The sequence below is a fragment of the Corvus moneduloides genome, chromosome 1 (genome assembly GCF_009650955.1).
Source record: "Corvus moneduloides isolate bCorMon1 chromosome 1, bCorMon1.pri, whole genome shotgun sequence".
Taxonomy (NCBI): Eukaryota; Metazoa; Chordata; class Aves; order Passeriformes; family Corvidae; genus Corvus; species Corvus moneduloides.
This window is the reverse complement of record NC_045476.1, coordinates 15448409-15511255: the sequence shown is the minus strand read 5'-3', so window position 1 is coordinate 15511255 and position 62847 is coordinate 15448409. Positions and strand designations below refer to the sequence as shown.

The 62847-nt window shown below is 38.2% G+C and overlaps 1 long non-coding RNA gene across 1 annotated transcript; it reads left to right on the top strand.

Moving 5' to 3' along the window:
• The first annotated feature begins 2149 nt into the window (after positions 1 to 2149).
• Positions 2150 to 33613, top strand: LOC116439775. Its single transcript, XR_004238271.1, has 4 exons — positions 2150 to 2312; positions 8484 to 8726; positions 30923 to 31122; positions 31699 to 33613. It is a non-coding gene; the product is annotated as an uncharacterized LOC116439775 (long non-coding RNA).
• Positions 33614 to 62847: the final 29234 nt, after the last annotated feature.

Here is a 62847-nt window from a genome sequence, read left to right as displayed (position 1 = left end):
TATATATGAATATTTGGAAAAAGTCTTTAGTACAAGGCAGAAACAGTGACTGTTGCTTTTTTGCACTGCAGTTCAAGCTTACTGCTATGATACCTTTTCTGAATGGATTGCATCAGTCTAAAAGAATAGATTGTCGATTATGCCAAAGAAAAAAAACAAAAATAAAGTAAAAAACAATGTCTTCTGATCTGGACCCTTCATTATTCTAAATCCTGTTGTATTTTTCAGAAAGCACTCAGATCTTACTGCTGTCTACCAAAAATAGCCACATTAAAATTAGCAGCACTCAAAGACAAGTTAGAGGGTCATTCCAAAGATTTTAGGGTACACAGCACACCCTGTAATCATAGAATCACATAATCATAGAATGGCTTGTGTTGGAAGGGACCTTAGAGATCATCCAGTTCCAATCCTCCTGCCATGGGCAGGGGCACCTTCCACTAGACCAGGCTGCTCAGAGCTCCATCCAACCTGGCTTTGAACACTTCCAAGGATGGGTATATATAAAATTGATTAGCCGGTCACAGTAGACTGATTCTTTGTTAATAAGACTTAACAATTGTACCTCTTTTTTACATATATATGAGCTCTTATTATCAATAAGAGGCATACGTGGTTTCAAATGTATTAATTCCCCTTTGTCCTTACTCTGTGAGTAGGAAAACAGGCCACTTGGGAATGAGATGCAGCATGGTTTGACAGGGCTACATTTAGTCCATCTTTCAACCAGGAAGAGTCACTGGGAAAAGGTTCCTCTGCTGTGTGCCATGTATCTGTTGCGTGACCACACCACTGCCTCCTTTGTGAGGACTTGGTGTAACAGGTCCTTGAGCAATTTCATGAGGGATTGAAAGCAAAGCTGCAGAACTACAGGAAAAAACACACAGAAGAGATAAAGACTTCATGGTGCGTTTTCTTCCCCTGTCCCATTTACTTTTTACATTGCTTATATCAATATCCAAAATTGCATCAATATTCAAGAAAGGATTAATCCCAAATTCAGCAAGCCAGTATAAAATTGGAAGATCCTATATAAACTAGATGCCATTTTTTTCTGTCCTGTGACAGGAGAAGGAAGTCAGTATTTAAAATGTGTGTGGATGGACCAAAGGTCAGTCTATGCAGTTAAAACTGGTTAAAACCCAGCCCCTGGCTCAGTGTAAGATTGGATGACGGACTGTTCATATTTGAGCATACAAACATAGAAGCTGTGAAGGTAGAAGACTGATGGTACAGGACTGACTGAGCACAAGCAAGAGGAAAAAACCTGCTTCTTGTACAGTTCCTATTTTCCTGATACTTGGTTTATTTTTCATTTTTTCTTTCTTTCCCTTTGCAATATGCCAGCTGCAGCTTAATGGGATACTCAGGTGGGCAAAGGATGCAGGTCATACAGTTCACTGGACTTAATAGTTTTCAGTTAAAAATGAAAGGAGATCACTATTGCACACATATTGCAATTTGCTATTGCAACTCTTTTACTGTTTACGGTTGTTGACATATTTTTCCAAGCACTTGTGTAATAGTGTATTAGAGACTTGTGAAGGGTAGATATAGGTAAGCATAGACACATTAGTTCAGACCATTATGTATAGTGTAAAATTCGTATTGAAGTTGATGTATAAAATACACTTTCCGTATTCTAATCTATTTATTTTTTTTTCCTGATACAGAAACTACCTAAATTTAGCATTTTTAACATTAGAGAACCCATGGAGGTCATGAGATATTAGATGTCCTTCCTTCCTTTGCAATGTCTTTCATTTCTGGGCAACATGGCAGTAACATGAGATCTCAAGAGCCTTTATAAAATTTGTGCTTTAGCAAACAAAAAAAGATTATTAATTTTCTGATCAATGCTCTTAGAGGTTATTTTTTTTTGCATTGATATTGTATTACAAATGATAGATTACAACTTAATAAAGGCATGTCTGCTCACTTCCAGCTGATGGTGTCAAAAATAACTTTCAGTGGCAGCATTCAGAATTGTTAATGGTACTATTGTTCTATGCTGAAATCCTTGACCTAAATATTTATGATTAATTCTGTTCTACAGTACACAACATTAGTGCCCTGCAATAGGACCATGTAAGCAAGAGTAACATGATTATTCACATGCTCCCAGAGACAGTGGTAATGCTGGGGAGTGGGAAGTCTGAGCCCTTGGATCCTGGAGGTTTCTCACTTGATCATTTTCTGTCTCATTCTCTCTCTGCAGATCAAACATTCCCTGAAGTGTGGTAGAAGGCAGGAAGAATGATGCTTGCTAATTTGAATTTCAGAAAGCACCTAAACTTCATTCTGATCTCCAGGTAAGCGTCTGTGAACCACTTGGCTTTGACACTTGTTAAAACTTAATCACATTTTTTTTGGTGCCAAGCTACCTTATACAGACCAAAGAGAGAAGCATGCGTGAGCATGTGCTGGTGTTTGTGGGGGAGGGAATACTTATTTGTTTGTACAGATGATGTGAAGTGAAAAAAACATTACTCTGGAAAGGATGAGATCAGTTTATGAAAAAGTAGGAGAGATTACGTGACAAACTGAAAACCTTAAACTACAGGTGATCTGATACAGTTGCTCTATGCAAGATCTCAAGGAGGAAACATCTGGGAACACGTAAATTACTAATTTAGATCAGGCTTTATTTTCATGTATTCATTCTCTTCCTCTTTCCCCAAACTGCTTTTTAAAAATATCCTCAGGCATGTAATGGGCTATATCAAAGTTTGTTCTTAAACTGTAGCTGTCAAAAATAAGGGAGAAGTAAAACAATTAACATATTCTAAATGTCAATGCTAGCTAGATAGGGTCTCTCTCTGAAGATCTGGATAGCTACAGAGAAGTTTGCAACATGTTATCTATACTGTGAAACTCAATATTAACCACCTAAAAGGTGTGTGTGTACAATGACCAGTGACTCAAAATGAAGACTTCTGCTTTAAATGCCTCATCATCACTGTTAGACTGAAGACTGCAAAATTTTTTCTGTGCTTTCACATACATTAGGGAAAGAGTTAGTTTCAGTCAGGACTGGGCTGCCTCTTTTGGGAGTATTTGAGCCATTGGGTTTTGCCAGCCTGGATGCTTGTGGGAGGTCTGTTACATGATTTTATGCAAATATTGCATATGCCTGAAGTCCTGTGCGGAGATAACCACCCATGTTGGTGCTGATGCAAGAATGACTCACTGTCCACTTTAGATATCAGACTAAGATATGATTTGGTGCACCAAAACTTAGGAGCCTGTGTTCCTCATAGAGTCACTGGGAAGAGGTGGGCACCTCTGAACGATGACTTGTGCAAACTGTCAAGGAGGATGGTATGAATATATCTCATTGTGACTGCTAGCAGACTAAATACATTGGACAAACAGTATGTCACTTTTGTGGTGTGTTTAGTAACAGCAAAGTCAGCTTGCCTGTTTCATGCTTGTGTAAGAATGGCTTAATGAATGAAAGGGAAAAAATTCCCAGGCTTCCTGGCAGGGGTACTACATGGGGTGTTTGGCACAGTTGCAGTCAGCACTGTGCATGTGATTGTTGAAGTGGGAAAACAAACCATTAAATTCTGTGCCATCCAATCCAGGTGCTGGAGATCCTGTGTGACACTGAGGAATAGAGCAGAGGCATGTGATACTTTAAACATATTTTCAATCAAATGATTACATGCAGCAGCCCTGCTGCATCCCGTGTACTTTCTGGAACAGGATGGTATATGAGCACTTAACAGTTTTGAACAGTGTAAAATATTGTTAACAGGCATAGTGACCTTGTCTAGGATGTTCAAAAGCAAAGTGAGGAGGGTACAAACAAAGATAGTTTGCTCTCCATATTCTTGGTTGACAGGAAAGAAAAATGTGCTTAAGCTGTAGCAGAGAAGACTCCAGTGAGACAAAAGCCTTTCTGAGCAGCACTGAAAGAGGCTGCATACAGGTTGTGAAATTGTTGTCCTCAAGAATCTCTAACTTGGGAAAATACATCTGTTGTGTCTGCCATGTGGGGCTGAGCACTGCTGAGCATGTGGTGAGGGCTGGCAGGGAGATGGTGGTATCAACAGCTGAGATTTGAGCTGCAGTGAACACCCGGGCCATACCCGGGAGATGGTTTGATAAAAAGTGCAGCTTTGGCTGGGTTTTTCTAAGGCTGACACCAAGACTCTATTTCTGTATCAGTGGTCTCAGCCTTCCCTGACATGCAGCCTTGCTTTATTAGCAGGGAGGAGTGAGGCTGATTCTGTCAGCAGAGCGAACCAGGAGTTGTGCTCACTGCCAGATATTCAGAGAGCCATCAGGAAGGGTTTGTTTACCAGAACATTTTTCTTCAGCAATTTTCCACCTTGGAATGGACAGTGATACTTTTCACATTTGTTGTGAGCACTGTTTATAGCTGAGCAGCAAGAACTGAGTTTGCAGCAGAACTGACACAGTCAGCATGCAATGTTGATGCAATGCATGATTTCTCCCCAACCCCAGACATAATAGAACATAATCTGCAATATACATTGTATCTATAAGCACAGTTAATCACAGTGATTAATTCTCATGATCTCTTGGCCTGTTAATAAGGTGAAGAAATATTGCTTGACAGATAATGGATTGAGGAAGAACGTTTCTGAATCACTGTTTTACTTACTGTGGACACATCACTTTGCTTCTTTGTGCTTGGTGAAATCCCCAGGGATTATTCCATCTTTCTGAAAAAGCTGAATACAGATAGATTCAGGTCAGGATATCCTGGAGATAAGAATATGATGCATACTGTTCAATATCACTGTCTTTTCATAATGGTTCCTAAATTTTTGAGAAGATGTTTGTTACTATTTTTCAATCTATCAATGCATACGTAGCATTTTCTGTTATTCTTAAAAAGCACAGGCTTGTTCTTAATGTAAAAACCGGACTTTAAGGAACTTATGGTGTAAATGTGTCTTGTCACTGGAGAAAGGCTGTGCTTGTGAACTGCAAACTGGCAGTGGATGGTGTGGAGCTACTTGGATGGAGCTTGGTAAAGATGTAATAACTCCCCTTTGATCTGCTGGATATGTGTCCAGTGTCCAAATAAAGGAGAATGCAGGCCTATTCCCTATTTCCATAGGTTACCAGTCACATCACATTGTGATCCATGGATCAAAACTGAGGCCAAGAAGGTAGGAAGACAGGTTAGACCCTCTCCTTCCTTTGCCCTGCTTATCCAGGTTTCTTTCTCCCCTGTGGCACATGGTGCCTGTACCCTGGTGGGCAGCAATGTTTTGACAGGGCACTACGCAGGGACAACAGGAGGAGGAGGAGGAAGAGGAAGCCCAGCAACTTTCTTGCAGCATACCATGCAAGCACTGACTGCAGCTCTGCCCTCAAGGATCTCATTCTTGCTGACAAGCCCTTATTTGTACAGGATGTTGTAATAGTGGTTTACATACTGGGTGATTGAGATTGTTGGTGTGATAGCTGGACTTCAAGGCCCAGTGTCTTGTGGCTCTGTTGAAGGTGTCATCAAGACAAACTGCCCTGTCTGCCCACCCTCCCACACCTTGCAGCAGCCTCTGAGGGGCACTGAGAATCCCCAGTGAGGGGAGGCTGCACCTCTGGCTGTGTCTCAGGTGTGCCCTGTAGGAGCAAGGGCTGTACACAGGGCTGCACCCACCTTCAGGCTTGCAGACCCTCGGTAGCTGAGCTGGCCATGGCGGCATCTCCACAGTTTGCCTAATAAGGGGCCCTTGTCCTTATGAGCATCTCTGTGCCCTCTTATCCTTACTCCATGCACAGGCACAGCCTCTATTTGCAAGTTCAGACGATGTCAACACTTGGGAAACCATGAGGAGGGCTGACACTGTGGGGCCTGCACCTGGCTGTGACCCTGGTTTCCTCCTCTCTTTCCCAGCCATTTTCTGAGACCCTGTGTCTTGTGTAGGGTTGCATGGAAGGCTCATAACATCTACACAGTTTGGAAAAACGGGAGGATGAGTAATGGATGACTTACTGCACACCACAGACCCGGCGCCCCAGGATTTTCTCTGTGCTTACCCATAGGAGGTACAGCTATGGATGCTGGGAATGACTCAAACACCTTTAGTGTGCAGGCACACAGGGTATTCTGGACACTCTCAGGAGCTTTCTGTCTGAGTGGTGTAGACACAAGGAACCCCTGAAATGTAAGAGTTCTGTTTTTATCTCAGTGGCAGAATACAAAATTCAAATCAAATCCAACTCTGTCCTTAAGCTGCTTCCAGACAGCAGACTAAACTTTCCTGACTCGAACAGGACACATGAGATAGAGGACCAAGTCTGAGTTTTCCAAACTGAAGCAGGATCTAGTCAGGAAAAACCCCAACATTGTAACAGGAAATAGGTACTTGACTAAGGGGGTGTGGTATGTATTTGTGAAGGCTTCAGACTGTGTGCAGGCTGTGTTTCAGCAGGAAGGCTCCAGGTATACATATTTCATGTCAGCAGGCGTGTTCCTAAATCCATCTGCCCCCCTGTGCAAAGCCTGCAGTCTCAGCCTGAAGGTCCTCTGTACACACCTTACGTGTTGCAGGATGTATGTAGGGTTTGAGTGGAACGTTGTCCATGAATGGATAAAAACCAGACAAATTATGGAAAATAAATTTTGAAAGGAAAGGGAATGGCCTTCTGGAGGATGAGGAAGACAAACAACACAGGGACAGTCCAACGATGTGACGGATCCAGAGGGAGCTCTAAAGCTCCAACACAATTATTCCTGGACCTTGTCATCTCAGCTGCTTTGGCATGTCATCCAATAACTGGGAACAGGGAATAATGATCAGAGCAGCAGTAGGTTTTGGTTTTGTATAGCTCACCATAAGCTTTCTCTTTCCTGTCCTGTGTATTTGTTTTTAAAAATAACTTTAAAACCTCTCTCAAACATTATTTTTGATGACATTGATTTTTGAGAATTCCTGCTGATGAAGTAAAGAAACTTCCTGAAATAATCTTTTCTCTTAGTGCTATATTTTATGAGGAGTCCCTAGTAACTCACTTTTATTAGAAAATATGTACATATATAGATTTGTTCTAAGTACAAGGATCCATAATGGGAAGTGTGATCTTGTGAACACTTTTTCTAGAATATAATTACAATTTTGAGTAAAGTTGTGTGAAAGACTTGTGAGTTTTATGAGTGCACAGCAACAGGGACAGGTAAAACATTGCTTTTAGCAGCAGCTGTTCTTTGCTATTCCCTGTTATTTTTTAAGACTAGGAAATGTGCTTTATGAAAGAGAAGGACTTTCAGATGTAGTGAGGGTAAGCTCAGCACATTGCCTTCTCACTGTTCTTGGACTTGGTCCTCCCCAGCTTTGTGTGCAGAATTTATCTTGGCCTCAGTCATACTTTTCCACCCAGATGGAGGTGGAAGGTCTGTTTAACAGTGCACGTGTGCTATTAAAGCACTATAGAGAGCTGGAAACGGAAGACATCACAGGCTTAATTAAACATTCATATGCCATTTCTCTCAGAAATATTAAGGTAAGAAATGACAAAGGCATAGAGGCTACAACAAAGTAGAGACTATTTGAATCTAGTTATGTCAGAGAGGATGGGGACCTCCTTTCCTCTTAATGGCCCAAGGTGTAATTTTCACTATTTCATCTGTCTGAGAAATTTAGAGGAGTGTCATCCAGACTGCTTAAAGGATTTACCTCTGAATGGTATGCTGATACATGTATCAAACCTATAGGTTAGTTGATAATCATGCTTGTATGATTTAAATACCATCCACAGTATTACGTAACTAATGACCCAGTGAGAAGTTCAAGAGTGGGAAAGAGTGATAAGAATTGATATTTCTGAAATAATGGACATGGCAGACCTACAGGATAGAGAAATTGATTTTATTTTATATACTTTTCATTATGAAGAAACAGAAAACTGTTGAGCATGCAGTAACCTTAGAAGCCAATGCAATATGGACTACTCACAAAGGCATTCACTTTCTGCAGATATAATTAATAATACAACTAACTTTTTGGATCAATTAAATATTTGGACAGAAAGCAGTGGTCTGCTGTGAAAAATCTGTGAGAAACCTGTATATGTCCAGTTTCCATTCCTCTGCTGTAGTCATTAGCACACTGACTAGTTGAAGAGATTGATTCCTTGTTTAAGGCATTCATTTTACTTTCACTTTTCGTATTCAGCTTCGAGTATAATGTTCTTAATAGAGATAGATATTTAGTACCACAGTGTATACAATAGAGCAAGGGTAGAAAGTTGCATACTGTTTGATAATAATACTTTTTGTGCAATATTTATGAGATCCACTAAATCAAAAGTATGCTCCGAAAGAGGATTAATACTGAAAACCAGTCCTCACTGTTGTTTGGTTTATTCCTCCTTAAAATTTCCAGCAATCAGGAAAACTCCCTGTAGGTCTATTACTCATTGCTTATTTGGCCTTTCACACTGTATTATTTCTCTCACCTCTAACCTAATTCTCCCTTATTGCAATCTTTTCTATTTTTCAGAGATTATGGAAAACAATTAATTGCCTGCTTTCACAAAAAATGTCTCTGAAAACTGGAGAACTGCTGTCAAGCCTCCTCCTAGTCTTTCCCCTCCTGGATTCAGCTTTGCAAGCTCAGTTCTTGCAGTCTTATGCTAGAAAACTTTTTTTAAAGTTCATACTTATTTTGGATTTTGGGACTTTCTCCAGCTGGTTGATGTATTGTATTGACATGTGATAACCTGCAGTGGTCACAGGGATCCAGGTAAAGAATTAACAGCTCTGAGTAGAAAGAAAGGAACGTTTTTTGTATTTAACATAAAATGTACTAATTTTATCTAACCCAGCATGATTGCTTCTTAGCCAGTTGTACAGTTTTATTGTTTGTTTGTGATCCATTCTAATTGCCAGATTCTTTTTTGCACTGTGTTTGTCTGATTAGTCATTCTCCCTTTTATATTTGTGCAGGTAATTTTACTTGTACAGGAACATGTGAATTCACTTAATTGCTTAGCTGGATTCAGATTTCTGCTGTGCACCAAGATCATTTAAAATATACATTCTGCACTCTGATGGGTTTGAAGTCTTTTTAGCTTAGTGTAATTTTCAAATGCAAAAAGCATCTTAATCACCTACCAGTTCAACAGTGAACATGTCATGCAGATTCTTGCAGAACCTGACCTGATGCATCTTCCTCATTTAAAAATGAATCACTAATAACTAGTGGTAACTAATTCTGTGAATAGGATTTCCCAAATAACTACCTACCTCAAATCTGCTTGTCTATGCAAGTGTCCTGTGAGATGTCAAAAGCCAAAATCCAGATGCATGACAGTGTTTTTTCTCTTCTGTCCATAAATCTTGTTATCTACTGTAGACAGAAAGAAATTTGCTCTTACACGATTTATTTATTAGAAATTCTTTTGTCTCTTACACCATGTTTATATTCAAAATTCTGACAAATAGACCTTTCCATTATTTGTTCTGATATTTTTCTGGTAATTGAAGTTAAGCTCTTCTCCTTTTTGACATTTTAAAAGTAAGTGTTTGCCCTTTCTAGTCTTCTGGAATTCTTGTCCCTCAAGTTGTTAAATACAATTGTTAATGGCTAATAAAATGTTTTCAGTGTTCTCAGAACTGAATTACACCAGACCTAGCCAACCTGAAAACAACTACATTATCTACGTAGATTCTACCCTTATTTTTTCTTTTTTTTTGCCTGATTTTCACTCTTCTATTTATGATTTTAATGGGGTTGGCTATGACATTAAAACTGATCTTTTAAGCAAAGGCTAAAGCCAAAAGATCATTGAACACTTTCAAGATAAAGTAATAATGCTGTAAGTATGATAGCCTAAGAGTATAAGCAAGGAAAGGTAGTGGAGAAAAAGCAATCTCTCCCATTAAACCAATTGATGTAGCTGGAAAATAGACAAGCATCTGCCTCTGTAATGGGGTTTGTGTTCCTGAAGACTTTTTTGTTTTTTTACTACTAAATTAGTCAGTTTAATAAAAGGTATAACTTTGCTCTCATGGTCCTGAGTCAACACTTTAGCCTATTTGCCAGTAATTAACTGTATTTTGTTGTTAACTGTTATTTTAATTTTTTCTCTTCTTAATAAAGCACTTAAAAGTGTCTTCTTATTATGTTTTTTTCCCTTTCAAATTCTTTCACAGACATGCTCCTGACCCCATAGGAATATTTCTCCTGTAAGTTTCTGCCATCCTTTTATACTGGCCTTTAGTAATTTGTGCTATGTCCATAGTTAATTTGATCATGCATCTTTTTATGTGTCTTTCCTGGATATTGGATCATCGAGGAATGCATGATCAGGCCAGACCAACGTCCTAGAACACAGTGTACATTTCCTTTAGACAGAGATAATAGGGGTTGTACAGCTGCTATACCTAGTGTAGGAGGATCTCAACTAAAGCAAAAGGGAAGAAGGCAAGAAGTGCTTGCAGTTTAAAAAGTAAATGAGACATGAGGGCTGATATCATGTAATGAGAAATAAGAAGCCTGCTGATGGTTTATCTTTTAATATATTTACTTTTGGTTCCCCGTAAAGTAATACTAAAACAATAGAGAAAAATATTTCTGAGTACCTGGAGTTGTCTATAGGCAACTTACTGATTCCATAGGTTGTTTTTGGTTTTCTTTCACTTCTATATAAAACATGAAGGACTAAAAAAATTGGCCTCAACATGTTAATAGCATTAAATACATATGTGGACTTTGAGACATACATGCAGATGACACAGATTTTTTTTTGTCTATAGAATTATGAATTTTGTGATCATGGGGAAAAAAAAGTGTGTTACAACAATGGATCATTTGATAGCTGTGTGTTGTAAAATCCTCCTCTATGCACAAGTTGAAATATGTTTAGTTAAAGGTTCCATAAATGCAGAGTTAGATGGCCTCATAACCAAGTGAAGAGAACAGCATTTGGAGACAGAATTCTTCTGAGCAGCTGTCAAGCTTCATTGCTGAAATGGATGTATTCAGCTGTATGTGAGAGATAGAGAGCTGCATTTCAAAGTAACATTTTATTACACACTTGCTTTCCCAAGGGCATCTGAACACAGGTATTTTGGGCTAGTTTCAAACCCTCATTTCATTTTTATCAGGGCTAATTGTGATGATATTCTAAATACTCATATATAATGCAGAAGCCTGCTGAAGCCTCAACTCTCCACAAAGTATTTTGTAAAAAAGATGATACATATCTGTACATCTGAATATGGAATTTTAAATGTGCATGTAAGCATAGAATCGATAGAAATTCTCTTAAAGCCAGTGAAATATAGGAATCAAAGTGCAAAGTCTGTTTAAACAGTTATAATTATTTATGAAACCTTGGAGACATGTTACCAGTGATCTCTCTGTTCATTGTGTTGGTCTCTCTTGCTACCTCTCCAAACCTGGCCATCTTTCCTTACTTTTATAGGTGAATGGAGAAAGAGACAAAGGGTTGTATTTCCATTAGTTTGTGTGTCTGGCTCTGCTCCTCCTTTCCTGTTTCTCTTTCCAAGTTTAGCCTCAATTTCTTTTCTTGTGCTCAGTCAGTGATGATTTCTTGGAGAAGCATTGGGCATCAAGATTGCACATTATACATATAGAGTATTATATAAAGTTTAATACACTTAAATGTTTATTGTAACACACTAAACCAATGTATTCCTTGAGCTGAGGCTCAGGATAGAATGATGTGTAACTGCTTGGAAAATGTTAGCATGCTCACTGGGCTTTACAATGTAATTTCTCATGAGATTGGCTCTAAAGAAGAGTCATACTTTGCCCATAACTTAACTTGTTCATCCTTGACTTCACACTTGATAAACAAGAAATAAAATATATATTAGGAACAAGAGCATTTTTCAATCTACTGCAAACATAGATCACTAAATCATAAATCAGCCAACTATGTTTTTCTCCTCCTGCTTCCTCTCCAAGCTCAATTAAGACTCAACATGTTTTTCTTCTCCCTAGTTTCCTTTTATCTGTTCTCCTTCTCATGTTTCCATGTCCTTCCCCCCATACTCTTTATCTGATGAGGCTAGTGCTGTGGGATAATGAGGTAATTCCTGGTAGTGTTGGAAGTCCAAGACACCTGGATGATATATTTTTTTTCTATCCCAGACTGGGTCAGATAAGACCTTGGGTATTTCAGTGCTATATGTTCAGGTTAAGTCAGTCCTTATGGGACCCAATAAAATTTCTGTGTACTGAAAAATATGCAAACGTCCATCTTCAGATATGGTGGTTTTGGTCTGGAAAACTTGATTTACATGAGTGGCTAGGAAATAGCCTAGATGTGTAATGAACTGAAGTGTTTTACCTTTGTTTTCATCCCATCCAACACTTTATAGATGTCTAACCCCTGGCTCTCTTCCCTTGGCATGGATCCAGTTCTGATTTGGCACTGACTTGCTCTCCATATGCAGTGGATGCTCCCAATCTAGTGAATTTTTAAACACAACTGCTTTGCATACACTGTGTAAATGAAATATTAACCCCTCTCATCCTTGCAACTAAATGTTACCCCCCAAAAACTACGCAAAAAATACCATTTCAAAGACTACTTTTTTCGACAGAGCCTAATCGAAATTAGTTCTCAAAGTAGTTTCCATATTTTTAATTTTATGTAGTCATTAGAATTGCATGATTATTCCTTAAAAATTGGATTAATTTAGATTCAATAAAGCAATTATAACCAGCAAAGGGATTAACAATTAAGAGACCTCCAAAAAGGCTAATTACAGGGCCAGTAATTTAGCTGACTGTGTGATGATTCAACTCAGATTCCTATTTCTTAAGCTTTTGTGTACTCACTCTTCTCCCTGGTGCTTTAATAGCAAGCTTGCATGCAAACACTTGCTTCTCTGTGACTGAGGCCTGTGCTGCTTTGGGCCAAAATTGATTGCTGAAGTTACGTGACTGAAGTGCCTCAGGTTAAAAAAAAAAAAATCACTAAAAGTCAAACATCCAGTAGACAGCTATGTAAAGTGTGCAGCCTGACAGTCACTAATGCTCACAGGATGGAAGAAGTTCTGCAAATAAGGTCAATAGAATTAACACTCACCCCTTAAATATCAAAGATGTACTGCTGACAACATTTGGGGGTGATCCTAATTGCAAACCACCTGCTACATGAGCATATGTGGTCAGATGCTTTTTCTTCCTTACAGTAACAGCTCTTCAGGTGATATTATGAGCTCACTCAGTCATATTTCACACCATTTAAGAGCATGGATGGCCATGATTGTGTAAAGTCCTGTCTCCTTTATTGTTCAGATCTCTCTGCTGACATTAACCCTCACTGCTCCACAGGAGCTGTACCTGTTTATTCCAGTTGAGGTCACACACATTTATGCAGCCAATCAATAAACATGGACACAATGATAATATTTGTTTGCTGATTAAATAAGTAGTTTAAATCTGTTTAAAGTAAGCCAAGATAGATACTGCCACTCTCATTTCTGTAAAACAGTGAGGTTTAGGTTCTGACATGTTGAAATCAAGGAAGTTTTCACTTAACCTCGGGGGGGAGCTTTGGGTCAGAACCACAGTCCAACTGTTGGGAACTACAGTTTATTTCTAGCCTTTTGTAGAATGTATTCCAGAAGTATTTTCCCTTATTTAGACCCTAATTCTGTTTGTCTTCTCATATTTTCTCTTTGAAGAAAAAAAAGCCAAACAAGAGAAAGCAGAATTACAAGTGTCTCTGAAGGGGATGTCATACAATCATTCAGTCATCATTTATTAGCTCAGCAGTACAAAAACTGACTCATGTCTCACTTTTTCAGTTTTCATTGTCCTTTCCCCACCCTAGACCTTGCTATCAGCCCCAGCAAGTAACTAGTATTAAAGACCTCCTCTTGCTTTTCAAAAATGGAAGAAAAAAATTAGCTTTTTATTTTTTTTTCTGATTGTCCCAGTTTAGTCCCTGAGTCTCAATGGGGTCGTGCAATCTGAAATTTGACCTTATCAAATTGGGTTTGAAGAATGAAATAACAGCAGAAAACCCTTTTTTCACATTTTTGTTCATATGCTTTGTGGCTTGCAATCCTACAGTATCCGAGAGTTCAATTAGGCAGTGTGTGATTGGCAGGTTCCTGAGTTAAATAGCTGGGATGGGATCATATACTTAAAATAGCTTTAAAAGAAAACCTGTAGACAGACAATCAGTCAGACAATCTTTTCAGGCGCTTGGAAAGCCCCTACTTTCCTAAGCACTTGCCCTGTAAACGATCTGGAAGTCTTGCACATAAAGTAGTTTAATATAAAAGATTGCTTGGAGGCAGTTAACATGCAAACATATCCCTTGATGTAATATCTAGGAGGCATTTTTTGAAGTTGTTTTTTTCAGAAGCATTGTTGTTGCTCATTATGAGTGTGACATCACTTCCCCTGACCTAGTGATATGTGTACTCCCTGTGCTCTGACTTTTAACCTTTTTAAGATCAAAGCTTCAGTTCTGAATTCAAGCCCACCTTTCCTTTTGCTCTGTTCATTTCCAATATCTAGAGGAAAAATTTATCAACAAAGCAAGGGGAAAAGAAAGGCCAAAAAAAAGTCCTGTCTTTCCCTGCTGCTAGATTCTACAATTTGTTGGACAAAATTTCCCTACTTTTGTGCTGCTATATTGGGTTAGAAATTTCAATTCTGAAGACTATGTATGGCAGGAAAAATAGGAAAGAATGTCTTGCTTTTCTGTTCTTGAAACAGTGTCACTGCATAGTGTAAAATTGTCTATTTTTATTCATACAAATTTACAAAAATTAATCTTTTACATGGAGAATTTTAAGAGTAAAGAATAACTTCTGATGTTCCCACTCTTTTAAAAAAGCTGGAAAGTATAAACACTCTTTTCCCTTTGTATAGCAGCTCACAAGTTGGAGTTTTTGACCAGCATGCAGAAAACCTCAGTTTAGTTCCTGAATTCTGTGAATTTAACTCCCGGTTTGTTCCCTTTCAAGAGTGCCCTGTTAATCCTCTAGGCACTCTCTAGCTCTTCCTTTAAAGCTTACAAAAAACTTACAAAATACCCTCCAGAACCCACTGAGGAGGGTTGTCTGCTTTTCACACCAGTCCAGGTGTCACTTGGGAGGAGATGCACCTGTAGGTTCACCCTTGTGGGTGCTCCTATGGAGCCGAGAAGGATGGCTTGGAATCATCGACAGCAGAAAGGGATAAATTTGACCAGAGTGAGTCCAATTTATCCAGTGAGTACTCTGTATACAATACAGTATTTTATATATGATGCCATGGAGTGATCCTCATGAAAAGTATTTTTTTACTCCTGATATGGAGCTTGTGAAATCTCAGAGAAGGTTGGGATTTAGTGGTTTCATCTCCTTGCTCTGAGCATTTCCTACCAGCTAGCTCCAAGCAGATCCTCTTCAGAGTGCTGGTTTTGTGATGATTTCATGCTGTCAGAGAGGAAGCAGACACCAGAAGATCAGAACACAGAGATACAGGGTTTTTTTTGTAAATCAGGGATGAAGTCACATATTAAACACTGCCAACAGTTTTGATATTCCCTCTGAAAAAACCATATAAACCAGCAAGAATATTTAGGCAAAAGAGCAAGAAGTATGGCAATAAATATGAAGCAGATCTCTATGTGAACATATACTAAATGGATTAAGACCTTTTATTTCAGAGCAGAGACATTCAATTCAAGACAGTAGGAATGTGAGAGAGGGCTAGAAAATCACAGAGACGAGGAGGGGGAATAATTTTCTACCATTTTTTACAATACAAGAGCTGAAAATCACCATGTAGCAAGAAGCTGGCAAATAAATATATGGACGTTTTTGACACAAAGTGTTATGGAGACCAAATATATGAGTGGATTTTGAGTTTTTTAAGCATATATATGTGTGCACACACAGACACACACACAGACACCCAAGAGGACCAGGAATATAGGATGAGTCTTTATAGTCTTTATTTTATATGTCTTTATACTTCTCAATTTTTAGTTTAATATGATATTATGATATTAACAGCTTCAAGCCTATGACAACTTTCTGTATGGTATAGAATGAGTTAGGAAGATCCCAGACATCACCAGGAGAACTACAGCAGCTTATGAAATATAACAGGCAAAACTTCCCAGAAAATCAATACAAGTTTCCCTACTCTTCCTTTTTCAATGAACCCACTCTTAAGATAGTACTAATTTCCAGTAGACTTGTAGGAAAATAAGCATGTGGCTTCTTCTGTAACCTGAAGACTGGCATAATCTTAATGAGAAATTATTCCAATTTTGTTAGAGGGTTACTTCCGGAGCCCTTAGTGAATGGGAAGTTCTCACCTGTCAACACAACAATGTGCAGTTTCAGGGAGGTTAGAGAATAAATATTACACTCTTCCTTAACAGAAAGGGATGAAACATAGGTAATAAGGAAGCAGGGAGTTGGGGCAGTAGTGCAGGGTATGATCTGCAACAAGGAGGAGATTCAAAACTAGTATTAAGAAGTGATGAACAGAATAATTGTCTGGAGACCAAGCGAGGTACGTTTAATGTAATGAAGGAAGTCACTGAAACTTGATGGCTTGGAAATCAAGACTGTCAAAAAAACCCCCTCAGTAAAACAAAACACACTACAAAAGCATCCCCTTCAAACTCTCCCTGTGAAGGAGTGAAATAGCTTCCAAAGCTTTTGCTTTACTTATCTCACCCAGCAAACCTGAGTAATCTCCATTTAAATAATATAATTATAATTTGTCATTGTGGGAATAAGTCAAGCTTAAGGTTAGAGACTGGACCCCTGTTGTTATCTTCTAGCAAGTTCCATTCCAAGGCAAAGGGTGAGGAGTTCCATAGCAAATACTAACACCTTGATAGCCAATTTATCAGCATTGCTATAACGTCAACTTTTCTACTGAAAGCTTTGTTCCATAATCATTTACAAGATTTTCATAGTTCTCATGTCCCTACTATGAGGCAAAGTTCTGGTTGTATCTTGCTTTTATATGTGCTGAAGGTTAAATACATTTCAGCTGTATAATCTGCAGGTAGGGCAGGAAGTTTTGTGGTGCGCCATATTATGGACAGGTACTGTATACAATAGGTTCTGAAATTTCTGACTGTGTTTTAAAGCTTGAATGAATTCTGTAAAACATAAGGTCATTTCTGAACTCCCTAGAAACCTGAGCAGGGCTAGAGCAAAAGTCAGCTGTAGAGCAGGTGATCTGAAATGGCAGAGACCTCTGGATGAAAAGGATGCTCAGAGCTGTCAGTGAGGGAGGAAGAAGAAAATCTTTCATGGGGCAGGTCAGAGGACTGGTTCACTGGGAGAGGAGTGAGATCACTGGGTGCCTTGGTGCAAATCTCACTTTTGTTCAGATACAGATACATGTTTATACTCATCTTCAGTTACCGTTCTTCAATAAGTGAGTGGTTAAAACTCAGGAGCATAGCCAGCCCCTGAGAAACATTATTGCTGAAACTCAGTTCACAGTCTATGTGTCTGCCTTTTGCTCATTCTTGTCTCATTAGAGCCACTTGATTCCCCACCAGGCTGAATGGAACAGGAATAGGAGAACAGATTATTTTATGTGGAAAACTATTGCACAGTAGACCATACAGCTACACTTTCATACTTTCACACAAGTCTATCCCCAGCTCTCATGATTTTACAAAGGTTCCCCTATGTTCCTCTCCCAAATGATGTAAAGCAAAGTTTTGAGAGAAGAAAAGACCATTTAACAGAAGACTTTCCTTGCAGTGAGGGTTGGCCAGTGCTTTAGTGGAGGCAATTTAATTTCTTCTGGACTGGCTGCGTGCTGACTGATGCAAGCCCCTGCTTTGTGCTCTCCTGTGGCTGCTGACCTCCCCAGCACTGGGCTGCTGCTGCTCCTGCGTGGCCGCGTGGAGCTGCCGTCTGCATTTAGGAACATTCAGCAGAGATGAAGAGCTGCCATGCAGGACTGCTGGGGAAAGAAGTGACTTTTTCTTAGTGCTTTTTTCGAAAGAGGTAGCACTGCTGGGCCTCTTCCATTGTACACACTAGAGCACGTAGCAACTGCTCAGGCTACTGATCAAATGAAGAAATGCTGTCAGCGCCTTGAAGTCAGAACTATTAAAAGAGATAGATATGGTAGGAGAATACAAGCCCAGCCATGCACATCTCAACAAGTCAGAGGGAGGCTCTTCCAACTCCATAGACTTTTTGAATTAATTTAACTTTTAGACATCAAAAGGTAGACAAAAAATATAAACAGCCAGAATATATGAAAAAAGTAATTGAATTATAAGAATGCATCATATTACAGTATTTCAATCACATTCCTGCCACACAGGGAGCCAGTCAGAAAATTCCCTATGTTTTACAACCCATTATGCATATTTTGCACTTCAAACTATTCTATGAAACAACAGGTATCCTGAAAAATGTTCCAAAAATGAGATCAGGAAGTGAGCTTATTTAGTGGGCTTTGGAGCTCAGCAATGGGAAGAGGTTTGTTGGTATTGCTGCACCTCAGGTCAAATTTTTAGGAGTGTCAAAAATGGTTCCAGGATGTGTATTATTTGTCTACAATTTTTATGTGATTTTTGTCCATTGCCTCTCTTCTGTCCTACAGTCTCCATGTACATATTCCCAGCAGTTTCTGGACCACATTACACAAATCAGCTCCTTTTCCATTGTACCTGCTGCTATTTCTCAGCTCCACTGAAGCTTGCTGTCCTCTTGTTGGGCTTTTACTCCTCTTGTCTATCATCTCCCAGATCTCAGCCGCTGGGATATGCAGACATCTGGGTTGCTACCATTTTATCTGTACTATGGAGTGATCTCACATCACACCTTTTCCTCAGCCATCAACTGTATTTTGGGGGACTAGTTTATATTAAAAATTCTCTAGTCTTTTGCTGGTCCCTACAGGCCACTACCATAATGAAATTCCTTCCTGTCAATTTACTATAAACATTTTTAATTTGCTACGATAATCTGTTGCCTTGTAGCTCCTGCTATCTAAAAGGAAAAGCATTTTCAGCTCCTTGTCACACATAAAAACCTGTTTTCTTTTCTATCTATAATTTTTGCTATCAACAAATTAAATAACTTTACTATTCAAGTTGGTACATCACTCAGGGATATATTTTGCATGAAAGACACAAATCAGAATTCATTTACAAAGTCCAATATTCTCATCTTGAGGTTGGACTCTTTCAGAGACAGTAACATACACCAAAGCCTCTCATGTTATCTTGTTTCTATGGAAACAGTGATGCAGAACAGTTATGGGTGGAGATCTGTGACATACGAAAGCACAGTATAAAACTGATATACTCCACAGCCTGCATTTTTATTCATCCTTAGTGCTATATAATAGCATAGCATAATAGTTGTGATAGTTATCTTGCTCCTGTGTATGGGTAAGTAATATCATGTAGAAGAGGAAATAATAAAAAAAGGAAAGTTTGAGACTGAATAGGGAATAAGGAATCAGACCTTCGGCCACTGATTTATTGTATGTCTTTGGAAAATACTTTTGAGCAAATCAGTGTCTCAGTTCCCCAGCTGTAACATGCCCTCTTTTTCATTCTTCTCTTGTTTTCTTTATTTAGGTAACAAAGCTTTTAATGTAAAAATGCTTCCCACTGTGGTTTTAGAGTGCATGGCACAATTTTGGGAAGGGTTTAGTTAGGCAACAGCAGTACAGAAAAAAGACATATCTACTGTAATAGAGCTATAAAAAGACTTTGGGCTGGTAGAAGAAAAGCCTAGTCTTTAAACAAAATTTTTTACATAGTAGATGGCATTTATTCTAGGGAGCTGGAATGGTCAATGGAATAAATATTTATGCCCTGCAGATGTAACTAAGAGGAAGAGAAGGTGATAATCCAACATGATATGTAACCACAAAAAATAACACTGCATTCTGAAGAGAAGTTTGTTGCAGGAAAACTCATTTGTCTCATGGCAGAACATCATTTTCCCCTACACAATTTGCCATGCTTCTCTCTGTAGACCATTCTTATTTCACTACCACAACTGACTTTTAACATGGCAATGATGTTTCTACTTTTTTGTGTTGCAAGCACAGATTTTGTCAATTGAAGCCTCCTGTTGGAGCTGGTTGCTGAATGTCCTTTTTACTAAGTAAAGTAAATGAAAGTGTTTGTTTATTAGTATTACTTTTTAGTCTTTCTCATATATTTTGTATTTCTAATGAAGTCCCTAGCTAGCAGATATAGAAAATATTTTTAGTAAGAGAGAGTAATAGAAAGAATATCCCCTCAATGAATGATTATGTTTACTGTTTACACATTTGTATTGTAATGCCTGGAAAGCGTAACCACAGGCCAAGCTGCCTTTTGCTAAATGCAAGAGACCAGCTACTGTGTTCCAGTGATTCAAACTTAGAAATTACAATATCAAAGCAGGGTGGAATGGAACAGAAAAAGGGCATTTGAACTTCAGCCTCTCACTTGTCTTGCTACTGTTAGTTTACCTGACGTGTGTGCCAGATTTGTGTTTTCCATGCTGATAAGCCTTCATCTCCAATTTCTGGCAGCAATTCTGAAATGACAGTCTTTGAAATACTTAGTTGCTTTCTGCTATGGCAACTATGAATGAACTGATGACTGATGGTTAAGAGGATTGTTGCCTACATAAAGGTGCTTTGTTACCTTGAATTCAGGGGATACCTTACTATCTATACTAATTTCTTTATTTAGACTGCTTGTTCTCATGGTGTAGAGTGTTCCCCAACTAGCAGATTGTTGGCCAAGCCCAGATTCTTCATTCCTGGAAGAGAGTCTGAGCTCTTCATGTCCTCACATCCCCCGTTCCATTTCCTCTTCTGGTGAAACTTATGTTTTAAAAATATGTAAAATTTTCTGACAATCAATGTAAAAATGGGCAGCTGTGTTGTTTTGTTTTAAGTGGCTGTCCTACCTGTTAATTATTATGACTATTTGTCTCAATACCAGCATCCAAAATTCTTGGAGGAAGTCCAGCTCAGCCTTCTAAGTATCAGAAATCTATAGATTTCTGATGTAACACACAAGAATAAATCCTAAATGAGAGACACTGATAAGGTCAGTGTGGTGAGGCTTGGATGAAGGTGTGATATGAAGAAGTAATTTTAGTTAAGAAAAGTTCTCATGTTTGGGGTATGGGATCAGTCTATTACTGAAAGTCTGCTGCTGCCCTGCGCACCTACAAACTGTCCTTTGCACTGTGCCTTAGATGTAGATAAATATTAATTTCTAAATTTCATACTGTAGCTTATTTGTCACAGGAGCAGGAATTGGCACACTGGAGTGCTGTACATGATCTATCATATAAATTACTTCACTAAGTGAAGGACAATATATTCTTCTCTTACAAATTTGTTTTGTTACCCATGGTCAGGGAACCTAATTCTCCAAGAATAACAGGCAGTATTATATATCTTCTGAAGTTTGTAACAAAAGTTAGTTCATACAGGTGGTCCTAGCCCTTCCACACTGTCCTAAATCCTTTGTCTTGGTCTGCCACACAGCAGTGGGTCTTCATCTTCTCTAATTTCTGGTATTTTAATGTTAGACATCTAGATTGAGCTTCATTACACTTGCCTAGACACCTATGATAGGATGACATGTGCTTTCTTTTGAACTATCTTAGTTTCAGAGTCTGTGTTTTTAAGTGGATGAGATGAATTCCCACACCATTCTCCATTACAAAAATATTTATGTTCTATGCTTGCTTTGTATGTATATTTACAGGTATCTGAAGTGTAAGGGAAACCAAATGAAACATATTCTTAGATCATTCTGCTAAAATTTGTTAAATGATACCCTGGGATAATGCAGAGACATGATTCTGATATTGTTAGGAATTATTTTTAAATACAAAATCTTGGATGGATATGGTTTTGCTTAATGGCTCGTATTATGATCCTGAAAAAGGCCATGAACTCTAGGCAATTCTACTGTCCTGAAAGCAAGTAAAATATAATGCCTGGAGAGATAGGAGAATGTCTTGATTTAGAAAATGCTGAGAGGCAGGGATTGCTGTGTTTATGCACTATGTGTTCAGCACGTGACATACTTGCTGATGTTTTAATATGAAACCTCACCATATACTCTTCATTTTCTCTCTTCTTTATTGCTGGGAGATAAATTTCCAATAAAAGGTTAGGGAATGCATTTTTGCTACTGAGCTCCCAACTGCTGTGTTAGTAATACAATCTACTTGGCATTGATTCTGCTTTCAGCTGCAGTAATTGTAATTGAAAGAAAAATAGAGTAACTATGGTGGATTCAGAACAAAATTGCCATGACTGTGCTCCTGCGTCAGGGCCTACTCTGCAAGCAGTCAAGCTCTGTCTCAGTCTCAAAGTATCCGCCCTGCAAGAGGTGAGCTGGTCTGTTAGGTGGTGGATGATTTCCTGCACTTGATCCATCTTCACGAGTAAGAGCTTGGACCAACACCACTTTGCAGAGGAGTCGCTGACTCTTCCTCTCCAGAGAGCTGTGGAGCTTGAGCAGAGCAAGTCTCTCAGCAGAGCATTAAGAGACTGACTGCTGTAACAGTCTTGGATTGAGTCTCAAGAGTCAGAGGAGACATATGCTGAATGTTTCTGCAGGACGTTTCAGTTGGACTCAGGAAATGCCATATTTATGCATTTATGTGCTTTCCCCATCCTCTTGTTTTAGCTTAAGGCCAAAGACATCTGTCCATCCTATCTCCCAAAAGTGTTGTCTTATTTTAGAGTGGCAAAATGCAAAAAACTGTTGAGATAAAATAGCACATAATTAATTTAGCCACCTGAATGATAACATAAACATCATAATTGTTCCTTTAGAACATGATAAAAGTTATGACAGGCTTGGAGAGGGGGAGGATGAAAATAGAGTAATGAGTAACCTGTATTTGAATCTAAGCCTCTGTGAGAGATCAGGCTGATGCCAGTATTTGAGAACAGTTTGTTTCACCAAGCCTGTGGTAAAGGGCAACCCAAGATCCATGCAGTTCTAGATTTCAAGTGCAACTGCAGAGATGACTCTTTGGGGCAGGCCAAGAATGAACCCCAGCGTTTTGAGACTTAGCTAACTTCACTAATAACTGCTCCAGAGGAAGGCTGGACTGACAGTGCTGCTGTGCTGATTTTCCCATGCTGAGCACTCACCTCATTTTTCTTTCAGGTAATAGATGTAATGCCTTTTGAGCTTTTGCAAATCCATAGCACTTCATTACCAGACTAGGGCTTTGGTGATTAATTTGTTGCGGCAATGAGGTGCTGCCTGAAAAAGGACTTCTGAGGAACAAAGCAGCCCAAGCAAGCAGCACTTGACTGTGGAAGTTTTCTTTTGTCTCTGTGGTATTCTATCCATGTAGCTGGTCTGACAGGAAATTAAGAGAAATCCAGTGATAAACATGAAAGACAGAAAAACTAACAGTCTTGAAAATAAATAAGTGACTGTTCTTTATAGCATCTTGAAAACTTTGGGACCTGTGTTTTTATGGACATAAACAGATTCTTAAGACTTGAAATTTTAGCTCAGTGAGTTGGGAGAGGTGAGTCTTACATAGTGGTACTTTCAATGTCTCTTCAAAGAGCATTGCTTTACCTTGTCATATTGTCTTTGCGATTCCTGTACACAAAATTATGTCAATTTTGAGGCAATAAAACTTTGCAAGGCACTAAGATCAGTAATATTCAGATCATCATACAATAGCTATAGCTCAGCAAAGTACAGAGGAAATGAAAAGCTGAGGTGGCTCCTGGACACTGACTTGTGCAAATGGATTGTGTTAAATTCCTTTGTTGAAGTAGGAAACAATATGGAACAATAAGAGTTTTGGCTACTAAAGAGATTATAACTATTTCTGAATTTACAAAAAATTATTCTGTTTCTTTAGGATACAGAAAATTTCATGTGTTTCACAGTGTGTCTGAGAGCAGCAACAAAGAAAGGACCAATTTAACTAAGAGGGAATTTATGTTTTATTTCAGTAGAGTTGTAAAACAAATTTCACTGACCTTATACAAGAGCAGTCTTTGAAGGGAAAACTTTGTTCTTCTCCCTCCCTGTGCTAACCTCTTGAAGAAGCCATTAAATATTCATCCCAGCAGTTATTTTTTTTCCAGTTTAGACTGTTTTGCCTTCTTGCAGGTGAGCATTCTAGTACCAAGAGTAAACTTTTTATTGTTTGTGTGTATGGCACTTCCACTGAATAGTAATGAATGGAGACCACTGAATGGCAAGCTAAAATTTATTCTGGGTCCCAGATTCCTGGGCCTTCAATTATTCTTTACTGTAATCATGTCCTGCAGTAATTTTCATGCTATGGCTTCATTTGTGTGCCACAGAAGCTGTGACTCAAAAGACCCCTGCTACTACCAAACAAAATTATATTCAGGCAATAAATAGAAAAGATGTGTTGCAGACCTGCTTTAAAATGTAGATTTTCATGTACGGCTGTGTGCCTTGGTTTCCCCTGGATCTGGGGATTTACCAGCATGGGGTGAGAAAAACCTGGTGTAATCTAAAATCAAATGTAAAGAAAGAGAAAAACTTCTTACGAGGTTCTCAGTCAACCTTTTAAGTCTTAATATGTAAGTTAATACTTAAAGGCTTTCATGTACCAAACATTGAATATTTCTTAGTTGATGTTGAGTGATCATATAGAGAATTGGACCAAAACTCTAGTCTGTACATCACCTGGTATATTTACTGATTATGATCTCTTTCAGACAGTAAGCAGAAATATTCTCCCTGTGATGATGGTAAATGGACTTTGGAAAGGATTCTCCATTATAAAAGAAAAACATTCATTTTTTTATTATGTCACTTCTCAGGTAATGAATACTGAGAAACAGGGTCTACTCTTCGGAAGGGTGGCTTTATGTCCTTATTTTAGACTTATAGAGCCAAAGATAGAAGGAAAAGAGTCACATCACCGTAACAGTTCAAATTTTGTGTTATAAAAGCCAGCCCCTATCTCTGTTGATAGCTTCTACAAGTACTTAGCAAATCAGGCCAAATGTACTCCCTCTTCATGAGAGAGTCCTGCAGAAGATGACCCCAAACCTAGAGCAGCGAGGTGGTTCCATATTTCTGAAGAAAAGGAAGGTATTGTATCCTCTTTTGGACACTGGTGGAAGTCCAAGAACACTTATGCTTCAGTGTTTTTAAAGAAAAGGCAAAAGAAAAGGTGAGACTGTCTTTCTGCTAACTTTTTTTCCAAGGAGAGGTGATGGCAGAACACCACAAACACCTTTGAGGAGCGTCTCAAAATCATAGTGAGGGTGCGAACAACACAGACATGCCTTATAATAGAGCCACTCCTGAGATTTATCATAAATGCTGGATGTGACCTAAGTCTTTCATAATGTGGGCTGCATCTCAATACAGATCATGCCCCCTCCCATCCATGGACACATAGCCTTCTTCCTTTCCTCCCAGAGATCAAATAGTGTCTGTATGGCAAGCTCAGCAGTTCTTGGCATGGAAAAGCACTGTGTAATAAATAAGTAATAAATTAATATTTAATTAAAGCTTCTTTTAATGAAAGTTAGCACCTGAAAGGAGGTGGAGAGACAGACCTATGTGACCAGGAAGCTCTCTATAGAACTGCAGCAGCTATTTTGCAGAGGCTTATGTAAAAAGAAGAAGCTTACATCATAAAAAAGAGCTATTCTATCTCTTACCAGATTTACATGGTCAGTGCAGGACTAACACTACTTGGAATGTAATTATGTGGTCTGAAATCCTTGTGTGATAGTGCAGACTGCAGTCCTGTGGTCCACTGGCCAAAGGTGCAACTCTGAAATGACTATTTGACTTCACTCTTTCTTAGAACTAGTGTGCAGTTTTTGTTAAATACAGGTCAGGAGATCATTATATGAATGATTGCCTGTTGGGACTGTTCCTGACTTTTCTTTAGGCAGATTTTTTTTTTGCTACAGTTGGTTTCTGTCTATTTATGTTTCTGTAACATAAAGGCAGGTATGCTAAGGTAAGGGCAGCTGCAAGCTGTTCAGTTTTTCGTGACTACTCTCTGGTTTCTGAAAAGTTACTGGAACAAAAATCAGCTATGTAAAGGTTGTATGCTCCTTGCTTATTATTATCTAGTTTTTTATCAGGTATTCAGTGGATGGAAGAAGTATGTAGATTTTTGGTAGGAAATATGAAGGTATAACTGGTTAAATTAATTCACGATCTTCCTTCCTGCTGATTTGCCTTGCTCCGTGCAGAGAGGGAGTTTAGTGCACTAATAATGGTTATACTTTTGAATAGGTGATTGAAAGAATATATCCAAGTGACTGAAAGAAAGTTCACCTTTGCACATTCAACCCAGTTCAGCCCATGTATTAATATTCTTTGCATTTTCTTGTGCATCTCCTCAGAGAGCAGATTAAAATTAAAATTCTGCCAAGGTTAGGTAGCAGAAAGGATTAGTGAGCTAGGTCTTCACCTCTAGAGAGAAAGGTGACATGAAAATGATTGGACTGGACACATCCTTATTCTGGAAACTATTTGTATGGATAAAAAATTCTCCATGCAACTGACAGCTTGTGCTGAAGAGATATCCAGGACCAAAACAGCAAAAAGGCTGAAGGTCAGGATGGAAGTACAGCACATTGAGAGGGTTATACAGACTTTGTGTGTTTATCTCAAGCTATTAGCATTTCATTTTCAAGATCAACTCTTCACTGGAAAAACTTTAAAAATTATTGCGCCGAATCCTCCCATATAAACATCTTTTCAAAAGCTCTGAAGTAGAAAAAAACCCCCAAAACCAAACCCAAAACATTGGCCAATGAAATAAAAATGTCCCCTTTCTCATATCTCATAAATTCTTTGTAATTGAAAGGCTAAATGTAATATCTCATTTTTGAGGAAGAACTTCAATGGGATTTTCTCTTAAAAGAGGAGAGAACTATCTGAGCAATAAAAAATGAGCACTGCACTACTCAATTTCATGCCTGTTTCAGTTTTAGGAATTGAACATTTGGCCTAAATTGTAAGGATGAAGATAACTATTGTAAGTACAGAAAGGGGACCAGTGAATGTAATTGAAGGAATGTCCTTGACTGCATAACTCACCTTGCAAATCTTTCACAATAACCAGCAGAAAAGTAGCTTTCAGAACTTGCCCTTGCTTTTTGTTGCCATATTGTTATTGTATGGAAAAACCGGGGCATTCACACACGTTATATACACAGTCCATTGAATGTGTGTCTACATAAATATATAAAAATGATACACAAACATAGCTCCAGATCATCATCATCACCCTTAAATACAGTATCTCCCCTGTTTGATTGCTATTAGCAGGAAAACCCTACCAAGAGTGCAGTAATCTGTGCTTCTGAAAAATGTAAATGTCAATTTTTGGTCTTTAAAAATTATTAAGCCTAGCAAAAGATAGCAATTTCCAGTGTTTGCTTGCTTGGTAAGATGCAGGAGAGTGAGCATTACTCCTGAGAGCTGCCATTGGTTAGCTGGAGGGAAAATGGATATCAATTATACATAATCTAAGAAGCCTCTGCATAATAATCAGGCCCAGTAGGGGCTTTGGGGCAGCTTCGTTATTCTCTTGTAAACACAAGAGCCCAGATAGACATGTCAGTCAGGAGTAGCGGCTGCAATTCTTCCTTTTTAACACCTTCACATTCTATTGCTTCAATATGCAAACAAGGCTGTTTAGCTGAGGGTTGAGGCTGTGCTAATGAGCTCCCTGCACTAACCCTGAAGTAAAAAGGTTCTGTTTCACAGCTGCTCAGAGACTAGCTCCTCTGGGCATGCTCAGGTATTGGAAAATAATTCCTTTTAAACAGAGAAACGCCAATCAGGATTTCTTGCATTCTCTTCTCTTTTCTCAGCATGCTAATGCAATTACCTCCTAACTTGTGAACTTTTTATGGTGGTGGAAAAGTGTTTTGTCTTTGAATTATGTATTTTTGTCACCAAAAAGAAGAGAGGACTTGGAAAATTTAGCAGACGTAAAAATCATATCCTCCTTTTTTTCCTGGAGGACCGTAACTAAGGGTAATTTTCACATTTCCTTCCTAAAGGTGGATGGTCCTCTTATCCCCCTCACCTCCATGCATTTCTCCACTTCCAGCATCATTTCCATTTCCTTTTAGCTGGTCCATGTAATAAGTGACAGAGGAGGCTCCTAGGGCAATGCTGCCAACTTCATTCCTGCTTGTCACTGAAAAGGCCAACTCCTGTTGGTTTAGGACCTTGACTCTGTCCTAAAGCTAGGTTTCAGGGCATTGCTGAACTTAAGCAACTGCATAATTGCCTTGGTAAAGAGGAGCAGACCCCATGATAATCCTTTACGGATGAGCCAACATTTACGACACATGGCACAAAACATGATGATCTCTTGAATATCCAATTATTCTTATGAATAAAGTAGTTTTCTGTCTGGGAACAGTCAGAAATCCCTGCTGGGTTAATTTAGTATCTGATAGAAACCATTTGGGTTTTCTGTTTAAAATAGGGCAGTGTATGATATCTGATGCAACTGTGCGAGATGCTCCCTGTCTTCCTTTATTCATCCACTCACTCTTCCTCAGGACTGTGCCTTCTAGCAACATGACACCTGAGAGAAGACCTATAGGCAGAGCCACAAAAATTCCTGTCAAGTGGAAGTTACAACTATCTCAAACCATAACATGCTCCTATGAGGAGAGACAGCACATTTGTAATACTTAGCAGTCAAATATTGTGATCTACTTTTTTACCCTTTGTTTTCGGTTGGATTTCTAATGGCTGTCTCCATGTGTAACAATCCACATTACTGAGTCACTGGGAAAGTCTTGGCTTTGTAATGTTTCAACACTTAAATTATTTATTATGTTAGCTTTATGGCATATTAAAACCCTGGTTAGACAGGTAGAGCCAACTCCCTTCTGCCTTGCTGAAGCTCATTAAATGGCCATCATAACTGGACAGACTTACTTGTGCTATATCCAAATAATTTTGTCATTAGGATTCAAATCCAAGGCAAATGGCCTACCTAGAAATCTCCCTTATTTGACTGTGACTGGCAAATGATTAAAGTATGCTGCAAGGAGTTACTTATGGCATATTGGTGAAAATTTACAAGTAAAATTAAGAAACTGAAGTAAGATGAGACTTTGTTTGTTTCAGAGTGTTTTTAAATTATACCATCCCATTCTAGTACTAGTATCCTCAGACAGCAGAAAATTCATTTATTCGTCCTTTTTTAAGGTATTGAAAAAATAACAATTGCCAGTGGTTACATTTAACTGTAGTTTAGAATTCAAATTTTGCAGCTCAGAGAATAAGTGATTGAAAAAAATATCTGCTTTCCATTCAGGTCACCTTTCCAACTGTCAGTTTACAACTCTTCAGTTCACTTTGCATGGTCTAAATGATGAGCTTTTAAGCACTGTTATTATGTAATTATTCTATTACCTTATAGCTCCTGCTAAGGAAGAATGTTGATGTAATTAACCCACTTTTCTGGGACTTGGAGGACCCCCCCTTCTGAAAAGTGTCGGTGTCAATTTAGACAAGTCACTTGACACAAAAGTTTTACAAAACACATTTAGGGATTTAGATACTTTTGCAAAAACTCTCTTTTTATGGTTCTTCCTTTTTATGCAGTCATTATCCCTTACAGCTGGCTTACAGGTGTCACAAGGGTCTGTGAGCCAGAGGAATGCCCAGCTCCAGCAAGTGTGGAAAGGTTTGACACTGAAAACATAATTTTTCTTTCCTTCATTCCGTATTTTGCTTTGTCTAATTATACTTCAAGCAATTAGGGCTAGAATGCTTTATGCTCTGACTATGTGGTAAAAAAGTCCCTGAGGAGTAAAAATACCATTCCGACTACTAATTTTCTGCCATCTGTACTACCAAGGACACCAATACACAATAGTTTGCTTCCCACAGAAATGAGATTAATCTCATATAAATATATTAAAAAAGAGATGAAATCCTTTCACAGCATTCATAAACAATTTACCATTGACATTTTTGGTCCTACAAGAGATAACAACAGGTTTATGACACCAAACTGAGCAGAAGCCCCTTAAAAATAGCAAGTGAATTGTAGTTTATGATTAGGGGAATTGTGCAGTGGTTCTATATTTGGTTTTGATAGCTAAAAGAAGGAAAGATTAAGTCATGCAAAGGTGCACCTGTAATACCAACTCATTCATTGTCACCACAGAATCAATACTTATTACCTCATTCTATTAAAAAACATCTTGCACTGTGGTTCAAGGAAATGATTTTAAACCAACTGACTTAAGAGTCCCCAAACCCAGATAGTTTATATCAGTTCACCGCATAATTTCCTAATTCACTAGGATTTTGTAGAAGGTTTGAAAGGTCTCATCATACAAACTGCTTGTTTGAAAGGTTAAACAAAAAAAATAAAGGTTGATAGTGTACACTTAATCACTCTTGGGATACTTTTCCATTCTTTTTAATCACTTTTAAAAACCTTTTTGTGTTTATTCCTTTGACTTTATGCATGTAGGCGTCACACATTATAGGCAATTATGACTAGCTGGATACTGATTTTTGATATTTAATTTATTCTTGTGTGTATAAATATTTTTCCAAAAATTGTGCACAATTATTGCTATAGAAAATACCCTGCTTCCAATGCAGCTGGGCTATTGGAGGCAAGGCATTTAAACTAGGGGGTCAAGGAGCCTGCTGAGAAACAGCAGAGTCTGTTTTACAATTATGGGCTGTGGGACTGACGCTTAACTTGATACAACTTTGACTCAGAGGGCACAGATTGTCACAAGTCAGGGCTATCAGACATGGTCTGACTTGGGAGGTGGGTGTATATATAAGAAGAGGATATTTTTCTTTTCTCTTCAATATACCTGAAATAATTGATTCTGTTTGGTCACACAAAGGACTGTCCACCCTGGCTTTGGAAATTGGATGGACCTGTGTTGTGCATTTGAAAACAAAATATTCTGATGGTGGAATCATCCAATTTCCCTAGGAAAATAAGCAGAAGTCCCATCAGTAAGACTGCAACAAGGAAAACAGAATAGTGAAATAGAGTTTGAGGCAAATCCTGTGGCTTCCTGCAGTTGGTGTGGGGATGGACACGGACTTGGCCACGATACACTCCAGTGTGAATCGCCATTTCATAGGTGGGAGGCAGACAGTGCCGTCCTTTAGCCTTTCCCTGGGATCCTGGTGAGTCTAACTTTGTTATAATACATATGTTAAGATCACTTATTTATTAATATTGTTTTCCTTCCATTGAAAGGAAAGCAATTTGGTTTCTAATTAGCTTCATTAAATATTTTTAGTGTGTTAATGTTTTCAAATTAAGCACTGACTCCATAAAATCATTCCAGGTACTGTTTTTGCTGCAGGACATTAATTCCATTTTTTAAAGTATTAATACAGATAAAGGAACTTTGTTCTTTGTCTGTCTACCAAAGTGCCTGAAGTGAACTTCTTTCCCTCTACTCCTGCTAAATTACTAATTAGCCCAATGTACCTCAGAGACGACAGCCTTTGAGACTGGCAAAACTTGGGTTTTGAACAAAAGTTTTTAAGATGGTAGTTGGTGCTCTTGATGACAGATTTGAGGAGAAAATGGTATTCCTTCTTTTTTTTTTTCCTAAGCAATATCACAGAGCGAAGCAGTTGATTAACACTGACACAGTGTAATCAAAATTGTGCAATAGTCTGATAGGAAAACATTGTTTATCTTCTCATGGGGAAGTGTTATTGACATGTGCTCTTTCAACTCCTACTGGAAAGTTTTAGGTTCAGAATGGAGCTGTCGCTGTTGGTGCCAAACCTGTGACAGGTGAAGCTGTTTTGGAAATGTACACCCCACCACTTTGGCCCCTTCCATGCACAGAGAGGAGAAACAGGAAAGCCGGGACTGAAGCAGTTGGATTGGACTTAATAGTATTGGAGTGCTGGAGCTCAGCCTGTCTATCCTGGGGTAGATTTGCTGAGGAATTAAAGCCATGGTTCACAGTGCACACCTTAAAAGCAGAAATGCTTATTCATGCATTTGAAAAGGTGAAAGGTGGGAATATTAGAAATAAACTTTCCTACTTCCTTTGTGCTTAATTTCAAAAGTATTGTGGAGACTGAGCTGATATTAAGGGTATTTGAATGTGCAGATACAGACTGTGAGATACACTTGTGATGTAAGTTGCTCACTAGAGTGCAGTGATTACAGCACTATTAGCCATGGAGAAGGTGGCATAGAGGCAATTAGGGATAACATACTCCTTTAAAAAAGTTTCAGGTGCTGAATACTTACTAACATGATAGAGTGACACCAAAGAGCTGTGAACTAAAGAGCCAGACAAACTAATCAGACTTATGAGCATTAATGTACACAGTATCTCTTTAAGCATGTACTTTTCTTTGGGCTGAAAACATTAATGCAATATTTCATAACTTCACAATAGAATTTCAATTGGTACTTAAAATTGGGAATAGCAAATAGCTACACAGCAACAAAACAACAAAAGCAACACAGCAACAAAAGAGCAAGTTGTTGTTGTTGGCTTTTATTGAGACAAATGTTACGATATATTTGCCTACAAGATTTTTTTCCTGAATTTTATTTTTCTTCATGCATAGTAATTCCTGAAAAAGTAAAAAAACCCAAAACCTTACATAAATTTAGAATGTAAACTATTTTGTACAGTGATGACTGAATATTTACATATTGAAACATAGAACACCAGGAACACATAGAAACAGACAATAATAGGTACTGGTACTCTCCCTCTGTCACATATAAGGAACTCTAACCAAGAAATTGAGCAATTCATTTAATACTATTTGGTAAGTCATCATATGTATTGAAGAAGGGCTGAAAGCCAAGGGAGGAAATTCTGTCTGAATATCAGAGATCTGTCAGTGATTTCAGCCTTTACCTGTAAAGACTATTGCACAGTTGTATTTTTATATGGTCTGTCTTCTTCTGGCAGTCTTCCTTGTTTAGCTTAGTTTTTTTCAATTATTTCCTTAGTAAGCCCAGGGAATTGGGAAGGAAAGATAGTAGACACTAAGGAAACTGTTTACTCTGCGAGCACAGGCTGTATTTCAGATATCAAAACCTTCTCCTTGCATGCACTCACCATTGTTCTGAACACACTGAGGAAGGAAACAATAGCTGTGTTGGAGAGTGCTTGAAGCCCTCCATGAACCTGAATTTTCACACATAGAACAATAACTTGTATTCCCCAATGGCTGTACTCACTTTAGAAAAAATGTTGCTTTTGGGCAATATAACAGGTATCCCTTTGGTATTGATGTCTTTTGTGACTAATTTATTTAAATAAGAAAACTGAAGGCCTTTCCTTAGTGGTCCTTTCATACTAGTGCTTTTAAAAATGGGGACATGCTGAGTTACAGAGCTCTCTCAGCTTTTATTATTCAAAATTATTTTATTTTTGCTGATCTGCCTCCAGAACTGCTCCTAGACACTAGGAGACCTTATATTAACATCTTCCAGGGCCTCCAAGGGAATGTCTTGAGAATTCTTTTAATTTTTTGCAATTCTTACTCCCCCTCCTTCCTTGCTTTGCCTGCTTTCAAGCCAGTGACAGGTTGCATCACAAAGTCAGATTGTTCTGTATCTCTCCTGGGGATTAATGGTGGAAAAGAAAATAAACAGAAGATGGTGGTTTTTCATTTTATTTCACAATTCTCATTCACATTGGAATTATTTTTTATTATCTTTTCAGTGGTTTGACTGCATATAGAAAGAAAATGATAGGGAAGCAATGAGAAGTGGGAAAAGAGAAAGGCCATGGCTGCAGCTTCCTGAGACCCTATAAACTGCAGAATGTTCTCCTAGACACTCATTCCTATCTACCTCCTAAAATCCCATTGTTTTGGTTCAGAGGCTTCCAACAGAAATATCACTGCTTCTCTGAGGTCCTTCCTAGCAGAATCCAGTTTACTGACAGTGGAAAATTAAATTTGCCTGCAAGGCTGGATTGCTTTTAGCTAAGTCTAGGTTGTCTCTAAAATCATTGTCGCAGTCAGAAAACTTGTATGAGGTCCCAAAATGGTCCAAGACTAGGTCTGAAGATCCAGGATACGATCCAAGACAGCTGTATCTTCAATATTCCTCTTACCCACTGCCATGAGCTATTCAGGACTGACAATTCTGCAATTAACTAGGTTCGAAATTGAAAAGAAATTTGGGATTTTGTTTCTTACAAATTTCTTCGAGTAGATTACTGACATTAGATAATTCAAGTGTGATAATTTGAACTCTCCAGCCTTCATTTTACCTTTCAAAATTATACCCTATAGAGGCTTAATTTTTCTATGCATAGGCATTTGGATACAGCATAAGAAGGGAAACATTTACCTCCATGTGTCAGAAGGGAGGGCGTTGGAAAATTGATAAACTGTGGAATTGAATTGAGAATCACATTTTCACTCTATATAGTGGGTGACTGCAGTGAGGGGATGGAATAACATTCTCCAGACCACCCTACAGACAAGGGGCACCAGGGCTCAGTGATAATGGCTTTTTATCTCTGATGCTCCCCAAAATTTGCTAGACTCACCAAGACAATACTTTCCACCTGCAGGGAGTCAGCCTGTTTGCTGAGACAGAATATCTAGCATGAGTTTTTCAGGGAACTTCTTCTTTTGTTTGGTGCCGTACACTGAGATCCTGGACAGAAGGATAAAATAGGGTGCCAGGTTGTCTAAACTCAAATGGTTTTGAAAAAGCCAGCCACATACTTTATACAAACTGAGCTGTTTCCTCAAAGCAGCAGTGGACCTGGAGTGATGCCTTTTCCTGGTCTTAAAATCAAGAATCAAACATGGTCAGATGGGAAAAAGGGATTTTACCTTGGTATTTATTTTAAGGATCCCAAGGTGCACCACATCCAGGTGGAGTGCACCTCAATGCACACCGCAATGCACACCCTCAAAAGATCTGGTATAACATTATAGGTTTTACTAATTAGCATATCTATCAAAGATTCCCCAATGAGAGGCTCGAGTGAGCCCCCCTCCCCAAGGAACCTTCCCCTGGATGGTTCTATCTTGGTTTATAAAATGTATTCTGGAGAGGACCTTGGTGTCTGGGGCATTCTGATCCCTAACTACAAAGCTTCTAAGATGTTTAGTCTCTTAGCTAGACAAATAAGTCTAAGAATGTAGGCAAAAAACCACTGAGAATACGAAAGTTATAAAAGGTATATAAAAGGGGTATAAAAGAAAAGGCAAAAAATCATCATGGCATCAGGAGAACATGACTGTCTGAGATCATAGGAAAACCAGGTAAGTGGAAGAAAAAAAGTGAGACCTCTCTGCTTGTGGTTGAGCTTATTTGAAAATTAAAATCTATTTATAAATTGTGCTGTTTCTGTTAAAGTAGACATAGAGATTTTGTAAACACAGCTTTTTCAACGATGCAGAAAGTATTTAGATCTTTTGTATATAGAATATCAGTCACTTCATAAATCCTTTTCACAGATTCATGTAATTTTTCACACCTGACACTCACTTCTTCAGCCAGTGAGAAAAAAACTCTTGAAAATAGAGGAGCTATGTTGGGAGGGTGAAGGTAGCCTTGTTTTTACTGATACTTTTGTTAAGGACAGCCTGTTCCTGGCAGGACCCTTTCATTCCCTTACTCTTGTGTTTCCTATACAAAGGTCAAGTGTAACAACAGAACACAGTGAGAAGTCTTAGGAGGCTCAAAAGGCTTAGAAGAAGTTAAAAACATGGTGACTGGGCTACTGCATCCAAATGGGAGATCTGGGTTAGGCAAAGACTGTGTCTGAATGAAGTGTTTTCCTCCAAACAGAAAACGTTGCTCTTTGAGGTAGAGCTCCTACAGTCCCTGAAACAGAAGATGCTAAAAAGTTTGTAGTGTGCTTAAATGATCCCTGAAAAAGAACCAGGAGAGGAGTTACCTTCCAGTAACTCAGAACTTCAGCAACTCCAGCAGTGATGAGGATTTTTACCTGGGTCTCCAACTACTCAGAGAAGTAGTCTGGAGTAGTCTACAGCACTCTCGTGAGGGCATGCTCTGCTGAGGACTGTCAAAAAAACAGATCTCAAATCCCAGAAGTAAAGGCAAGAACCGTAGTTTGGAGATTATAGGATGTGCCCTAGTGACTAAGTTAGTGGATAAACCAGTGAAGCTTATCTAGAAGCATATTAATGGACATAATCCTTCATTTCCTTGGTCTTTCCTGACAAGTGCCTTTAGGTGTTTCATGCTGTCTGCAAGGGAACATCATATACAAATGGAAAATGATGTATTTTTCTCTTGGTTTTGGTATGGAAAAGAATTGAAAGTATTTTTAATTCCACTTTTTTTTTTTTTCTTTCTGTTCTGTTGTTTCCATGTGGATTTGGGTGGGAAGGGGAAAGAATGGGTTCAGCAGTCAAATGTAGGATTTAACTGTGTACAGAGCCATACTCTCAACTCACATAAGCCCTTTTGAAATACCATGCTTTGTCCTTACTAAAAGGAAAAGCTGTTCCTTCATGTGTTAGTTAACAAAGGTTAAGTAAAGCATATTACAATCTGAATTATAGAGGGCTGTTGCAGCTTGCTTAAGTGTTAGCAGGTCAAAGAGAACACTGTGTCCTTGAAAAAGTTTTAGTTTGACCTGCTAACAAATGTTAATACATCTGTCTTGTTCAATGTGTTTTTGTGTGTGAATGTGCATGTATTTAAGGACTAGAAAAGAAATGTTTTATGTCAATTCAGAATTCAGCAAGTGTCATTTAAATGGGAAGCAATAAATCACTGAGTACCAGAGTATACTACACTTTCCCATAGAAGATGTAATATTTTACTGAAGGCTTTGTAGACAATATTTCTGCAAATATTTTTCATTTTTTGAGCATTTCTATACATAAATCCATTAGAAGCTAGACAACCCTATAAATTAGTGAATGGCTGGCTTTATAAAAGTGTTGATAACAAGTGGTAATTTTTGATTCAGGGCAAGTTAGCAATTAAAAGACAGCCCAATAAATTTTTAAGTTTTTAGCAACTATTCAAACTGAGTCTTATTGTCTTAAAACTTTTCATTATTTTTATCAAAGAGGGTAGGAAAAAGTATTTTGTTAGCTTCTTGTGAGCAAATATTTTTCTGTTACGCTGTGAGTGTATGTTACTATTGCACTAGCAGTGTTCACTGACCAAGCTGAACTACACGCGCTGAAAAGACTAGGAAGGAAGCAAATCCTTCATTATACAACTCACAACTTTCAAGGACGAGACAGGCACAACTGGTAGGTCCACGGCAACCAGAGGAAGCATAAAGAAACTGCAAGACAATGGAAAGCTGCATGTGTGGCTGCAATCTCAGGCCACTGGCTGCCTAGGGACTGTCAGGGACTTGAAATATGAAAATGTGTGTGAATTTAAGATGTTGGCAACATTTTGCTAGTCCTTGTGAGCAAGCAGGAGTGGTCTGTTGAACGAAAAGGTGAGGAGTTCATGCCTGATGAGATAAAAAGTGGGAGTGCTGGAGGTACACACAGAAAGGAGCAAGGTGTTAAAAGCAAATAGTCCAGGAAATGGTTGCAAGGCCAGGTGCATGAGGAACATCTTTAGCAGTTATAATGAGATGACATTAATGAGTGTTCTAGCAGTATCCGAATATTGCAACTTTGCTCTATGATGTCTTTTCCATACCAAATTCATCACCTCTCAATGCCCTTTTCTCCAGACGTGCCTTCTTTAAAATGCAGAGAAAAATAAAGGTCCTCTGAAAGAGAGAAATACATTGCTCAGGACATCACAGAAGGCAATCACTGCATACCACCAGAACATACAGCTCTGGTGTAGGAGGGAAAGGGAAAATAAAAGGATTGCAGCTGTAAACTGAACAACTCTTTTTGAGGCACCCTGCAGTTTTGGTTTGGTTTTGTATTGTTTTTTACTTTGTCCCTCTTATTTTAAAAAACATAAAGCTTTTAATCTTGTTATTAGGAGGCAGAATATCTTACTGTATTGTCTGCAAATTCTTACTTGCATAGATTTTTAAGTAAAAAAAGTCTGTTTGTTAAAGCATTGGATATTTTCCACTTAAGAGATGAAAAGTCACAACTGTGCTGTGATGTTTTATTTAAATATAAAAAATAGCAAGCTATCAGCACAAACCAATTAAATAATACTTCTTGTCTCCAGATTAGGCTACACACAGCTTTATATTCACACTTTGGTAAAAAAATCAGCCTTTACTCAATATAATCAGACTGAATATTCCAGAAAGATTATCCTTCCACTGTTGCTGGAAGCACAACAACAAAATTTGTTAAAAAAACCCAACAAACCAACAGTTCCACACATGAGACATTTTTGAAGCCTGTAACGCATCAGCACAAGATGTCTATAGATTTTAACAGTCCACAAAACATCAAATACATACAAGCGACCACTTATTATGACTGAAATGTGGGGCATGGTGGCAACCACTTCAGCTATTCTTAAATCCTTTTACTGATACTGAACCCATCATGCTCACAAGAATCCTTTCCAAACAGGTGAATTGTCTAGCAGATCATCAATGTCCAGGGCCCGTTTAATTTTGTAAGATTTGTCTCTAGGTAAATAGCAATAGCAAGCTGTTCAATAGGACTCAGTTCTGTAGTAGGCATTTACAGTGGGCCCTATTTTCAGCAGGAATGAGACCAGATGGCCTTTTAAGGTTATTTTTGAAATTATTTGTTCTATAATTCTGTATTGCCATGTAAATTTTTTTAAAAACAGCAGCACCATCCTGCCCTTAGCACTCAAAATGAACCACCATAATGTCATTGTAGGAAGACACCTCTGGTGTATTTTTCTGAGTTAATCTTCACAGGCAGGAAAAAATATTCAAGGTATTCCAGAATAGTAATTTAATCTTGCAGCAGGTTAAAAACCAGGTATAGCATGTCCTTAATATATTAACATATGTGTACATTAGTATCATGGAGTTAAAACTACAACATGACCAGGGAAGGATGCTTTACGTGTTAATCCAAAAGCCTGTTCACAAGTGTGAAAGCAGAAAACTGAGCTGTATAAAGGTCTGGCAAAGCTACACCCAGTGGTGCTCAAAATAACTTCCACTGGAAAGACTATTGTCCCTCAGTGAAACTAAAACCAATATTGGACTTGAAATACTCCTGATTGGGTGGGAATCTGAAAGACAAAGACAAGAATCAGAGAGCACAGAGTGGTAATGAGTAACTGATGGTTGGTTTTCCAGAGAAATAGTTTTTCCTGGTTGTAAGTTGTACTGAACTTTTAATATATGGGTATTTGTGGTTCTTCTTATTGAACTGTGTCTACATGACATCATGGAAGGATTAATTTAGCATCTCCCACAACCCAGATCTGACAGACAGTAAGTACTTTTCTCCTTTACTCAGAAATCTTCTCATAATGTTTCTGATATGATGAAGAAGGAGTTATAAAAATTTTATTGCCTTGTATCCCAGTAATTCAGGCTTGAAGAGTCATGTAATTTGAGAAACTCTCCTGGCAAGGAAGTATGATGTTTTTGTTGTTGGTTTTTTTGATATTTTTAACAGACATTTTTTAAAAAGAATATTATATAAGGATTAAAAAAAAGAAGAAAGGTGACAAAAGTGTTTATGTTACCATTTAGATTGAATTCACAATGTTTGCTTGTAATTAAAATCATCTTCTCTGAAGACAAAAATTTACAGAGAATAAATAGAACATAGAATTGTTGATTGCTTGCATCATCTCATAAATTCTTACATGAATTAATACTTTTGTATTAGGTTTATGTAGTACAGTAAAATGCATTATTTAGATAGTTAGCCAATCTAAACCTAATAGTGAAATACTTTGAAATCGGTTCCAACTAATCATGTTAAGAACTAAATATCTTAAGAAATACCTTATGCTGCAGTACATTCATGCTCATGGAAAAATGCATTAAAAATATATTTTAGTTAATCAAATTTGGTTTTTTTTTTGTCTTGATTTTGTGTCTTTCTTTTATGGTATAGAGTATTTTATAATTTGTTAAATAGAAAGTATATAAAAAATCATTTAGCATTCTTACAGTGTTGGCATGATTTGATATAACTGAACCATATTTGCTTGGATATTTTGCTGAAACAAAATGCTACCAAATGAACATAATTCTGAGGAAGTCCAGTAGTATTTTCTGAGGATGTCAGTATTCTTAGACATCTTTTAAGAATTTAACCAGTAAATTGCTTATCTAGGAGCCCTTATTTATGAAACTTTTTTAATGTTTAAAGGGACTTAAATATTTTGTGTTCATACACATTAACATCAGTAAGAATGAAATATTTGAAAGAAAAGATAAAGCTCAGGGGTTTTAATCAATATGGCTTTCTCAAATGAGAGTACTTTTGAATTTTTCTGGCATCGTATCATTTTGTTTCATAAACTGTTTCTCTTTTGGGAGATCTACACCCTTATTCTTAGCAAAAGTAAATCCGTATTGTCCAACTGACTTCTGTGAAATTGTATCCTTGCAAGCCAAGCATGAACCTGGTCCATCTCTTCCATTAAAATTAATGGAAGAAAGATGTGTCCAAATGACCTAGAATACTTTGAATCTGTATTTTCTTCAATTGTGTCAAAACAATGCTTTTAATAGTATATATCTTTTTATACACTGTATGTGTGAGTGCATATTAAATGTGCTGAATAGCTTAAATGTAGACTGTGATTGATTATTCCCGTATGAGCCCAATCTAATTCTAATCCATTGGTTAGGATATAATAAAAGACTGTTTTCATCAAGGACTTGGCATCCCCTTGAAAACTGGATTTCAATATGACAGCAAAAATGAACACAATACAAATAAATCAAGTTAATGAAGCTTATCCAGAAGTCATAGCTCATATGAGCCTAGGACTCCACAGTCTTAAAAAACAAAAAATAGAGTATTAACATCTGGTGTTAATTAATAATGTGAAACAAACAAACAAAAATGTTCTTGAAATATTTTTTTCCCTACTATTTACTGTTTTTACATTTCACAAGATGCAAATAAAAGGACCCAGTTTTTCATTAGCAGTTGTCAGCTGCAGCTTGCAGGGAAAGCTGGCTCCTTTGCAAGTAGCGAGCCCCAAACAAAGGTGGTGTAAAAGCATCGGCAGAGGCAAAGGATGAGAGAGGGATCTTTGTGTAGGTTCCAGCAGGATTACGGCCATTCGAAGATCCAGGGACAAAGACCAGGAAAAAGGGGAGAGGACAGCATTTTATATGGAGGTGGAACAAAGGGGAAACAACCAATGGGGATCGACTGAGGAGGAGGAGACAGCAGAGGAATATCCAATAGGGATAATTTAAGGGAGGGAATTACATGAGTAGACCAATGGGGCATCAAAGAAGGGAGAATTTTCCAGAACTAATACATAAGCAACTAGGGGAAATACATAAACATGAACTTATACATAAAACTGGGTGGACAACTCCTGAACCAATAAACTTAAAACATGTAAACCAAGAACCACTAGGAACATGGGAACTCGCTGTAACCAAGGGGTGAGAATCAGACGTCTGTGTTCTGGAGGCGTGCCCACCAGTCCTCTGAATGCTCTGCTGCAGTGGCCGCTGCCACCTGCACTGCAACAATTAGCTTTTTAAATCTGGAGCCTACAAGCTGTACTTGTATTAAGTAGTCCTTTACTCCATGGGTGGCCTATGAGTAAGGCTGCCAGACTATGTCTTGTATCTCTGGGCATTTCTGGGGAATCTTCTTTTTTCTTAATCCTAGTCAGAGAAATTAGAAGACAGCATGATATATGTCTACTCACATGAACTTTCTAAAAGGTCTAAAAAATATGTTTTCCCTCTTCTAGACTCTACTGATGTGCTAGAGAAAATGGAGTGTTACTTATCTAGTTATTTGAAAAATATGTGGACTGAGATGACCCTTTATCATGTAAAATCCAGCAGATGTTGAACGAGATAAGATGATTTTACCAATTTTGCTGCAGATAATATTGGCTTACGTGACAAAAATTAAGGGAATTGTGATGTTACAAAAGAATTTGTTAGCTTTCATGTTTTAGAAGTTCATAAATGGGGTCTAGACTCTTGCATATGTCTCTTCTTCCTATCCTGAGTTGTCAGACTTCTGGCAGAGTGTGTTGTGGTTTATGTCCCTACAGATATTCCCGTTGTCTCGCAAGAATGCATTTGTGTATTGCTTTGGATGACTCTTAGACTAAATTCATTCCCTTTGTGTTTGTAAAATCAATTGCTCTTCATTTGATGTGAAGCTGCTTTCTGGTGGGGCTGGCTGGCTGGATTGCTGGCTGATAAGTCTGGGAAGTTATCTGCTAACCTAAATATTGATCTTTCTTTCAGACTTTATCACCCACAAATTTTGATATGCCCATAGTTATAAGACTCCCTTAATTTCTCTGGAAGCCAAACAGAATTGCTCCCATGTGGAGCAATTTCTGGACTAATGCTTCTTCTGGAATCTGTAGCCCTTTCTGCGCAGCGTTAATGAAGTGAGATCCAAGAGAAGCATGAATTTGTGTTCTAAATGATGGCTCTGATTAGCATGCAAGAACATTTAAATGAAAAATACTGATTAAAGCATACATATTTTCCACTGAAAGCTTCTTTATTTTATATTCATGCTTCAGAGAACATAAGTCTCAGTATGGAGTACTTGCATAATGTGAATGCTGGAACGTGTGCAAAATGTGAATGCTGGAACATTTTTACCACTATCACAAGAAGCTGGTCTGAGTCTGTCCACCTTCTACACCTGGGAGTGATCTCTTGGAGCATTCCCTGGATTTGTACACTGTGCGTTACATTTTCTATAGTTAAATTTAATTTTGTAGTATTTGCAAATCATGTACGCCTCAAGAAAGCTCTGTGTTGCTGGGGTTTGGATCCAGCTAGAATGTATTGATACACATATGACTTTGTGGGGACAGGTCTTTCTGAAAGAAACACAAGCTGCAGAAGGGTTTGGAGGCAGCATGAAGATACCAGTCTGTGAGCATACGACAATTTATAATGTACCTGCATTTTAATATCTTAATGAAAAGAATCCTGCATGCTTAGAAGTGGGGTGTTCACAATGGCTGATTTAGCCTTTTTTTGGTCTGAAACTGTCCCTGTGCTTGGTAGCAAGAGAGGGTCCAGCAGAGGGTATTTCACAGCAAGAGATATTGCATAAGGAAGTTAAGCCCTGAGGCCAAAGACAGCCTTTATAAATGCCCTCCACTAAAACATTCATATTTTTACTCAAATTTGTTGTATAAAAACCTGCATTCATCTGCTTTAGGAGCTGATTAGACACCTTGTACAAGCCAGAATTATGTACCCAATTAAAATGTTTGTTTCTAAGAGATGGTACATTATAACCTCTTGGGAAAATCCAGGAGTCTGCCATGTATTGCATAATTAAGAAAACACAAAAATTATCAAATGAAAAACCAGACTAAAAGAATGTCATAATTTTTGAATGCTGTTATTTTTTTAAATTAAAAGTGTTGAACAAGTGTTAGGACTTTTTATTTCTCAGAAATCATTTTTAATTCAAAGGAAGTCAATTTTTGGGGTCTAAATAACTTGTCATCTATGTAACAATGCATTTTCATTTCTGTTTTGACTGTAGTTTTAGCTGAAAAAATCTGGGAAGCTGAAACATTTTGTCTAGCACTGATATAGCTGAATCTGTCAGGAATGGACTGGCACTTGTCACTTTTCTAGTCTCCAGGCAATTTGGAACTTTGTCATTTGTGATTTACATGTAACATAAACAATTATATCCCTCTGTTTTAAGGAATTTCCAGGGACCCTACATCCCTGCATTGCACTGAGATTTGTGTGCAATGACTACTAACCTCTCTCAGTCACTCAGGCCATCACTTTCTTGGAAAGAAGAAACCTGAACTTCTGGTCCTTACTCCCAACAGTGTGGGTGACTTTGCAGTCTAATCTTTTGTCACCCCACTGCAAGTCATGGAGGGAGAACTTGTGGACAGCTGCGGGCTTGGGAACCATGAGATATTGTTCCATCCTAGCTGCCACTCTTTGCAGAAGCAGCAACAGCAAACTCCTGTCAGCAGCAGTAGTTCTGAGTGGGATAGTTTATTTAGTTAGTGGTATATATTTATTTTCTTGAGTACAGTTTTTAATTTTGAGCACAATTGAATACTGGCCTCACTTATAATATGTGTGCTCTTTCCCATCCTCCTGTATTGTTGTTAGGGAGCTTCCTGGCTACATGTGCTTTTCCAAATTTGTCTCCTAAATTAGATATTACTGCATAAAAGGTAGCATGCAGGAGCATTCTTTGGATTTGTAGCATTTTCTTGGGGCACTTGGATCTGCAGAGCATCAGTCTTCATTCTTGATTTTTTTTCTGAATTTCAGAGCATACATGAAATTTGCAGGGAAATCAGTCCTATTTTGTTGATACATTGGGGGACAGAGTTTTCACCAGTTATTTTCATGCAAAATAGAGGTTAACCAGATATTTTGTACATGAAAGTTTTGCAAATGCTTTCCACATTTATTTAGCCATATGTTGAAAATTCTAAAAACAAAATATCTTTGAGCACAAACCGAATGTGAAATCTGACATCTCTGAAACTTCAGACTTCAGGGCTGAGAAATATCAATGATTTTTTTTCCATCTCTTTTACATAATTTTTAATTCTGTGTTTGCACTCAAATTGAAATAGAAAAGGAAAACTGAGTATCTATATCTTATATACTTCCCAAAGAGGAATGTCAATGTATATTTTGGCTATCTCAGTATATAACGTTATTACAGTATCAAAGTTTTGCCTTATTTTAGAGGAGAGTCAGATGGCATATTTTTAAACACCTGTGAAACCACCCTCAGTAGCAAATACATCCATTTCATAATATTTCCATACAACTTAATGAAGCTGTAAGTACATGTGAAAGGTATCATGAGATCTTTAAATACAGCAAGTATATTCTGCATTTTAGAAAAGTGAGAATCTAATATGAGAAGTCCACATGTATATTTTACCTGCTAAAAGAGGTAAAGAAATATTTGAAGGTATATGAAATGTTTACTCAACTAGACACATCAAGATAATAATAAAAATGCAAGGGAAATTTGTGATATAAATCAACAGTGCCTATAGTGTTTTAGTGCTGCCAGTGTGTTTCAGCTTAATTTCTCTAAGCAAACACTAAGAATTTGTGAGGAGTATTTTTTAGTAATTCAGACAAATACTTGTTTAAATAGAGTTGATATTCTTTTTTTTTCACTAAGAAACTAGGTTAAGGGAAAAGTAAAAGGTATTTTCCAAATACATAAAAGCATATTATACATATTATTACTTTAAAATATATTTTAAATTTAAAGAAAAGTTTAAACCATTAAGCATTTCTCACTCAACTTTTGAGTAACAGGACCAAATGGTGGGAACTAAATTGCAAGAGAAAAGTTTTTCTCATATCTTATTTTCTGAAAAGAAATCAGTGGAACTATGCAAATTTTCAATATTTTCAGGAATCTTATGTGAATTTCTTCCCAGAAGAATGACCAATGTAGCAGTGACAGCTAACATGACACAAGTGCTGGGTGGCATTCTGACAATGGGAAAGTCAATGGGATAATTGTCCAAATTTCCTTCATATGTTCAAGCTTCAGTTCTAATCCTATTTAAGTCAGTCTTGCCTCTCTAAAAGTCCTTTCATGTTGATGTTTTCCATGACTAGTGAGTCTGTTTTGAATTTTCATAAAGCATTATAAGGGCTACTTATGTTATGACAGTGTGGGAAATATATGCTCCTTTTGATACGATTTCAAAATAAATGTTCAAATGAATAAAAAATATGGCTGATGCCAGCTTCAAAATTGGCTTATTTCATTGTTCTTGCAGAAGAAAATAAAGTAGATCAAGCTGAAATTAACTTATTCTATATTAAATATACTAATGTGGGAACAAATTAATATTGCATGGAGATTTAGGTGATTTACCAAAGGTCACTTGGGAATCTGTAAGAGAGATAGGAAATTAATTTAACTCCTGAGCTGTTAAGTACTAAATTGGTCTTTGGACCACTTAGTCTTGACTTCAGGTTTCTCATTCAAAGATTATACACCCAGATTGAAATTAGCTCAGTTTTATCATGATGTTAATGTGTCCAGAGAGAATCTTCTACTACTCTCCACCATGAATTAAGTAACACAAACATTAATAAATTAAAATAAATGGAAATTTTTCATATGTTTCTATGTCAGTGAGTTTTGGGAATGCAAAATAGTTTCAGTGGAATTATATAAGTGCAGACCATGGACCATTAACTTTTGGAATTTCCTGACCTGTGTGGTTGATTGAGCAACCTCAATGCTACATTTGACTCTAGACTTTGCATTTGACTGTGTATATATTTTATATACTTTCACATGTTTTAATACAACCCGTGTGGGATATTTTCATTTCTGAAATAGCTGGAAGGCATGACGTTTTTTCAGCGGGGGAAAGTTCATAGAGAACGTATAGAATGTGTATCTAGATTGCCCAAGCATATTTGACTGAAATATTCAGCAGCACAGTGTCTTAAAGGATTTAATTTTGGCATTCACTTTGCATGTAAGACATGTCTGGTTTTTCATCATATAAAAGAAAAAAAAGTCTTTGTCAACCACAAGTTTTAAACTTTAGCTCTGGTGCTACTGCATGCTTTGTGTGGGGCCTCCTAGGTAAGGGCAGAGTTAGGCCAAAGTCAGTGGGGTTTGTGTGACCCACCAATGAGCACAGGTTAAATATCCCACTCTGCCTCTTCAGTGTGTAAGCTGGTTCTGGTCTCTACCTCATTACCTTGCCAGTCTAGCTGTATAGATGCATGCCTGCTGTTCTGGTGGCCTCAGGTCAAACTTAAGATAAGGAGGCATCGTGTTTGTGAGTGCACAGACATATTTAGCTGTGCCGGCCTTAGGTCAAGCCTTCGAAATAATGTGTTGGAGGTAGAAATAAATAAAGTTACCCTTAAATGGTTCAAAAATCACAAAGGGGACACTAAAGTAACCCAAACACACACTCTAGAGGCTGTAAGACCAGTGCCTAAACAGAAAACATAGCTCAGCTTTCACCTCTCTTCTAGCAGTTCCACCCTCCTATACTAGCACTGACAGTTTTTGTGACAGCCAGGAGTCAACGTTACCTTTGGAGATCTGACCCTCAACTCTTCTTTTAACTATACTTTCCTTATGTTTATTCATTTGATGAAATGCTTTGACATGTGCTGTTTTTCAGTGACCACTTGGGAAAAAGTAACTAAGAAACTAGGTTAAGGGAAAAGTAAAAGGTATTTTCCAAATATTTAATTTTTGATTTAATTTTTTTTTTAATGCTGCAAACTTATCATCTTGGCTCTGCTAAGTACTGTTTTAGCACTTTATTTACCTCTCAAGTGTTAGGTTTTTGAGTCTACAAAGTGTACAAAGACTGCATAAAAAAAGCATCTTATTTATTATAACAGCTTAAGCCACCGATTTACCAAGTACAGCCTCCATAGCAGTTATAACAGAGGAATGTGACCCCTTTCACTCTCTGCTCTTTCTGCATCTGTAAAATGCATTATGCTTAGCAAAATATGACATATTGGTGAGCAATTTAAATCATAAGCATGAGACCTGATTGCATCTAAATTGTATAATCTAAACAAAAAAAGCAAAGAAAGCAAGCCTTACAGCATGTCAGTCAGGGAATAAAAAAACTTCATTGTTGGCGTGGAATGAAAGAGCCTTGGAAGATGAATCAAGCCACTGGACATACACGGTTTTGCCAGCTTCATCCAACAAATAAATCAGCAGTGTCTTGTTGGATCAGCATCCAGTCAGGGTGGAACAGAAAGGAAAAAGAGCTTTTGACGAATGCTAAGGACATGGACTATAAGACATTCCTTAGCAGCTTTAAACAACTTAGCCTAAGGCTCAGTAGCACTTTGGCCATAGCAGCTAAAAGAACTCTGGGCTGATTACTGAATATTTACTTTATTTCTTCGTGTTTCTATTTCACAGCCTTTTGTTCCCCATGTTGTGCTCTGTACCTGCACTACTGGGACTATATTAACTAGAAAGATAACTACGCGACCTGCAGTGTAGATGTCTGTGGGAAGAGATGGGATGGAGTTGATGGGATGGGCTGTAGGACCTGCCTGCAGAGGCACATGGCGGCACAAAGGAGCACATGGCGGCACACAGAGGCTTGTCTCCACCAGACCCTGAGGGGAGAAGTTGTCACACGGCAGTCCCCTACAGAGAGGAGCCTGCCGGGGGCTGACAGACGGGTGACCAGTGAGTGACCACCCCATAGAAAGACATTTGAAAGGTGTGTTGCTGATGTGGCAACACAGGATAAGTCACATAGTGAGAATTACCATGTAAGGAAATGCTGTGCCGTGGAAAAGTGTATAAAACCAGCTCATTTCTTTGAATAAATGATTCAGATTCCCTGCCAGTCTGGGTCCATGCCTCAAACGCTACAGATGTCCCTCAGTACCATGAAGGAGGGGCTTATGCCATTCACTTAGGAATGGGAAAAGCACCTGGTCCTTGTGCTGTATAAGGACTGGTATACAACTGGCCTGCTCCAGGAGGTGCCCCTGTTGCAGTGAATTAGCAGTTGAGAGATAGAAGGGTTTTCATTCCTTTTTTGCCCAGACCCAGCTTGATTCAGTGTTGCAAAAGAATAACATAATGGCTTGGACTGTGCAATGCTAATAAATAGATTTCCCTCGAGAAAGTTGCTTTGAGAATTTTTAATCTCACCAAAAAGGAGGATGATTTTTTCACTCACTTGCAGTCCAAAATGAAGAATCTTCTGGCATCCTCAGGTGAATGTCTGTGAGCAGCTTGGCTAGCATGAGCTCCAGGAGGCTGGGGAAGTGCAGAGAAAAGAAACCTTTAGGGAAGAATTTAGAACTATTACTTTACCACTACCTGTCTCTGATTTCTATAGATGCTGGCATAATTAGGTGGTTAGGAGAGATGTTTCATTGTAATGTACTCCAGAAAACTGCTCTTAATAAGAAAAAAAGTTCTAGCAGTTTCTTTTTGCAAAGCAAAGTTCTTCAAGGAAGAAGCATATTCTACCCTGGGAAAATTACTTAGGGAAGGATGCAGCAAAAATATGTTTTGCTCACAGCAAAATTTGTAAACCTGGAGTGGATGAGAATAATATATTTCTGTGCCTTTTGAAACTGGCAAAAAGCCAGGTTTTTCTGCCTGACTTTATTTTAACATTTATGCAGTTGTATAGAGTGTAGTTACGTTTATCTCGGGAGAGGTGCACTACTGGCATGAAGTTTCATGAAAGTGGGTAAGACTACAGAATGAAGTACATCATGGATCGAATCTTTCCGGCTCTAATTTATTTCACTTAGGTAAGCTAAGTGCCATTTCAGTGCCCTAGAGTGGAGATTAAAGCAGAAGGTTTCAGCATGGCTGAAATGTGATGTTGTGAGAGACTTTTTGACTCTGTTAATTACTTTGAAAGTGCTAAAAAAAATTTAGTGGCATAAGGATTTCAAACCAAGGCAAAATATGTATTTATGTATAACCTTACCTGAAGTTTGTTTTAAGGGAAGAAAGTCCTTCAATAAAATTAATTAGGAAACGGCCATATCTTAAAAATCAAAGTTAGATTTTTCATACAAAAATTAAGGAATTAATGCATTAATTTCTCCTTGCCAACAGTAAAGAAGCAATGAAAATGAAGATTGGTAGTATTCCATGGAAAATGGAGATTGAATGTATGAATAATAATTTTTTTCTCTTCAGTGATCTAAAAAAATGCAATGTAAGTAATTCTTGAGTATTTATTTTTAAATGGCTAAGTTTAAAGGAAGGTCAGTGTATCAAGTACACATTAACACATTGTAGCTCCTCTGAATTTGCTGCATTTCACTGAAAGGTAAGTGGAGTTGAGTGGAATCTGTTTTAACCTTTGTGCTCTAAAGCTATTTTGAAGAACTGTGCAGTTGTGCAGTGCCACCTGTTTGAGCTACTAGATAATCAAATTATTCGATATTTAATATCAAAGAGAAGTGACATCTAAAGCCTGATGAAATTACTCTAAAATTTTGACACTAAGCTACATCTGTACGCTTGGGAAATCCTGTAATGTGTCTGTTGCTGTGCTGTGGGAATTCCAGCTTCTAATTAGCTCCTGCATCCCCCATGTACATACCCATGCCTGTCCAAGGGGGAATGTGAGACCCAGTGTGGGACTTAAAGAAGCTGCGAGTTGCCTAAGGTAGCCCTTAGAAAATGCTGACGGCAGACACATGGGCAGAGCATCTATATGTCAGCTGGCTTCTGCCTGCTACAGTGTGGTCAGTGCTGGTGGGGCTGGGAGGGAGTGGGAGCTGTGTCAGCAGGGATGGAACCCAGGATCTTGGGACAAGGAGGTGGGTGGCAGTGCAAAGCTTCCCTGGGCGTTTGCCATGAGCGTCCGGCCTCGTGCAGCGTCAGTGCGGCCGATCCGCAGGCTGCTGTTCCACAGAGGGGCTCGGCACGCAAGTGGAGGGTTGGGCATGTGTTTGGTACGTGAAGTCCATGGAATGTTTCTCAAGTGAGCAGGATATATTGCCGGGGTAACTGCTCATGGGCTGCTCTCTGATTTTTTGTTGCTGCATCTGTTTCTCAAATAGTTAACCATAGTGAATAGTAGCACAAATGTCTGCAAAATTTCTGTCAAAAATTCCAGCAACCCAGTGTTTTGACAGTTGCAGCTTATAATATATAAACATAACAATTTCAGAGCAGATCATCGTTTGGAGTAAGAATATTTCTGACTGTTATTTTTATACTGTACATTCAGGGACATTTATAATGCTGATAAAAGTTTGGGAGTCACAGCAACTAACCTAAGTAATTGTATTTAACTAATTAATCTTTTGAGAAAAAAAAGGTTTAGATTTTAGGTGCAAAAGCTTATTTTTGTTCCTCACTCAAATCAGATTCAGAAATGATGCAGTATTTGCTCTCCCATCCCTCTAAATTTTTTTGCACACAGCTGAGATTGGAAAAATAGTTTGTGCTATATGTCTATCTCAGAAATCATAGATGTAGAATTAGGTAATTTAGAATTTTTTTTCATAGCCACGTAAAGTAGTGAACTGAAACACCAAAATAATATCTCATAGCTAACAATAATAGTAATTTTTCACAATGTGCTAATTAGCTACCAAAAGTCTTTCAGAATCTGTGGACATTTTTGTGATGTCCTTGCCAGATTGTAATTTTATCTATCCCCATCCCTCTGGTGAATTTAAGGACTCCTTCTCAATATGAAAGACCCTCTTCTCTTGCCCATCCATGTCTAAGCACTGCCACCATCCTCCACCTGTAAGGGGACAGAGGTTTTTGAAGTTTTATCTGATTTAAAACAAGGACCAGATTGACGTTACAGTTTTCTGCTGAATGCCCTAATAACACTGGTGTGGAATAAAAATTCATAACTACCTCTGTGTTTACTGTACAAAGTCTGGATCTGATAGGTGTGATCAAAGACTGAGGATCTGGGTTAGACGTGTTAGCTGAGCAAAACCCAGGACTTAGCTGCAAACTGTGTATACTCAGAGCTTGATGTTGCAAGGACTGATGTAGTTTTCAGTGCGCTTGCAGATTGAAGGTGCTGAAGCACTGTGTTATCCACCTTGTTGACAGTTTAGTAAATAGGTGCCTGATTCTTATTTTGAAGTTTCAGACTTCATAGATTCAATAGTTACTTATTTTTCAGGGTAATACATTTCTCAGGGTAATTTCTCAGGGTAATACATTGTGTTGTATATGTGAGATGTAGCCCATATGGGTGTTTCTCTTCTTAAGTTAAAGCCTGTCACAGCTGCCCCTATTTCTGCCTAAAAGCTTAATTTGTTTTTTAGTTGCCAAAAATAATAATATGCTCCTTAAATCAAGAGTTTCAGCTGCTTCATATGTCTGTTGACTTTTTGAAACAACCAGCTTTGCCTAGACAATTTCTGCCTACATGCACGCTTTTCAACATGAGGGTATATAGTAAGCTGAAAATATGAAATCATAGAGTAAGAATTTTAATGGGTTCCATTGACATGAGATTCTAAATAATAATTTATTTTTCTATGCTTATTGAGGGGTCATCTATTGTGGTGGTCAGCAGCTGGCCTGAAGGCCTCACAATAATTAATCCCATTTTATAACTGCCTCTTTTATAACTGAAATAACGAGGACATAACTGAAATTACATAAGTACCCTGACCGGTGGGTTGTCTAATCCAACCAGTGTGGGCTGTTGGAGAGCAGGCCCAGGCCCATGGGGACGCAAGCAGCTCTTGGCTGGTTGGCCGGGTGGCCACTGGCTCAGCCCATAGGGATCGACCGCGCGGACCTTCAGATCTGTGTAAGGGGAAGAAGACTCAATAAAAAGGGGCTGTTGTGCATGAACCCAGTGAGTCTTGTGCTTGTCTGTCTCCGAAACTGCGATAGTCATCCATGTGCATTAATTCAGTTTTGAAAAGCTAACACATTAAAGTGAAAAGTAAGCATCAGCTCACTAGTTACAGAGTAGTCTGTGTTTTTTGGTCTAGAAATGAAAGAGCCAAGGAGAAGTGTACGTAGTGCCTCTGCTCAGTAGTCTGAATAAAATATCCCCTTTATTTCTTACACTCAAGTCTTGTGTCCCCTGCAAGAAATGCCAAAGGAAGTCCTTTTGTTTGGCATATGCCTTATTATGAGTGTCCAGAGGCTGTATCAGTGAAAAAGCATGAATTGATAGTATTTTACAGACTGGTTCAGGCAACAGAATTAAACAGGTCAGCCATGCTCAAACCAAGGACGCTTTCACCCTCCAGCTACTTTCAAACACAAAACAGTTGTGCAGGTATTTCTTGAATCAAATGGCTGGAGCCATTTTGCATTGTGAAAAGGGTATAAATAGCAGCTGCTAGTTTAGGAACATTATTTGCAGCTTAGAGAACTGACATCCCTGGTTTTTGATCCCCTAATTAGACAGAATTTGAAAAAGTTGTGTTTAATTTGCAATTGACTTTAAAATCACAGAGTGTGTATTTCAGAATGACATTAAACAGCTTTTTAATAACCTTCAGAGCTTAGTGTTCCTAAATTGGTCCCCAGTGGTAACTTTGGAAGTGAGATAGATCATAGAAGTTCACAGGGCACAGCTTAGTCACTGCTTTATTCTGCTTTGAGAAATCATCAGGTTGAGGCATGTGGGCAGCCCAGGACCCTGCTCCCTGTGGGTTAGAGGAGCACAGGAGACTGATCACATGCAAGGGAGATCTTTTATGCAGGATGACTTGGAGAAAATAGCTGAAAATCATGTATTAACAGGAGATGTTTCATTATGGAACACTGTTCCAGAGTGAAAAGAGTGGTAGGAAAGGGTGGTAGCAAACTGTCATAGCTGTTTACCCACAACTTCAAAAGGAAATCACATAAAGAATGAAATATGGCACCAATGTCTAAAATTAATTCCAGAGAGTTTTGAGTAATTGTTTGGTTTTTGTACTAGGAAATCTGATGTAAACAATAATAAAACTGAGAATGAGTACACACACCAATTCAGTGTGAAGGAATTCACAGCTTTTGAAAAATTATATATCTCCATATATCTCCCCATAAATCCATTTGTGTTCTTTGAAGCAGTAACGGATCATGTGGATAGGGTTGCCCTGGTTGACATTGTGTACAAAGATTAAAAAATCCTAACTTTTTCAGCAGTCCTTACCAAAGCTTTTAAATGAAATAAAGCTATCTTGGGATGAAAATTATGAAGAAAGTTAAGAAGAAGTGTAAATGGAAATTTTTTTAGAATGGCATGGGATTAGTGTTTGAATGTTTCAGAAACTTGTTCCAGAACTTGTGCCACTTTAGGTATTACTATATAGCGTGGGGAAGGGATGAAGTATGACTTGACAAGGACTGACAATGATAGAAAATTTTTCAGAGTCAAAAAAAAATAGATAGAGTCTAAAGATGCGCAGGATTATCTGGTAATAGTAAATGGCTAGGCAGACAAAATTTGTGTTGATAGATGCAAAGTAATGTATGTGGGGAATATACCATTTAATTATATAGGCAGTATGGTGGTCTTTTAGTTAGACTCAAGAAGTCCCTAAACTGCTGACTGTCAGAAGCTGGGAGGTTTAGCAGGGAATATCATGGTGTGCCTGCCCTATATTTTACATGTTGTCCCTAAACATCTGTTGCTGGCCACTGTCAGAAAGGCCGGGAACTGAGCTAGATGAACCTTTAGTCTGACTTAGTGCAGCTGTTCTTATATTCTGGGGAGTGCAAGGGAAAGAAAGGAAATACAACTTTTAAATTTTTTTAACAGTTGAGATTGCAGCTAAAATTGAATGGAATTTCATAAGACAAGATGAAATCACTTTTTCTAGTTCAAGGGCTTTCTCTGCTGAATTTCTAAGGTCTGCAGCAAAGGCTTCTACTGCAAAGGTATCTCAGGAAAAGGTCATAATCTTTCATAATTGAAGAGCAACCTAAATATTAGGGTTGCTTCTATTATATAATGCTGTTTATAATGCTTCAGCTATTACTTCTCATAACAGTTAAGACTGACTTTTTTTTTTTCCCTCATGAAGGTAAACCTGTATTGACTGCACATGAAACAAGAGCTGTAAGAGCTGAATTGGTAGAGCTGTTATAGAGCTGGGAAGATGATAATGTATAGAAGTGTGCTCACCAGCTATTTCAGACATCACCATGAGACTGTGCACTACTGCCCAGAAACCTTACTGGGCTCTTTCTCTATATGCTGTGGACTTGAAATATAACAAACCTCTTGATCTTAAAGGGCTTCTTTGAATTTCTATACTCTTGATTATGCTGCTCTCTATGACATGGAGCAGGTTGATGGATAAAGGCTCGGAAATGCATAGTCTGCCTTTGAGGTTCTTTTACTGAGCTCTATTCAGTTAGGTAGAATGATAAAACTTCAAGGTCTTAACTGCCTGATAATTTGCTATGAAATCCATCTTCCAAATGACGACTGCATCTCTATTTAATCAAGGGAATAGCCTTCTTTCAGATAAATCTAAACTGCAAAAAATGCTTATACAAGTGTCCATAGTTCACAAAAAGGACTTTTTCTTCTCTAAGTCCTATAAAATATATAAGTGGAGTGATTTTGTTCTTTATAGTTGCACTGAAATCCAAAAGACTGAAGAATTAATTCTGTCAGTTGGATAAAGTTGGTTTTTTTTGTGTTTTTTTTTTTTTTTTTTTTTTTTTTTTTTTCCCCTAGAACTTCTTGTTTTGCAGGGAAACTCAATTAGCAGAGTATGCATAATTGTGGGCATGGCATGTATTTCTTCCTTGGTGGGTCTCACTGATGGCAGCATCAGATAAAAGGATTTATCAAGAACTGTGCCATGGCAATGCAGATCTTACTTACCTGGAGAAAGCCTTCTGTCGTCTTGACAGCTTTGTAAGACTGTCAGCCAGGGGCGAAGAATCCTAACTTGTATTCTAATTTGGTTGAAACTTGAAGGCATGGGAGAGTGCAGCTATTACCTCTAGCCAAACAGAAATGAGTTGATAGCTATGTTGATAGCTTGAATGAATAAGCAACTTTTAAAGAAAGAGTGTTAACATAAGACTCAAATTACCATTCCCACTGCCACCTTCTACAAAGCTGTAACTCCCCTTCTCACAGGAGTGTTGTCTTTGTGTGGAGTTGTGTGTGCTTGCAAGGCAACTCTGTCATCTACTTACCTTCTCCTAATAGTCTTACATTATATATATTCTGAAATCCTTTAGAAACCTGTGCAGCACGAAATTGCGAAGATCAGCACACTGCCTCTCACTCTCCGATGAACACTGGACTGGGAATGAGGCATTGGCTAGCTGATTGTCCATATGTTTAGCCCTAAATTTCTCTGCTTGGCTGCCATTTTAAAAGTTCACTGCACTGGTTTCTGTGACATTTGTTTCCTACTTACTGGGAAAGAACCAACAACTTTGTTTGTGCAGCGTTAGTAACTTGGTCTGTATTTGAATCAGCTGTCACAGGAAAGTGGAGTTAGCTGCGTAAATGTATGTGTGCATAGTGGGGGAGGGATTCCTCATCTACTGTAAGAAAATAATAAAAATTTAAAGGAATCTTTGGACGTATTTTGACTGTGCTGGTGGCACATGCTTGGCATATGAAATACTGGACACTTATGCTAGTGCATGTTCCTAATTACAATCTCCTTATCATAAACAATTACTGTTAAATGCAGTGGATGGGGAAGGGGGAGGAGGAAGAAACCCAGGTAGGATTGTTTGGAGCTGCATGAGTCTGTATTTGCCTCAGGCTTAGTTAGCTGTCAAGAAAACCCCTGGAGCACCCAGAATTCACAGGCCTTACAGCTGATCGTAATCAATAAAGGCAAATGCTGAAGCCAGGGAAAGTGGGCAAACACATGTTGTCCTCTTGACCATTGCAGGCTAGAACTGTGAGCAGCTGAGTAACTGTGGAGAGGTGTGAGGGTCAGAGACACACTGTCTTTAGGCATCTGTAAGTGGTGCATGAAGCTCTGATCAAACTGAAGTGATCACTGTGTCAGGTGATGTCTGCTCTTCTGTGGTCAATAAGGATGTTTTGTTATTTGCATCCTTTGGGTTCCTGTGTTTCTTTGCGTGGGGGGACAGGATGCTCCCTGGGAGAGCAAGAAAGCACAAAAGGTCAGGCTGCTGCTTGATGAATATCAGCTAACAGCACGGTTGGATGTGTTTTCTGCAGCTTCTCATGAGATACAGTAACACAGAAATAGCAGTGGCTCATGTTCCTCAGTGTAAAAACAATCACCTGCCGTACCACAGCAAATCCGTCTCTTTTAAGATGGCTTTGGAGCAGACTTACAGTGATGTTATTTGGTCACTTATCTACTAAAGTGAGAGAGATTTGCTGCACTTTGCTACCTACAGCATATTGCTCCATGCTTTGGCTTAATGAATTTTGGGGAATAAGAAATCCGATTGCCATCATTAAACGTGTCAGTACAAAACCTAAAGTGCATACAGAGTTAAATACTGTAAGAGAACAGCTTCAGAACATGATCCAGACCCAAGGTTTTAAGGTTTATACCAACTAATATTTCAGGTGAGGATGCTGCTGCCTAAACAGTCTGCACAGTCAAAAGTTTCAGCATATGTCAGATGATTTCGTTGAGTGTAACACGCTGGGACCTAATGTAAACTTCATTAGTTTTTCTGTTTTAAGAATGCCCATAGGGTCAGTCATGACAGAGCAAGTGATACAAGTCTGTCATGTGTTCAAGACTTTCACATTAGAATCACTAAATAAATATTCCCTTTACAGTCTTGCTGTTTGGATACTTACTGTCTTCAGCTCCTTGTAATGGATAGAAGAGAATTACAAGGAGCCACAGTAATACTGCTGGTTTGGGATAAAAAGTGCTCAGGAAACTGATGCTTTGTAATGCCAGAGGACAAGTGAATCGATACCTGATAGTGTGGATCTCCAGCAGTTCCTGGAAGCATTATTGAAAATGGCTCTTTCTGCATGGTTGGAAAGGTGTTAGACCCCACAGGAAAGGAAAGATTTGTATGTTTTGACAAGTAATCATAATACTTCTGTTTTAGTAAATAACTTGTCTCCATGCCTACAAGAAATTCTACACTTTTGTCTTCTCACAGACACAATTTTCTGGTGCTCTTTATTAGTCTGTTCTCAGTGGATTGACATTTGGGTACTTCTGAACAAAAACAGGATTCTGACCCCAGCTGAACAAATCCTGCAATCCCAAGTGTCCGCGTACTTGACTGTCTGAGCTTGTCTTTAAATCATGTATTCCTGTTCATCACTGCAGGTCATATGTTTGCTCAGCATTTCTGCTCCTCCCCAGCCAGGCAGGGTGGCCTTGCAGCCAGCTCAGCCTCTACCCTCCTGTTGCAATGTCCATCCTCAGAAAGATTGGCCAGATTGAAACCTTGATGATGTGGAAAGTTTGCTTTAAACCCGTTCCTTAGAAAAGATAAGCATGCAAAAATATGAATTTAGGTGAGGCTTCATTCTTATCAGCTTTTTTACAAGAATGAAAAGGGTGACTGTGGAAATTGCAAGGAAAGACAAAATTTAGAGAAGATCCTAGCCAGCTCTCAGTTAACACTGTGATTGTGATTTTGACTGATTTAATTGAATAGCAATTTACTGAGTCACACTCCTTGGTTCCCTGAGAAAAGAACTTGTAAAAAATTAATGTTGCATAATTTGATACTATGTAGATAGTGACTGTAGACATGTAGGTGGTTTTGAACAGTCACTATTCCTTGTGAGGGTAATAGGCAGCATTTTGACTATCTTAAGCCAAATCTTTGTTCCTGTCTGAAGACAATAGCCTTTTTTTTTTTTTTTTTTTCTGTGAGCAGTTTGTGAAGGAAGAGATTTCTTGTTTTGTCTTCTTTCCTGGAATAGTTAGGATCTGTCATAAACAGTTGGACTTCTGGTCATCTGCCTGCCAGTTCTTCGAGGGATATCTACTGTAAGGATCCAACAGAGACATAAATTACTTCCTTAACCTGTAACAAGTGCCTTTGATGCTGTGGTAAAAAGCATTTGCCATGAAGTTCAAACCTGTTGTATGAGTTGTGATTAACCTTCTTTAACTTTTTTCATGATAAATATGTATTTTAAATTAAGGAAGACAAGGAAAAGAGATGAAAAGAAAGTCTTGGAGAAAGCTTGAATGAGCATCTGTCACATTTCTCAGGATTTATAAGAATCAAAAGGCTGCTGCAGAAGGTTTCTTGGTAAATATACTGGAAAAGCAGGGGAATAAAGATACAAACTGAGTGAATATGTGTAAAAAGCCCACAACTCTCACCTGCTAGCCAGTTCTGCAGTCACCTACTCTTAGTATTTGGGAAAAAGACTCATAACCCAGTAAAATCCAAACCTAACATTTCTCTTACACTTGTAACACTGCAACCAACTCTGACTGTATGTGTGGAAATCAGGGGCTTTATAGGCCCCCCATATGTTATTTTTGAAGGGGTACTTTAGGGTTTTCCTTATTTAATTTCTAAGTGTGTAAAAGACTAATACTGGAATATACTGTAAGCTTGTTCTAAACTTGCTTCTACTTTATATCAATGTTCTGGTATCTTCTGCTCAGTTAACTTGATTTAGATGGCAACAAAATTTAAACTTTAGCTTAAATGTTGATTTGTCTTAGTTCCTCCAGGACTTTTTCTTCTGTAAGATGGATCTTACCCAATTTTGTTTTGCCTCAATATTACTGTCTTATTCATATCCTGAGATGGAATTAATGGTAGCAAAACCTGTGATAAATAATTTTCTAGCCCTTTGTAAGCTTTTTGTTGTTATTATAGAACCAGACAGCTTTAACCTGAGCCCATAAGCAATCACTCAGAGTCAGGGAGTCTGAGAGTCCTGTATTTTCATTTAAAATTGTGTAAAATAAGCCACTGCATAGTGTTACAGCCTGTGCCAACTGCTGATGTTAGAGACTATGGGGGGGAGACTATGTCCTGCAAAGGACACTCTTAGATTTAAAATGTGACTTTGTGGCTTTTTTTTGGCAGAGGTTTTATTTGTTGTCTGCTTGTAACCTGTTGAGATATAAGGGTAAAAATAAATAGTGAATATTTCACTGAAATTCTGTTTGCTTAAACTTTTCAATATTTCTGCAGAATTGAAAAAAATCCTGTCTTCAATCTTATAATTAGAAAATAAATCCATAACTTTTATACACTATAGCTGTCTTGAAAAGGAAGAACTAAGTAGTTAAAATACAATTAATTTTCCTTGGATTTCTTTTGAATTTTTTTAAAAAAATGTGTCCTAGTAAAAATGTGCTTTGAAAAGTGTTGACTAAAAATGAACTTAGAATTTGACAGTTTTATGATTATCTTCTCTCTTAGATATAAATATGCTGAGGATTTATTCATATGGGAGACCAGAAGCACCACTAGAAGATATAAATTCTTGAAATGCAAAAGCCCAATGTCTAATTCAAGTTTTCCCCTAACTGAAGACTTTTCAAGCTATACGTTTTATAACAGTTCAGGAGCAGTAAAAACCTTATAAGGTTTTTTTTTTTTGAATGAATAACTATTTCAGAAGTTAGCCAAGTTCAAGGGCATTCTTATCTGCTGTACAGTTCCAGCCATAATTTCATATAATTCTGTTACTTCATAAAGCTGATGTCGCAAAACATATTTCTGACCACTTTCAGGCCACTTTTCAAGTTCAAACATGAAACCCCCTCAAGTGCAATGCATACTACAGTAGTTTTCAGCTGATTTAGTGTGGAAGGAATGTAGCCTTTCTATCTACAGTGGGATTTACCTTATTACTGGGCACTTTTTTCCTGCTGGGACCTACTCAGGCCTCTTTTCCCAGGCATAACTCCTACAGGGAGTAGAACTGAGCATTTTCTTAAGTCAGGAGTGCCACATTAGGCAAATGTGAGATGGAAGAATTGCTACAACATACCCAGGAGAGTCATAAATTAGCAACTGCAAAACATGGCCGTTCTCAGTTCCATGTTACAAAGATTGGAGATGTAGCCCTGGCAAGGAAGTTTGTGTTTCTAGAGACTGGTTTATGACTTGTAGAGTACTGAGGTAGTTGATGGAAGGAAACTTTGCCAGCCCCAGTATGGTGAACAGCTTGCTTTCCCCATAAATGAACCTTGTTTTTTTGAAGCTTGCAGAGTCTGTGTTAGAAAAAATTCCCAGGTCAACAGCAGCGCTTCTGTGTACAGTTGTGGTTTGCATCTGTCAAAGCTTGTCTCCAAGCAGTGGAGGCAGCTCAAAAGTTCCATCAATAGCACAGCACATAAACACTTGGATACCAACACACTGTGCCTCATAGCTTTTGACCCATTTTTATGCTGAAGATAGCATACAGGGCACTGAATATTACAAGTATCTGTCAACATGCACACAGCATTATTATTTATCATTTTATTACCCTGGGTGTCAGTTGGACAAGTTCCTTTCTGGTTTATCTTCCTACCATGCCCTCTCTTATTTTTTTGAATTGAAATACATGCAAAGAGATGTGTGATATCAGTGCTGGAAATTTAAACCTCACTCTAATAATAAAAGTTCTCTTGTTTCAAGCAGCTAGGTTGTTGTCTTTTTTTCCTGCTTTGGATACTCAGCCTATGATTCTGAGAAATCAAAACGCCTGTACAAAGCTTTAATGTATTGTAATCTGCAAGTTTGTTCTCTGTGTTGTAACTTCCTGAAGGTAATAAATTATTTTGTTAGGCAGTCAAAAATGGTGCAAGAAGCCTATTAGTGTTATCACAGTAACGCCAGCCAAAATGTCTCCACCTGAAGCTGTATATAGAAATGAAAATCAAAGAGTCAGTAAAATACAGCAGACATCACTGAATGATAGATTTACAATGACTGTCTTGGATAGCTTTCTGTGAGCTTTAAAGCCAATGAATATATTTTATCTGATTGTAGCTTTTCCAGGAAAATAAAAGCTATATATACAGTGTGTGCTCCATCAGACTTTACAGTATCAACCTTTTTTGGCACAGTTACTAACACAAATGAGTTCTTTTTCTCCTACCTGATGAATACCGTAGTAATTTCGGTGACCAGAACACTAGACATTTTGATTATCTGCTATCAGTTAACAGTTATTTCCTGCTACTGAAAGATGCTTGCCAAATAAGTTTTTACAAAGTAGATACAGAAGTCCTTGTTTTGGAGTTTTCATTATGCTACTGAAAGCCTCCAGGAATGGAAAAGAAAGAGGTTTTCTAAGTCCTTGCTGAGGGATCAGCATAGCTATAACAAAAGGATATGTAGAACCATGGTGGAAGATTTGAATCTATTGACAATAGTGACACTTGTTTCTTAATTCTTGTTCTTATCTGAAATTTAACCATTGGTGAATTTAAAATATTTTACTTGAATTTCTATTCAACAAGTCTCTATGTCGCAAAACAATTGCCACACATGGTGTACAATACTTCATGTTAGTCTTACTAGAGAAAAATAAAATAGTTTCATAGTTTTATAACTGACTGAAACTTTTGAAACCAGATATATAATGTGAAGAATTCAGCAAACTCAGGAGATAAAGAGTTCAAGAATGGGTTTATGTAAGGCTATACATGTTTTCTGGCTGGATGCAGACATTCAGTCCTGCTTTCCAAATTATATTTAGAAAGTGTATGTAGTTTCTAGATGCCAATGGCTTTGACTGAGATATAGGCCTTTGGTCTGGGGATCTAGGAAGACTGATGTTTCAGAATGTGTCTCAGTGTATCGCTAGTGCCAGCCCACAGAAGAGTTAACTACATATTCAGTTTATGTTCCTATGAGTCAAAAGGAGGCTGTTGTACCATCACATTTCAAGCCAGGTGCCAAGTGGCTGGGCAGTCTGCTGCTGATCCAGGTGAGGTCCCCAGCATTCCCTGCAGCAGCGGGGCTGCAAATCACTGTGTCCTTGGGAGCTCAGGCTCTTGCCCATGCTTCAGTTCAGTTCCTGCTGGACACTGCTGAGGTTGTTTTTTGGAAACTACTCAATTCCTTGTGACAATAGACAATGACGAGAAAATGGGGAAGGAGGGAGGAAATAAAGAAGAAGAAACTGGCAGGGAGCCTGTTTCTCTCATACCTGCTGCTGATCAGGTAGAGAGAAAGTATTCATTAACTGTCCCCCACTCCAGGGCAACCAGCATGAGTTCTCCACCACACAAAACAAAACATCAGTCTGATGGTAGACTGATTTTTGTGTGTGACATTCTTCTGGGACCAGGTTTAGCTGGGAGTATTTCTTAACATGGAAGGAGAGAGGGGTACAGACTTTGTTCATCACTTACACAGCTGAGTACAGCTGAAATTCAAGAGTCCTCTTGATTACAGACAGTTGCAGAACACAAGATGTTCTGATTGATGTCACTT